We start from the raw sequence: 72089 nt of genomic DNA, 5'->3' as shown, positions 1-72089 counted from the left end.
TCCAATACGCATGCGTATCTCGATATGTCTCTTAAAACTGCATTTCCAATACATTTATTGTTTCTGATACTTTGAACCTTGATTCACACCCATGCTTTGGTTTTTAGTAAAAATAAATTAATATATAATTACTAATTTACCCATTCTCATGATAACGAAACATGGCATTCCATGAACATAGGATAGAGGCTTGCCTGGGGTTTCTCAATGTCAGCCCATCTTTCACCGTCCAATTTTTCTAATTGCTTTGACAGGGAGAATTGGTCAAACCGTCTGGTTCATGAAGTCGACCAGTCAGAGCAGGTTGTTTAGGTTATGGGTCCACCTTACCTTGTGCGCGGTAGGTCGTTACATTACTTGTTGGCCTTCTTAATCTTATGTCACGGATTGCATCACCTACTAATTTATAATTTTATATAAGGGAAGATGACCCACGCCCACGCCCACGCCCAACCACATTGACCATGGCAAATTCATGTAGGACTTACCAACAAAGTATCAATAAATACATAGCATTAAGACTTGCTGAAAGGAAAGTAACAGATAGGGATCACATGCTCCTTTGCATGGGCCAACCTGAACCTGCTGATACCATTGGGAAGATGGGCTCATGGTCTCAGATTTGTATGATCCCACTCCAATGCTTTGGGTTCCAGTGGACTACAAAGATGATAACAATCCAAGGGAAGGCAATCATAACAAATAGCAATTATGGGGAAACTTGGATACAACAACAATTTTTATTCTCAAATGATATTAGAGGGGTTTGCAGTCATTGTGGAAATTCCATTCTCGCTACGATTAGTTTCTTCCCTCAAAGGGAAAGAAGTAACAAAATCTCATAATTTACAATCAATTCATTCAATATTTTCTTTTTTAAAGGACAAATTATCATGTTTAAATTATGTGTTAGATCTACTAATACCTTACCCCATTCATTCAGAAATCTTGGTTTAAATTCTTCGTTACTGGGTAAAGGATACCCCTTCTTGTTCCTATATAATTCTCATGTATGTAAATGCGAATCTATATTCGTGTTTCTTCGTAAACAAACTTTTCATTTACGATCAACATTTTCTGAAGCCCTTCTTGAGCGAACCCATTTCTATGGAAAAATAGAACATTTTGGAGTAGTTTTTCGTAATGATTTTCAAACCAACCATATCAAATCATAAAGAAAATAACATGGCAGCTAACGTGAGTTGAGTAGAGTAGATAGCGACGTAACGTGGATTTGTTGAAGAAAGGTTATGTAATCAATGGGTTGATAACATCTTTTGGCTCGTCAATAACGTGTCGAGTAGGCCGAACCAAATGGAGATTGGCTGAAAAAATTGACTCCAGAAATCACAGGATTCCGACAAACAGTTAACGGATAGGCTCAACTAATGGGCTTATCTTAATGATATCACATGTGCTTCTTCTTTTTAGGATAAAAGCAAGCTTTCTTTCAGCCTCTCAGGAAACCTACTTGGGGTAATGATTTCTCCATGATCAATAGCTCTCTCTCTCTCTCTCACTGAGGCTACGACGATGGGACTCTCTTCTCCTGAATCCTACGAGTATGACAAAAGCAACTCAAAGAAATCGTCGTCTTTATCAACTTTTCAAATGGGATCAAAACCACTGTCGCCGAATTCAACTGTTTCACAAGACCTGGGAAACGATGGTCCAACTGAAGCTGCGGTTGTTTTCCAGATATCGGCTTCTTCTCCTCGGAATGCTTGCAGTAGTTCATCCTCTTCTTCGTCATCTATCAATTCCGCCAATGATTTAAATGGAATTACCAGTTACCAGAACAACTCAATGGTCGTGGCCGGTTGCCTGCGATGTCTTATGTATGTTATGCTCTGGAGGCAAAACCCGAGATGCCCTAGGTGTCATTCCTCTACTACGTTGAACTTCTTCCACGAGTGACGGATGAATTAAATTTATTTTATCTAGTTGTTTGATGCGTCTCATATTGAGCTGTAAATTTATTTTATCTGAAACTCATCATGCATGTTCATAACGAAATGTTTTGCATATACAGGAAGGATGATTCGCACCCCCCCCCTCCCCCAAAATAAAAACTCACTCCATTTCGTTAAACTTCGTCCATAGTATCTGATAAATATTAAAACCTCCCCTGTTATATAAAACCGCCACATCATAGAAAAAAAAAAAAAAACTAGTTGGGTTTGTTTAAAAAAATAATATATATTTTGTGGAACCATTAAAATAATGATTTTAAGAAAACAAATTTTATAGTAGATCAAATTGTAGAAATAGAAATGGAATTCGCTACAAGGCTTTATCTTTCTTTCTTTCTTTTTTTTTTTTTCAAAATGTTTATTTCAGATTACTGTTATGTTCCAAGGGCCAGCGTGATTGATGGTTCATTGAATTCGATTATAGAGTTCCAAATCTTTAAAATTGAAATTCAGATTTACAAATCTATTTGTACAATGCGCCATACAATTAGAATGTTTATTGGCTCTTCCACGTTGAGGGTGGGCGCAATGGTTGGGGTCTTGGGGATGAATAAGATTTAAATATTAGAAATAGCCTTATAGGGGTAAGGCTGTGTACATAGCTTATTTGATAAGTGGTTTAATGCTCAATTTAATTAAAATTTAAACAGTTAAGGGTCCGTTTGGTTCGCAGCCAGAATCCGAATTGGAATGGTCCATTCCTAGCATCTGTTTGGTTCAGTCAGGAATCGGAATTGGATTCCGATTCTTGTTGTTTGGTTCAACTAGAAGCTGAAATCGGAATCAGCCAAAATTTCCAATTCTGCCCCTGTTAAAAGAACCTTAAAAACATCCATTAATTATATATTTTCAACATATACACACATTGGCAGCCTGCTACCAAGTGCATACACGGAAAAAATATGAAATAAAGAAAAAAAAACACATAACCAAACAAAAATCACAAAAAATATCATTCTACATAAAAAATGAAAAGAAAAATACATAAATAAACAAAAATCTCTAAATGGCTTCAGTTGCACGCTCAACATCCTGTCAACAACAAACATGTTATTGTGGATATAAAATCAATATATATGTCAGCTTTTGTGGGAAATTAATATGCTATTATATATGGAAATTAGTATATTTCATTGTGATTAAAATGTCAAATATCATTTAGGGTTTCTACTCATGCTAACTCAGAATTTTGTTGTAATTCTCCAAAAAGGCAATCGACCTCAATTACTTTCTTGTAGTTATTAAAACTTTAGAACAGAAGAAAGCAACTTTAAAATATAAAGGAAACTATTCGAATTCAAGAATCAAGAATTACTTTATTAGTCCATCACACTCTTCCTAAGCATGAAGTAGTCCTTTAATAGTCAACTTCCTCCACTCAAGACTGAAAACAACAATGAATTTGGGCAAATATTCACAAATCTTGAGACTTGAGAGAGCTGAGCTCAGTGGGGGGAGAAAAACCATATCATGGTTGCATCAAAACCCCAAAGTCATCTTTAAGGCGACAAACAAGAGGTGCCATCAATAAAGGAGGCAACTGTGGCTTGCATGGTGGGGGTCATCACATATCAGCAACCTCATTTTCTGGTGCCTGGGTAAGGTCACCCTGGGTCCACCTCAGCATCTCCAATGCAGCCCTAGGCTGATCCATAGGGACCATGTGACCGGTATCATGAACCTGTTCCACCACACAACCATAATATAAATCAGTTTATACAGTTGAGACACATGCTCCACTTACAAATAGATATTTCTAACAGTTATCTGGGTGATGAAGAGTTGTGGCTGGACCTTGAGGAAACTAAGAGGCCCATGGCTTTTCAACAGTCCTGCTTCTTCACCATCGACTATAAATGGAGTAATACGAGATGCTATAAATTCTTGCTAACCAGACCATTCCATGGCATGGACCCACCTAGAGTTCCCTTCACAATATACATAAACAGCTTTTAACTGACATTCTTAATGAACAATAGGTGTGCTGTCAAGTAATGAAAAAGATGACTTGTTATCTCAAACCAAGAAGCTTACCAATCCAGTTGCATATGAGATCATATTCTCCAGCATAAATAAGTAACTTGATTCCATATTCTAGAAGAGCAGGGATACCAACTTCCAGATTTCTTCTCCATAAATCGATTGATGTGAGCCCCCATATGGTATATATGTACTCCCTAAAACTACACTGTTGTCGCTAGTGTTAAAATAAAGAAAAGAAAAGAAAAAAAAAAAAAACAACTCAAATCAGTACACATACAGTGCAGAACACTCTTGTTCCAAATTAAATTCAATAATTAGGTAAACCAAGACATGCATTAATTCATGTATTACCAAAGAAAAAAAAAGATATGCATTCATGTAGTAGACACATTAAATACAAGGAGACACAGTACTGGAGCCTAAATTAAACCCCAACTGAATCAGTTCATAGGTACCCGATTGTGTATATAACTGTCTTAAATTCAAGCCCCTCCATCATCTGATGAGTCTAATCTGATATCTTCTAATCCAGAGTCAACCAGATCATGATTGAATTAAACTTTGTAATTGCTGGTAGATCTCTGCTCAGATATGGAGACTCTAAACCCTCTTATATATATACAGCTTGTCCCTGTTCTCTTGACACACTAGAGTAGGACTTCTCTTATATAAGCCTATACTAGGGCTCTGAAGAAAGATAAAGACCAGACAAGAAGACTACTGTTGATCATGGTACACGTTTTGAAATTGAAGAATTATGAGTAAAGCTAAACTAATAACAATGGGAAATCAAGGGCAGAAAGGGGATAATGTGGGTGAATCATGCAAAATAAAAAGTATAGTGAGTTACATGTCAAAATGCTAGACCTATTATTGAAAACTAAAATCTAAAGGCATCCTAGAGCATAATTGAGTGAATGTCTCAAATATGAAACTTAACAAAACAACTTCGAAGAAAGAGGATTCACCTTCTTCTTCCCCAACCATCACGTGTTTCTCTTTCTGCAATAGTGGCAAATGCCAACTAAACAGGACTAAATAATCAACAATACCACCCTAATACATGTATTTCCTTGCTCTAGTTAGCTTTACCATGCACCCTAATACATGAAGGGGTTATAATATCCTCAAGGCACCCGGACAATTGACCTGCCTCTGCCCTTAGCTTTACCATGCTGCAGTAGTTTTCTAGTGTCTCTTGCTCTCCATTGTTGAAAACAATGTTTCACTATTGCTAGTTTTGTTTGGCTTTCATGTATCTGATCACACACTTACAGATTTTTTATGCTAAAATTTTATAAATACTACTTTTTGTTCCTTGCAAAAGTTGCTATCTACCCAGATTCAGGTCAGTTAATTTATTTCCAACTATGCGCAGTTGCAGTTTCATGATTTATTGTGCTTATTGGGTCCCTGTGTGCCAACATTACATGAATGTCTATGGTGTCCTACATGTGAAGTTCTATAACTGAATATAATTTAAGTAGGAATATGTGAATAGTAGGTAGAAAAATAATTATGACAATCAGAAATTTTATATTCTAAATTGGAAAAATTAAATGTTATAATGTAGTTCTGCAGTATATGATCTTACTCAAATACTGTCTGTATTTTGATGCTTGCTTAGAAGATGTTCTAGCCATTCCATTTTCATTATGAATTTGTGATAATACATTTTGATTAGAAAAAAAAAAAAATTTGTGATAAATCACTCACCAAGGCAGGGATATGATACATGATCTTAGTTATATACAGTTTTAAAGTTTGTAGCTTGCTTAGAAGATGTTCTAGCCACTCTATTGTTCTTTATGATAATACAGTTCAATTAGAGGAGAAAAATATTGATAAATTATTAAACAAGGTAGGGATATGGTACTAAATCTTAGTCAGATACTATTAGTATTTCGGAGCTTGCTTAGAAAATGATCTAGTTATGCCATTGTTCTTCATGGTAATATATCTTGCATTTCATAGACACCTACTACCATATTCTGTCGAACAAAAGATGCTCAACTATCTTCTTAGCTTAGTTAACTTTCTCTTTCCATTATGTGGAAATACACTGTAAGGTAGCTTTCTATGGAACAAAAGCTATCAATCAAGATCGATATCATGATACGTGATCCTAGTTTTTGTATAAGGTAAATAGAATGGAATCATAACATCAGCATTGTACTGATTGAAATAGAAGGATATATTTATTAAAACAATGCATGATCTCTCTCTCTCTCTCTCTCTCTCTCTCTATATATATATATATATATACTAGCGGGGACCGTGTATAGGATTTATTAAAACAAAAGCTAAACAATAGAAATACATAAAAGTATACAATTATTTTATATTTTTAACTTTAAAATAATTATAATTATTTATATTTTGAGTTTGACTATGACATGGGAAAGATATGATATCTGAATTTTTTTTTACCAATTAACTGGTATCCAAAACGTGGTAGCTAATCAAGTCTAATGCATCAAAATTCATGGGTGGATTTTGATTGGTCAAAACTCTTGTGATACCATATCTTTCCCACATCATAGATTTTTCCTTATATTTTGTATACTACTTTTAATAATTTTTTTACAATACAAAAATAACAATAACTAATTTCAGCTAGGGATTGTTCATCAAATTGTTGAAACTGACCAAACTGACTAACAATTTCCCAACCTGACCAGGTTGGATCAGTTCCCATAGATATATTTTAATATTTTATATTTTTAATATAGAAAAGTGGGAAAGTTCCCATGTTTATTTTAAATTTATTATGTAATATTAAATAATTATTTAGCTATTTTTAATATTTTGTTATTTAAAATATTTAGTTATTGATAAACAATATTCTATTTTTTAATGTTAAAGTTTTAATATTTAAATAACATTTAAATTGAATAATCCGAAAAACCATAATTTATATTGTTAGTACATAATTTGGTGATGAATTTTGTAAAAATATAAAATTATTAATAATAGGAATATTACTAAATCTATTATATTTTTTGCATTTTTAATAAATATTTTAAAATTATTATATAATTTTGTTAGAATATTTAAATAATTTTTAAATTTTTTAATTCAAATTTTCTCTAGCTAGATATAGATGAAAAGTGGGGAAGAGGATAAAGAGGAATTAGAGGTAATTTATGAGAGAAACTCTCTACTAAATTAGAAATAATTTAGGAGATAAATAGGAATTAGAGATAATTTAGGAAAGAGTAAGGAAGTGGGGGAGGTAGTTTAGAGGATATTATTTAGGTTATTGGGAATGTGTGGGTACGAGCTTAGTCGAGCCTATGTGTATATGAGAATATATATATATTTACTTATGTGTATATAATATTTATTATACATATTATGCCACTAGAAAAAATCTTATTGGTTGGGAATACAGATGTATGGTGGCATTCTAAAGAAAGCAATTACCAAACAAAAAAAGAGGGAAAAAATGAAAAACCAATCGAACGAAAACCCTTGTTTCAACTTTCCAATCCTCCCTCTCCCTGTGTTGCGACCTGCGACTCTGTGAGCTACGAGTCTGTGATTGTGAAGAAAACCCTTGTTCGGAAATCAGAACAAGCAAGCATTGAGCGAAGAAAATAAGAAAACCCTTGTTTCAACTTTCAAGTTCAACCGTCCCTCTCCTTGTGCTGCAACTGCGAGGTTGCAACTCTGCAACTGCAAACCGGCGGACCAGCGATACTCTCCATTAGCTAATGCCCGATGGACCAGCGGTACTCACAGGCACAACTCTCAATCAAGTCTCTTACCTTCTCAGTCTCTCACAGCCGACGGTATTGTCACCTCTCACTCTCTTAGTCTCAGTCTCTCATAGAGTTCGAAGTTGGAACTTGGAAGGACTGATTGGCTCCCATCAACAACTCTGTAATCAGTCGTCCAACATTCAAATGTAACAATCAATCGATTCAATCCCAAAACCACAAAGACCACCACACTGTCCAATCGTCCATGCTAAGTTGTTGTAGTATTTGTAAATCCACAGAACTCAATAAAATGGCATATCATGTTCATATGATGCTTCCAACCTAAACAAGGGGCTGGCGTGTCCATGATTAGTTGTGGCCTCGTGGGGTTGTAGCTAATGGTTTCCAACATTTTTTTATGAATAGCTAATGATTTCTAGTTTGGTGAATTTAAATTTAAATCAATTTAATTTTTATTGTAGCATACCAAGAACTGTGAGGAAAAAAACTGTAGAAAGAGAAAGGCTTAATTGTTTTGATGATATTATTAGAGTAAAAAAATTCATTGCATGCTATTACTAGAGTAAAAAAAAAAACTAGATTAGATCCTATTGCTGCTCCTTATAATATCTATCTACCATACATTGGGAATTTATAATTCAGTTAAGAGTATCGAGGAGATTAGGACTGCATTTGCTTTGTGAATATATTATTTTATGGGATTATTGTCCTTGGCTTGGACAAGTTTGTTCATTTGTGATTCGGTTAGGACTTAGGAGTAAAACCATTTTCTTGTGTCACAACTGTAGGATCAGAATTTTCTATGCATTGAAATCCTTGATTTAACTCTTCATTAGCTGAAGAGAAAATAAGTTTAAGGGTTTTCATTTTGAGGGGTGAGAGGTAAATATTGGGTCCATTATTAGCTTAAGGGTTCTCATTTTGACTAGTTTGTAAATTATTTTTTCTCATTTTAGTCAACACTTTGCACTTGTCATTAAACTTTTCATGGCTTTTCTTCTTCTCTGTCTGAAATTTCTTGTTTTGGGTAAGTCATAGACTTACAGGGTTGCAGTAGTCTTAATTTTTTTTCTTAAATAGAGCCTGAACCTAATCGAGCTTATTTTTTCTTAAATAGATGCCACAGGTTCATTAAAGCTTGAGCTCGAGCTTTAAATAGATGCCACAGGTTCATTAAAGCTCGAGCTCGAGCTCGAATAGGCTCGAATCATTATCGAGCTTGAATATATAGTTTTTTCATTTGAGCCTAGCTCAAGCTTGCATTTTTAGTTCAAATCGAGCTCGAGCCCAAATTCGAGCCTTGTAATTTTATACCGAGCTGAGCTCGAATACCCAAATATTTGGCTCAGCTCGGCTCAAATCCACCCCTAATATTTATATTTTATATAATAATTATATACTATATTAATATATAATTTTATTATATTATTTCATTTTATTATTGCATATATAAACAATATTGTATACATCAAAATTCATATAAAATAAAATTTTAAGATCTTTTTTTTCTATTTTTTAATTTATGCTAAACTTTTCATTATTTTTTCAAAATTAAAAGACACATGGCTTGGCCCAAGGCTCGGCTCGCATACTAGCCTGACCTGTGGCACAGCATGGGCCCGCGTGGGCTTGGGCCGTGGGTCGTGTTGGGCCGACTCCCCAAAGTATCCCAAGGGAGGGAAGCATGGCTAGACTTGGCCCATGGGCCAAGGCGTTATGACCCGCACTTTGCATGGGCCGTGTCGTGCCGTCTCAGCATGACCCAATTTACACATCTACACACAATCAACAGCCTTACACTCTTTAGGTTCCAATACTGATGCTTCTTCTAGTCTCTAGCACATCTGGGGTGGTTATTGGACCCCCTCTTTGTCAGGTGCTAGATACTTTCTCACAATTGTAGATGACCACTCTCGTGCTACTTCGATCTATTTGTTGAGTAGTAAATTTAATGCATACAAATACTTGGTTATGCTTTGTAATCTTGTTCAAACTCAGTATCAATCTCATGTAAAATGCATACAGACAGACAATGGAAAAGAATTTCATTCAGGGCCTATGGAATTCTATTTTAATCAACGTTCCTGTGTAGACACTCTTCAACAGAATGGAGTGGTGAAACAAAAATGTCGACACCTTTTTGAAGTTGCTCGAGCATTGAGATTCTAGGCTGGTCTGGGGGAATGTGTTCTCATTACTACCTACATCATCAATTATCTCCCTAGTTCAATTTTAATGGGTAAAACACCATATGAGGTGTTGTATCACCGGGTGCCCATCTACGATCATCTCAAGGCATTTGGTTGCCTATGTTATGCCAACACACTATAGCAAGGAAGAGATAAATTTGCTTTACATTCTCAAAAATGCCTATTTCTTAGTTATCTTCATGGGAAAAAGGGTTATCGTGTATATAGCTTGGAGGAGAACAGATTGTTCATTTCCTAAGATGTCTTTTTCTTTGAGGATCAGTTTCCATATCAAAATCCCATTGCTAATGGCATTCAACCTTTTAGCCCAGTTATGCCATTACCAGCTCTTGATGATGATGCATTTGACCCTTCTGAATTACCACATTCTGTTGACAATCCATCCACTAACAATCATAATACAATCCAATCTACCATGGATTCAGCCCATACCTCACCTGAATTACGAGTTGACAACAACCATTCCATGGCTATTCCCTCTCATCCCATGAGAGAGCGCTAACCTCCAGTGCATTTATCCATCTATGACTATCCAACATTTCACACTTCAAAGGCCCATATAGAAGCCCTCAAAGCCACTCAAACTTGGACTTTGACAAATCTTCCTATCAAAAAATCGATTGTAGACTGCAGATAGGATTTCAAGGTGAAAACCAAATCCTGATAGTAGCATCGAGTGCTACAAAGTGTGTTTAGTCACCAAGGGATACACTCAAATTGAAGGTGTGGGTTACATAGAAGCAATCCCTTGTTGTAACCCATCATTGGCATTTACATCAAATGGATGTAAATAATGCCTTCCTCCATGGACAACTACATGAAGAAGTATACATGGATCCCCTGCTTGGATTGCTCTCACTAGGAGATGAAGAGTCTACAAACTCAACAAATCCATTTATGGCCTTAAACAGGCCTTTCGCAATTGGTTTGAATCACTGGTCCATGCCTTAAAGGAATGGGGTTTCAATCAATCTAAGGTTGACAAATACTCTATTTACGCTCCACAAGCCTGGTCATTCCCTTATTATGTTGGCCTATGTCAACAATTTGGTGCTTACTAGTGATGATCGCCATGCTATTAATAATCTCAAGACATATCTCAACAACTGCTTTCCTATTAAGGATCTTGGAACCCTCCATTACTTCCTTGGCATTGAAGTTACTAGGACATCTAAAGACAATTTTCTTGACCAATGAAAGTATCTCAAAGGAATTCTTGAGGATACGAGCATGACGGATTGTCGGCCTAGCTTGGAACAAGATCATCATTTATAGCACAACACCCCCCATTAAGGATCCAACACAATATCAACAACTTGTGAGCATGTTACTATATCTAACTATTACAAGGCCTGAGATCAACTATTTGGTTAACACTCTTAGCCGATTTATGTTTTATCCTAGACAGCCACACCTTGATGTAGGAATGCATATTCTGCGTTATCCCTAATCTTCTCCGAACCATGGGATATTCTTGTTCTCTTCTAGTGATTTCACAATTAGAGCATATCGTGATTCGGATTGGGTAGGTTGCCCCACTACAAGGCGCTCCACCATTAGGTTACTTCACCACCTTGGGTTCCTCTCCTCTATCATGGAAGTCCAAATGACAATCCACCGTCTCTTGATCCTTAGAAGAAGTTGAGTATCAATCCATGGCAGCCACGACAAGTGAACTCGTTTGGCTTAAACAATTATTCACAAAACTTAGACTCAACCATTCTCAACCCATGCAGCTCTTCTACAATAATAAGACAACTCTCCACATTGTGGCAAAATCCTATCTTCCATGAATGCACTAAACACATCTAAATAGATTACCACTTTGAAAGAGAGATAATCCAGTCTCAGTTAATCACCACAACCCATATATCCTTCAAGGGACAACTTGCAGACATATTCACTAAGGCGCTTGGCTATGATTAGTTCTACTCCTGTTTATCTAAGTTGGGCATCTGTCCACCTCCTACACCAACTTGGGGGGGGGGGGGTTGAAATCATAGTAGAATGTGATAGTTGTTAAATAGTTAAATAGTTAGATAACTACTCCAACTTGCGATGACAGTAATTAATTTACATCTAAACACTTATCTATACATACATACATACATACATACATCCCTTGAATCAATGAAGTAAGCAATTTTCATGCGAAGGTGATTTTTGCAAAGTTTTTAAAAAATGTCAAACTTAAACCAATGACCACTTTTCATCTCGCCATTGCTGCCATCAGTAGAGATTTCCAATAAAGTAAGGGTAGTTTGGTACCATTACCATTTTCAGTTGAAACCCTGCCACATCATTGCCACCTAGGCATTTTGAATTGCAATGGGAATTTTTTATTTAGTTAAGACTATTTTAACTCAAAACAGTCAAAAAATGTTTTGTCTGGAAATAGCAACTCGGGGGTGTTGGAGGAAATGTCAAATTGAGGTTCCCCCAACAACTATTGTGTCTCACAATGTTTTAGCTGATATGGCACTTATTTGTCATTCGATGTGGCATGGTGATGAATTGATATGGTGCATCACGTATCATACAACACTTCATCATGATTGGTGTTACACTGGAGAAAAATAAAATCTAATGAAATCATGGATTTGGAAAATTTTTGCCAATTAGATTGGGATAACAGTAATTCGAAGTGTGATTAGTGTTACATAGAATTACAATCTTTACTTTAAACACTTCAACGTGAAACATGACATACCAAACAACTTTTCAAAATCTCTAAAACTCACCATGTCAGTAAGTTTTTATTTTCCAAAACTCACCTTCTGTTAGTGCACCGTTAATGCTTCTTAATAGAGGTGTCCATGTTAGCATAAATAACAATTTTCATGACCAAATTACCCTTGAATGGCGAGTTGGAGGAAAAAGGATTTTTTTTAGTTTTCAATTTTCTTGTTTTTTTTTGCATTTTTAGTGTTTTGTTATAATTTCCACTGTTTTTTTACATTTTCTATTTTCTACAATCTATAAAGTTTCCTGTGTTTTTTGTTATTTATTTGTAATTTCTGTGTTTTCTATAATTTTTTGTGTTTTTTCTACAATTTTGTTTTTCAATTTCTATAGTTTCTATAATTTGAAAAAAAATTATTTTGTTTGCAATTTCTATAATTTTTTATATTTTTTATAATTTCTATGTTTTCATGTATTTTATATTTCAAAATATTTTTTGAACCTTTTCCTTTTTTTTCATGTATAAATATTAAAATGGTAATATATTAACATCCATTAGTCTATTTAACATCAAGTTTCTGACCTTGTGAATTTTAGCTACATTTTGAAAAGTTGTGGTGAGTTTAAGAAAAATGCTGAAAACTCGTGATGAGTTTTAAACAATTTCCCTTTATGAAATTACTAGGATCAACATAATTAGTAACTCCCTTTATTGTAGGACAAGTGTTAGTAAGGTGGTGGAGTTGACATATAGTTTTAGTGAAGAATCCATTTTTTATTACTATTTATAAATTGTCATTTTTTAAGACATTCATACAGTCTACGAGTCCACATAAATTGACCCTTATATGTCAAACCCATAAAATTATACGGGTTATTAAATTCAACTTGAACCATTTATTTTAGTATTTAATTTCAAAATTTTGTTATATAGTAATAATAATAACTAAATTTGTAATTATTTAAATATTTACTTAAAATATTTTTTTCCAACCGAGTATAATTATTATATAATAGATTTGTTAATTCATATTTTGCATTTAAGAATAAAAATTAATGATTTGGCTTAACAATTTTAATGATTGTTAATAAATATTGATTCTTATTTAAGGTTTAATTACTGTGTTCGGTAATTATTATGGGGCATGGTTTGAATAAACATTAATGATAACTAATGATTATTATTTCATTTTTATTATTTACTTAATTAAGTACTTGATGATTGTTATTATTATTAATTATTTCTATAAATAATTGATTGTTATTATTATTTACTTAATCCGGTAATTTTCAGCAAGTAATTATTTGATTTAATTTGAATGATTTCATTTTTTAATCATTTATAATAGACATTTAGGGTAGGCTCGTTATTTGATTTAAGAGACTTACCATGTTTTATCTAGACAATGACCTCATACTAAGTAAGGGGCAACTACAATATCATTTAATTTGAAATTTACTATTTAACAATAAAAAATCAATGTCCTGTTGAGCAACCCACCCCCAAAAAAGTATCAATAACTTTGAAACCATTAATCTATTTATAAAATAGTAAAATTAGATGGATGTTACAACAATATCACCAATACTACTTAATGTTTAGGGACTTATTAATGGATAAAAAGCATTTAAGTGATATCCATTCAAAGAGGCAATGAAGGAAGAAAATCATTCAAAGAGCTGCTAAGAAAAACAATCCATGTCAAACAACATTTGTAGATGCATTCATCCTCAGAAATAAGAGATGAAAAATATATGACTACAATCAAATCATCATCATGTATGGCTACAATTAACTGATAATATAATCATGACTCTAAAGCCCATCCAACAGAGGAAACATAAAAGAAAGGAGAATAATGAGACCATCCCGAGTATGGAAGTCACCTCTAAGTTAGGTGGCAACACTTCTTTTGGTCAATCATGGTTATGGATTTTAAGTCTAAGCTCCTCACAATGCATGTAGACTGGATAGAATTTATTTTTAGGAAAAAGATAGGGAAACCTGTACATAACCTAATGGTATGCTTGAATTATGGGAATTGAGAGATAGAAATAGGAAATGTAGGTTGAAATTATAATTTTGGGCATGTTGATGTGTCAAATTCAAGTCAATTAGAATACTCATAGATTTTTAGTTCATTCATTTAGTGATAATTTGAATATTTTTTATTCCATGTATTTATTGAGTAATATAGATTAATAATATATTAATAATTATGAAATCAGTAATAATAATAAGTATATTATTATTACTATTATTTACTAATATTATATTCTTATTATGTGTGTATTGATTTTGAAATAAGTAATATTAAATTATTATTATTATTTATTTATTTTATTTTTATTATGAAGTAATTAATTTGTTATAATTAAGATTTTTAGTTAATTACTGAAATAGTAATTTCTTTTATAATTCTTTTAGTTTAACAATATTGAATAATTGAAAGTTTATAATTTAACTTTCACTAAATGAAATATTTATTGCACAATAATAATAGCATTAATTATAATTACTTATAATAATAATGTAAATAAGTAACACTAATTATATATTTATAAAATAAATAATATGAATTTATATAAATATAAAATGATTATATCCCAATTAACAATTAACATTATTAAAATACTTATTAATTATCATTAATTAATTAACAATCTGAAGTAATAATTATCATCGTTATAATTAAGGAATTAATTATCAGTAAGTAATTATATTCAGTAATTAATTTTTATCAGAAACCATTATTATTAGTAATAATTAATTATAATTATTGATAATAATAATAATAATATAATTAATTATTTCATATAAATGTATGAATTATAATTTCTGATAATAATTCTAATATAAATAATTAACATTAAATATTTATTTTCAAAATAGTTAATATGAGTTAATATAAATATAAAATGATTATTTCTAATATATTAATTACCATTATGAAAATCGTTATTAATGATCATTGATTAATTATCATTCCGAATTAATAATGAGAAATATTATCACTAATTAGTTAATATCAGTAATTAAGTATTAGCAGTAATTATTATAAGAAATTATTATCAGTAATTAATTATTATTACTGAGTTATTATTATTATTAGTAATTAATAGCTGAAATTAATTAATTAGAAGTCATTAATTATTATTAGCACCCCTCTCTTTCAAAAAGTTGGCTCATCATCATTGTCATCATCAATGACAGCAACTTGATAAATACATAATTTGATAAAAATAGGTTAATATCATTAATTTATTTATTTTATGTTTTGAAAAACTGAATAAGAGAAAAATAAAATGGTTAGCATTGCAAATGAAAAATTATTTGTTTTTTTGCAAAAAAAAAATTATTTAACATAAAAACCAATTATTCAAAAATAAGGTCGTTAAATCAAAGAGTAATTAAAATTATATACTTTTAAGAAATTAAAATTAATAATTAGTTATCTGTCCAAATTAAATCAGGTAATTTCAGCAAATAGATTTAAGTAATTAAATTTTGCTATTAACATTTTTTTAATAATAATCAGTATTATTAATAGATTAATAATATATTAATAATTATGAAATCAGTAATAATAATAAGTATATTATTATTATTATTATTATCATTATCATCATTATTATTATTATTATTATTATTATTATTATTATTATTATTATTATTATTATTATTATTATTATTATTATTATTATTATTATTATCTTATTATGTGTGCATTGGTTTTGAAATCAGTAATATTAAAGTATTATTATTATTACTACTATTATTATTATTTTATTTTTATTTTTATTAAGTAATTAATTTGTTATAATTATGATTTTTAGTTAATTCATAAAATAATATTTTCTTTTATAATTCTTTAAGTTTAATAATATTGAATAATCGAAAGTTTTAATTACTTGTAATAGTAATAATGTAAATAATAACACTAATTATATATTTATAAAATATTTAATATGAATTAATATTAACATAAAACGATTATATCCCAATTAATAATTAACATTATTAAAATGCTTATTAATTATCATTAATTAATTAACATTCTGAAGTAATAATTATTATCATTAGTATTAGTAATAATTAATTATAATTATTGATAATAATAATATAATTATATTAATTAATATAATATTATTATTTATAATTACTGATAATAATTTAATTAATTATTTCATATAAATGTATGAATTATTATTTCTAATTGATGAAGGGTGATTTGGCCTGACCTAGTAAAAATGGGACACGTGGACACAACCTGACCAAAAGATGACAACTCAACCTGACAAGTTCAATTCGCAACGGTTGAGCTCGCGTATTCAGTCACCTTGGTTTAAGGCCCACCTCGGAGCAGGGCCACCTCGGCGCAGGTCTCACCTCGGCATCAAGGCGCCTCGGTATCCAATCCAGTTCGAAACTAAAAGACCGAAGTACCAGTTCGGAACCAGCAACTCGAAGCACCACGTAACTAACTCTCGCGTAACCAATTCCAAAGGTCTCTCCAATGAATCCCGAATCCCTCGAGATCACGATGAGTTAATAGACCCCGACTTTTCCGGGATCACGATAAGGACTTATCCTGACTCCGCCGGAATCGAAGGTGGAATGGGATAAGCCTTACCTATATGTTGTTCCTTTGGAAGCGGAGCGAACTCCATCTCCACATCCTGGATACCCCAGAACTCTTTCGTGTGCCTCATGAATACTCAACTATATAAAGGCTCCAACCCCGATGGCATAAGGTACGCGTGATTTCTCTTCTCTCTAGCTCTCTAGCTCTCTACATTCTCAAAACTATTCAGCTCGCAACAACTTACTAACTTAAGCATCGGAGTGACCTCGCTGGGCCAGCCACCCCGGGTTCTCTGATCTTGTTCTACAGATTTGCTTAGCTCGATGTCCGACTGGAAGCCAGATCACCCTCCAACAGAGAGCAATCAGATCGCGCTACATCACTAATAATAATTATAATATAAATAATTAACATTAAATATTTATTTTCAAAATAATTAATGAGTTAATATAAATTATCAGTTCGTCGTCCGAATTATTAATTACTATTATGAAAACATTTAGTAATTATCAATTCAAATTAATAATGAGCAATATTGTTAGTAATAAATTATCAGTAATTAAGTATTAGTAGTAATTATTACAAGAAATTATTTTCCGAATTAATAATGAGCAATATTATAACTAATTAATTATTATCAACAATTCAGTAATAGCAATAATTATTATAAGCAATTATTATAAGTGAGTAATTATTATTAGTAATTAATAGCTGGAATTAATTAATTAGAAGTAGTTAACAGTAATTAATTAGTAATTAACAATAATTATTATTTGTAATTAATTAATTAGAAGTAGTTAACAATAATTGTTAGTAATCAATAGCTATAATTAATTATTTAGTTTAGTAGTTAACAGTAATTAATAGCACAATTTCCTTTTTTTTAGGAAATGATTGAAAGTGGGAGCTTCCCACTTCTTACAACTTTGCATGGTGGTGGGCTCCACTCTGCATGTTAGTGGGCTCTTTTCTTGAACTACCACTAATTAGAATTTGAAACATGTCTAGTGAGCTTTGTTCTTGAACTACCATTAATTAGAATTTAACATGTATCCATTTTGTTTAAATCTTTAGAATGACATGTGACTGAATGTAGATGGGCGACATGTATGACTATAAGGGGTGTATATATATATATATAGATGTGATTGGTAAGCAGCTCCGTTTTCAAGTCAATATTATACTCGGTTTGGTGGTGGGCTCGATGGTTTTTATTTAAAGCAGTTGAAAAGGTTGATTTGTTTTGTGTATTTCGGGCTTGGTATTAGAAGAGGTTACTTGAGAATGGATGGAAATATGGTGGCTTATCGATATTACTGCAAAGAACCAATGCAATTTTTATAAGCTTGAGAATATGATGATATTTTTGTTGTGTTTGGTTTGAAGGTACCTACCTACCTGATGAGGGCGGATTTGGCCCTCCAATGACATTATGACACCTGGCACCTCAGAACAACTAGGTGACACCCGGGACCACTTTGGCAACAACTTGTCTTTGCTAAGTTGATGGTGTCCCACCAGGCGTAGCCTGGCATAGGCGCGGCCTGGCACAGGCACGACCTGGCAGCCTGGCCCTGGCGCGACCTGGCCTTGGCATGAGCTGGCAGCCTGGCCCTGGCGCGACCTGGCCCTGGCATGAGTTGGCAGTCTGGCCTTGGCACGAGCTGGTAGCCTGGCCCTGGCACGATCTGGCAGTCTGGCCCTAGCACGAGCTAGCAGCTTGGCCCTAAAATGACTTGGCCCTGGCACGAGCTGGCGGCCTAGCCCAGGCACCAACCTGGCGGCCTGATACAGGCGCCAACCTGACAACCCCGAGGAGTTCATCACCGTACCCCGGATTTTATGGGATTGTGACTTGTAACGGCTATATTAGCTCACCCACTCCCCGAGTCAGGCGGAAATGGGCAACCTTACCAGTTGGTGGCTTTATCCCCACCTAACACGAAAGCAGGTCCCATCACAACGGGAATCCAGGAACTGCTCCACCTAACCCACGAGGACTCCAGTATATAAAGACCTCACCCCCCAAGGTCAAGGTATGCGAGAAAAGGAGGGGTAACCTCTGCTCTCTAGCTCTCTCATTCTCTAATATCATTCTCAGCTCTCCACTAAGTGCTAACTTAGGCATCAGAGTGATCTCGCCGGGTTAGCCACCCCGAGTCCTCTGACATTTGATTCCTTGCAGGCTTCTAAAAGAGCAACAAAGCTCATCAAGGTAGCTCACCACCAGGCTACTCGACACAAGGCAGTTTGCCACCAGGTAGCTCACCACCAGGCAGCTCATCAATGTAACTCACCACCAGGCAGCTCGGCACCAGGCAGTTTGCCACTAGGTAGCTCGCCACCAGGGAGCTCCACTTCAGTCTCTGAGTTACAGGCCACTTGGGAGCAAACAACATGACAAGGTACTCAGCCAAAAAATTGACACATCACGAAAAAATGATACTCGACCAAGAATCGTCACATCATTTGGCATCGTCTCGTGGGAACCAATGCAATTTTTATAAGCCGGGCAACTTTTTGGCAGTTGAAAAGGTTTAGTGGTGGGCTCGACCGTTTTTATTTAAAGCAATTGAAAAGGTTGATTTGTTTTGTGTATTTCGGGCTTGGTATTAGAAGAGGTTACTTGAGAATGGATGGAAATATGGTGGCTTATCGATATTATTGCAAAGAACCAATGCAATTTTTATAAGCTCGAGAATATGATGATATTTATGTTGTGTTTGGTTTGAAGGTACCTACCTCCCTTTCATTCAAACCAAACACAGCTCCGCATTGACGTGTCTGTAAGGAAGACCAGGAGATCTAGAATGAAGGAGCGACCAGGTCATGTAATCACCATTCCTCCCAAGTTCTGATCATCCACTCAAGAAGCAAATTAGGACCATTTGTTTCCTAGGAATAGAGATTTGGAATTGGAACTAGGGGTGCTCATGGTTTGGTTAATCGAATCGTAAGGTATTTTTTCAAATCGAACTGATCTGATTGGTTTTTTAAATATGCAAATCGAAACCGAACCGATACAACTGGTTAATTGATGGTGGATTGGTTAATCGCAGTTCGGTTTTTCGGTTTTTTATACACTTAAAATTAAAAAAAAAACTAAAACTAGTGCCGAACTGTTGGTGCCGTTGGTTGTTGTCGGCACCGGTGGTTGCCGACAAGTGTCGCCTGAGAGGTGGTGCGGCTAGCGCTTGGCGGAGACACAGAGGAGAGAGGTGAGAGAGAGAAGAGAGAAGTGAGAGAGTGAGAGAGTTGATGCTTGCTTGCCAGACTGGTTGGACCGTTGGTGCTTGCTTTCCGGTGAGGCGGTGACTGTCGTTGCTATGCTGGTGGTTGGTGCAGGCCGCGTGGCCTCTGGAGTGGACGAGAACTGAGAGAGCGAGAGAAGAAAACTGAGAACTGAGTCAAAAAAGAAAATGGAGAGAAGAAAAAACTAAGAGAAATGAGAGAGAGAGAAAAAGAGAAAGCTGAGAAAAAGAGTTGGCAGTTTGGGAAAAGACAAAAGAGGACTGGCAGTTTGGCACTCTAGTAGAGGCAGACTACTGAACTTTCAATTGAAACTTGAAAGGTTCAAATTTCAAAAGAAAATTTGAAATTTGAAAATTTGAAATTTGAACCTTAAGGCTAAAAGTCTCTTAGACTCATAGACTACAGCTAATAAATTGGTACGTTAGGCGACTAGGCACTGAATAAATGGAAATCTTTTATTTGATTTTCAAAAAAAACTAAAAATTAATATATATATATATATATATATATAACATTATATTATTTATATAAATATATATTACTGTACATATCGGTCGGTTCGGTTAACTGCCATTTTTTTGAATGGTTAACTGAAACTGAATTGAAACTATCGTTTTTTAAGAATATCGAACCGGAACCAAACTGACCGGTTCGGTTAATCGATTTTTCAGTTCGGTTTTTTGGTTTTTTTTTTTTTTTGCTCACCCCTAATTGATACCAGAATGGGCCTTTTCAATCCAACTGTTTGGTTGGGCAGAAATGAAATCTCATTCCCATTTCTGATGGAATGACATTTCTCTATTTGATGGAATGGCCATTACTTTCTCTTGAGAATGAAATCTATTTTAATTGATTCAAATTCCTATTCTGATTCTTGTTCGAATCAAATAGACTATGGAAATAAACCATTCCAATCCAATTCCAAGGGATTTTAATTCCAATTTGGACTGTAAATGAAACGGACCTATAGTAGTTAACATGTTGGAATTACCCTCCCCTCCATCTCATTATTTCGAGCCTGAGGGAGGCCACTTTGTCTTAAGAAAAGAAATGTCAATGGTTTAAATGTTCAAATGATAAGCTGAGAAAAACATTTTTGATTAATCCATGTATCTCTTATGTAATACTAAAGCAACCTGGTATATAGGAATGGCAATGCGGGGTGGGGACCATAAATCCCTGTCCCCGACCTCGATTTCCACTAGAGATAAAAATGACCCTTTATCCCTAATCCCTAATGGAGATGGGTTACTCGTTGAGGACCCAAATTCTCAAAATTTAGTTAAAATTATTTTAAAAATAAATTTATGTAAAAAGGGATTTTTAAATATAAAAATATTTCAAATATATTTTGATTTTAAATAATAAAAATTAGGGCAAATCTCTTAAAGTATCTCTAAGTTTTAAGAACTTAACCTATTCTACCCCTATTGTTTAATTAGAAATTATCTTAAGGTATTCCCATATTTTCTGACAATTGATTAAATCCTCCCTTGCCCTTGGATATCACTATCAATCTCCATCCCTGTCCCCAATGGGGTCAGGGAAGCCAGGTACCCAACAATGATGGGGAAATTTTCATCCTTACTAGCATCACCTTCCAATAAGCAACATCTACATCTCTTGTATCTCTAGTAACTAATGAGATAGGATTGGTTGAAAGTAATAGCTATTAAGCTGGCCATTGGACCAACGATAATCCCCACACCAGTATTAAATACATAAGGCTCACAACCATTTAATCTCTCACTATGGGTTCCATGTATTTTATCACAACCCCTAAAATCCCCAATGGGGGTTGATGGAATATTTTACCAACCCCTAAAATCCCCCATACGGCAAGATATATAGATGAAGTGTGTCATTTACACGTGCAACGTTTTGTTGTATCCAAATTTTTTGTTTTTCGTTTACTTTGAAAAGTATGTTTTGAAAAACCATCCTTCCAAATACATTTTACAGCAAAAACATGAAAGTAGAAATACAATGCTTGCCTTACTTTAATACTTAATTTTGAAAGTATACAAATAGAAATTTATCCAAACGCAGCCTAAGATTGTCTTATATCATATGTTCTCATTTATACCATCATTGATTCACCCCCTACGTATGTATGTAGCTAGGCTGAGTTCGGGTTGGCTCAGGGTTAGGCCAAGCTTGGATTACTCAAAAGTTAGGCCTAGGCTTAGCCTAAAAAACGAACAAGAACCCAAGGTTTTGGCCAGACCCAAACTTAACCTAATAATGGAAAATTAAAATTTATTATTTGTAATTCAATGGAATACACCTCACTCAGTCACACCTCTAGCAAACAACCTAGTTGATAATAGCAATGGAACTAAATAACCTAGTTTTTTTGGTAAACACCAAACAACCTAGTTGACACCTCTGGCTTGGTGACTTGGTAGTGGCATCAAGATCAAATCCATTTCCATATGTTTTTGATTTGTCAGTCCTGGATATCCCTTTGAAAGCTCCTTCAATCAAGTGGGGGAGCCGTCGATGTTGTTTTTAGATGAAGGAGTTCAAAAATCTCTCTTCCCTTTGTGATTTGCTTTAGTAGGTAAGTGTTCTTATGAGAGATTTTTGTTAGTGGAGATCAGTGAGTTGATACCTGGTAAAAAGTTTATGCAACTCGCGAACCCGACCCAATTCAACCCAAAAAAATAGGGTTAGGGTCTCATATTTAGCTACTTAAATTTGAGAATGACCCGATCCGACTCAATCCAGAAAAAACTGGGCTGGGTTGGGTTGGGTCATGGGTCAACCCGCTGACCCGATTGTTAGGTTTAATGGGTACTATTTATGTATTCTTAGAAGTTTTTTCTCTTTCATCTTCATTATTTAGTCTTTACTCTTTATCGTTTATTCTTTGAATTGTTGAATGTTCAAGTTATTTTATTTTATGTTTGAAATTTTAAGGTTAATTCCTTTAATTCTGACATTTTTCATATATTTTTTCTTTATTTTATAAAATTTCTGTTATTTTTAGGAATGACTCAAATTGACTCGTGGGTCAACCTTAACCCGAACTTTTAGGATTAGGGTCTAGCACTTGCTGACCCAACCCGAAATCAACCTGCAGTGTCTTGACCCAACTCGAACCCGACCCACCCAACTCAATTGCCAGGTTAGAATGTTCCATTTGAAACGCACGATGACTGTGACTACTCTTGATCCAAGCCACATCCTGATTAGATTTGAAGGTAGTGAAGGAGAGTTTTGGAGGGTGCGGTTACGTGAAGCATTTTTTTATAAGGAGTTCTTGTTCAAGTTTCTCAAATGGACTATGGGGATGGAACTGGGATGGGAGTTGTCTACCATTCCTATCTAGATATCATTTCCATGGCTTCCAATTAATCTCTATAATGACAGGTATATCAAATCAATATACAAGTGTTTGGGCGAGTTTTCAAGGTGGATCAGGCCACAACAAGATTGACTAGAATGACTGCTGCAAGGGTCTATGTAGAGGAGGATCTCTTGAAGAAAAACCCTAGTAGAGTTTGAGTTGGTTTGGGGAAGGAGTTTTTTCGGCAGAAAATAGAATATAAAATTCTCCCTTAAGTATTGTACGTATTGTTTCAAACATGGATATCAGGAGGATGATTATAAGTTGAAGAAAAAGAAAGATTCAAAGAACGGGGCTGAAGCCTCCAAGTCTGCGGTGTCCAAATTGGTGGAGGAGAAAGGAAAGAATAGATCGACTCCTAGGGTGAAGAAACCAGTAATTGAACAAGTTTATCAAGTAACTAGGGTTGTGGTGGCACCAATAGAAGCATCTCAAGCCATGTTTGGTTCAATTCTCATTTTTTTTCGTTCTTATCCAAGATGAAATTCTAAAATGAAAAAGAATTGGTAAAAATAGGCAGAATGAGAAAATATTGCTATGAACGAAATGAGATCACATCTCCACCCCACAAGGAGCTGCCCTACAGGACATCTCCGCCATGTATTGGGAGCATCTCATGATGATAGTACCAGTCTCGATGATGTCATCATTGGGAGATGTTTCCAATACACGACGAGGATGTACTGTGGGGCGTTGTGAGGCGGAGATGTGAACTCGAACCAAATACTTTTTTCCTAAAAATGAATTCTTTTCATACTAACAAATGTCCTATGTTGCTCATTTTCATTCTTTAAAAAAAAAATTTGTCGGTATTCACAAACCAACCTAGGTCTCCAACAGTCAACGTTTACCACTTGGCATAGATGTTTTGTAAAAGTACTTTTGCAAAAGTGCTTTAATAAAAGTACTTTCATAAAAGTGCTTTTATAAAAGTACTTTCTTAAAAGTGCTTTTGTAAAAGTACTTTCATAATAGTGCTTTCATAAAAGTGATTCCATAAAAGTGCTTTCATACAAGTCTTTTTATAAAAGTACTTTCGTAAAAGTGCTTTTATAAAAGTACTTTCCTAAAAGTGATTTTGTAAAAGTACTTCCATAAAAGTGCTTTCATAAAAGTACTTACAAAAAGTGCTTCCATAAAAGTGCTTTCATAAATGTACTTCCATAAAAGTGATTTTGTAAAAGTACTTTCGTAAAAGTCCTTTTATAAAAGTGCTTTCGTAAAAATGCTTTTTATAAAAGTACTTCCGTAAAAGTACTTTTATAAAAGTGCTTTTATAAAAGTGCTTTCGTAAAAGTACTCCGTAAAAGTGCTTTTGTAAAAGTACTTTCATAACAGTGCCTTCGTAAAAGTGCTTTTATAAAAGTGTTTTCGTAAAAGTGCTTTTATAAAAGTACTTTCATATAAATGCTTTAATAAAGTACTTTTATAGAAGTGTTTTTCGTAAAAGTGCTTTTATAGAATTACTTCTGTAAAAGTGCTTTTGTATAATTACTTTTGTAAAAATACTTCCAAAAAAATGCTTTCATGTAAAAGTACTTCCATAAAAGTTCTTTCATGTAAAAGTACTTTTATAAAAGTGTTTTTGTAAAAGTGCTTTCGCAAAAGTAAACATTTATGGCAACAGTTTTGTAGGCAAAGTTTCCTCAAAGAATGAAATGAGCAAGATGGGTCATGATTATTTTTCATGCTACAAGCTACTCAATTTTTGTGCTATGAAGATGATTTTTCGTTCTAAAAAGAATGTGGCCCTTGGCAAGAATTTTGTAACCAAACACTCTAATGTTATTCATTCTTACCCATTCTTGCCTAGAATGAGCAAGAATTAAAAGAATGAGGCCTAGAGCAATGAACCAACCATGGCCTCAATTGTTGTAGGTCATTGATACTGGTACAACTTCTTTGGAGGGTTTGCATGAGGATAGTCAAGAACCTATGGATCCCATAGTGGTTGGTGTTGAGAACCTTGAGATGGTGGCAAGATTAGACATTAAGGCCCTATTTGGTATCAATTCTTCCATTTATCATCCCCATATTCAACCTAGAAAAGAATGGATTCTGGATTTTTTGGATTTTAAGAATCTGTATATGCGTTTGGTATAGAGCATGCTAATTCTTAATTTTGAGAATTAGAATCACGTTTGGTAGGATCTTTTTTTTTTTCATATCAAATAGAAAAACTTAAACCATCACATAGAATTATACATCTGAATACCTATCATAAAGAACAAGGTTTTCAATCCATTTTTCCTCAGAAAAATAAATAAATAAAATAAAATTGTTCTCAAGTTTATATCCTATAATTTAGTGCTTGACTACTTTTCCAGCCCAACCCCCTCTCTCCCTCTTCCCTCTTCCCTTTGGCCATTGCAAAGAAAAAAGGGTAGAAGGATTAGATGTGTAAGTAAGAACAACTTTGACCCATGTTTTCATTCAACCTTGAAATAACATATATTGAATATATGGACTAGAACTTGGGAGGGAAATGGATAAATGCATGGTTGGTTTTCAAGGTTGAGGTATTTTTAAGATTATTTTTAGGGTAAATTACAAAGACCCCCCTAACTATGGGGTCTATGACAAAGACCCCCTGCACTTTGTTTTGCGACAAACACCCCCCTTGTATTATGACCGTGAGATAAAGACCCCCTTCCGTTAGCCTTCCGTCCAAAAAGGCCGTTGCAATATTTTTTAATCCCCATATTACCCTCAGACAAGAAAAAGACTGTTATCTTCCCCAACCTCACGATACACTAACGGCGGTAATCTCCTCTACCTTAGATTCCTTCACATTTCTCTCTTCTTCCCCAACTCCCGCGAAAACTTTAATCTTCGGTAACATCAACCTCATCTGTGCAGGATTACCAGAGGTAACACCAATATTCTAGACTTTCTTTTTGCATTTTTGGCGCTGCAACTTATTTGACTTCATCGAATCTTGACCTATTTATGATTTTTAATCAGTTTTTTGGAACAACTTTGCGAAGAGTCACTCGGGCTTCCATCAAATAAACTCCAAGGAGTGACAATAGATTGGAAGATTGGTCTTATAAATGGAGAGTGGGAGGCACAAGTGGTTCTCCTTCCATTGGTCTTCTTCGGATGCCTTGAAGCCTGAAGTGAAGCAACCTTCGAAGGAATTTGTGTGTCCAATTTCTAGGTCTTTAATGGTGGATCTTGAAATTGTTGCTTCCGGTCAGACATTTGAGCGGAGCTGCGATAATTCCCAACATTTCCTTCAAATCGACTATTCTCAACTAGAATAAGGAGGGAGAAGAAAGAGGTGGGTCGAGGATGTTGACTACGGTGAAGTTGGCACTGGGTGAATGAACTCTACTCTCGCAGCATCGCAGTCAATGAAAACAGACATGGTGTCATCGTCGTGCGATGTAGTTGCCAAGCAGCCAGCCAGTGGAACAAAGGAATCCAGAGTGCGAGAGAGAGAAGTTTTAAGTTGATTGATCACTTTGTTTTCCTCTTCTTTGCCTGGTTGCAACGTGGGTTTGAGATAAAGAAGAAATCAGAGATCCCACCATAGTCACTCTTCATCATGGAAATCGAAGATCCTCTGAGTTGATTCGTGGGGATTTGCTGGTTGAACCATGCATTTGGAGATGAAGTGAATTCGTTTTTAAGCTCAAGAGATTAAACCCCAATTCGTCCTCGTCTGAGATTACCGTAGACGACAAAAATCTAAACCCCAATTCGTCTGAAGAGGACGGATTCGTTTTTAAGCTCAAGAGATCTCAGGTATTTGAGTAGAGGAAGTCGTGATCTCTCTAAGGAAGGTAACGAGAACCCAAGAAGAAATTAGGGCTACTCTCTATTCCCCTCGATTGTTGTCAGCCCTGCGACCTCTCCTGGTATCACGATATTCTACTATTCAGATAAACGCAGTGGCAACATTGGTGAATCTATCCTTGGAGAAGATCAACAAGGTGAAGATCGTAATGTCATGCAGGGGTTGTACCACCATTGATCGATGCACTGAAAGGCGGATTCATTGAGGCGTAGGAACACGCAACCAGTGCCCTCTGCAGCCCGGCGCTTGACGATGACAACAAAACGACAATAGGGGTTTTAGGGGCGTTGCTGCTGCTTCTGCACCTGCTCCGTCCGAGAGTGAGCGGGCTTGGCACGACTCTGCGCTAGCTTTGTATCACCTCTCATTGGGAAGGGGAAGAAGAGAGATAGGGGGAGAGGGAGAGAGGGAGAGAGAGAGAAATGTGAAGAAATCTGAGGTAGAGGAGATTACCGCCGCTACTGTTAGTGTATCATGAGGTCGGGGAAGATGAACAGTGTTTTTCTCATTTGAGGGTAATATGGGGATTAAAAAATATTGTAACGGCTTTTTTGGATAGAAGGCTAATGGAAGGGGTTCTTTGTCTCACAGTCATAGTACAAGGAGGTGTTTGCTACAAAACAAAGTACATGGGGGTCTTTGTCGCAGACCCCATAGTATGAGGGGGTCTTTGTAATTTACCCTTATTTTTACCCATTTTCTCTTACCTATTATTTTGATTAGTGAATCATGGTGAACAACTTCTCTTTCAAAATCCAGGTCATGTGGGCTAGTACAAACCATTTGCGAAGTATTGTTCAATGTATACATGGGTAGAGATACATAAAACATTGAACTAAAAATGCAAAGAAATGAAAAATAGAACCTATAGTTACTCGTATCAAAATGTGTGAAAGAACCTACAGACCTATGATTTCTACAATTGTTCAATGTATACAAGAGCAGATATACATAGAACATTGAATTGTAAATGTTATGAAATAACTACTCATATATCAAAATGTGTGAAAGAACCTATGGACCTACTATTTCTCCAATTGATTAAGAGAGTAGCTGAGCTCCAGACCTACAGGCCTACGATTTCATATATTAAACCAATAACATACCTTTGATTTCATGTATTAATCTCCTTTTTTATTTTTTGTTTACAAAAATAAAAGAAAAAAAATAAAACCCATAACTTACCTGCAAATAAACATGGCAAAAAGTTGACCCAATCCGCAAACCCAACCCAACCCAACCTGAAAAAAACAGGGTTAGGGTCTCATATTTAGATACCTGAATGTGAGAATGACCCGATCTGGAAAAAACTGGGTTGAGTTGGGTTAGGTCATGGGTTAACCCGCTGACCTGATTGTCAGGTCTAATTGGGACTATTTATGCATTTTTAGAAGTTTTCACTCTTTAATTTTTTTTCTATTTATTCTTTACTCTTTATTGTTTACTCTTTGAATTGTTAAATGTTCAATTTTTTTTATTTTATATTTGGAATTTTAAGGTTAATTCCTTTAATTTTGGCATTTTCATTTTTTTAATTTCAATTATTTTTTGGGATGACCCGAATTGACCCACAGATCAACCCTAACCCAAACATTTAGGGTTAGGATGTAGCATTCGACAACCCAAACTAAAATTCAACCGATCCGAAATCAACTTGAAGTGTCTTGACCCAACCCGAACCCGACCAACCCAACCCAATTGCCAGGTCTACCTACAATTTCTACTATAGTCCAAAGGTTGGTTAAGAAATGGTTTTTCAATGCAAAAATGAAAAAAAAAAGAAAAAGAAAAAACAAACTTACCGAAGGTTAGCCTTGAGAAGAGAGAGTTGTTGGAGAAGATAGGGGAAGAAAGAAAATGATGAGAGGGGGTTTTGGTCGAGTAAAGTCTATTTTGAGTGTGAAATGACAACTTTGCCCTTGTTCTCATGTGTGTTGATGGCACACATTATCATAACTATACAAGAGGACATAGTGAGAATAAAGATTCCAGTTCGAATCAGGTAGGCATGACATTGTAATTAGCACGATAAATTAGCACTTAGGAATTTTTTTGGCACCTGTTCCTTAAAATACCCCCAGCCTAGCCTTGAAAAAGATTAATACCCACTTTTGACGGTTGTCAAAATATTTATCAAATGCTCATTTAACGGGTTTACTTTGTTGTGCTTACTATATCTGGTCCCGATTCTCAGAATCCTTGATTAAAAGTGTTTTTTTTTTTGCTTTTAAGAATCACGAATTTTGGCTCAATTTTCATCATTGTTTCCAAATAGAATCCAAGAATCAAGGCTCCTAAGCACAATTATCATCCTTTGAAACACAAAAATCAAAAGAACCACTTTGGCAGAGTAATATCAAATGGGGCCTAATAGTAAAGGTTAGGTCACATTCGCGCAAGTCCAGGAATAGCAGGTGAATACACTAGAGGATGGTACAAGTAGTGTTCAACAAAATGTTGATATGAATATAGAGAAGGTGTAGGAGATAGAACACATACTTGAATGTAATAATACCCATCTAAATGTTTTTTATAGAGCCTAGGAAGGCTCCAATGGAACAATCATTTTTGCAGGAGGCATCGACAAAAAGGCGATGATGGTAGGCCAAGTTTTCCATAGCTTATAACGAATCAAAGGTGTTGGGATGATCAAGAGATTAGAATCAATAAAAATACAGAAATATTTAGTAGTTTGTCAATATAGAGCTCAAGGCATTCCTAACAAAAAACAAGAAAATAATCTTAACAAGGTAGCACTCCCGCGAAAAAAGATGATCACGTAGTTGGGAATTTTGTTAAAGATGATTCCAAAAAGAAGAACGGTTCTAATCAAGAACGTGTGATAGTGGAAAATAAAAAGAAAAATACTACTAATTCCTAAGAAGGTTCAAGAAATGATTCAAATGGAAGTTGTCTATAAGTTGTATAGAATAAACAACTGTTATCACCCTTGGTATTCTTTGTAAATTTGTTTGTTTTTTTAGTTTTATTTTTATCTTTTGTTTCGAGCTTTAATTCGTAGTGTTGTTTCCAGGGTAAAGTCACATGCCCCTTTCTTTTTTGATCATTTATATTGATTTAATAAACATATATAGTGATGTTGTCCGATTCGAAGTGTTCCAAACTAAGGGTGCAGTCAGATAATCCTGCCAACTGGATAGGGCCGAGGTGGAAGGACGAAGTTGCGCATTGGGATCTGCAACCAAGAGGGAAAGGCAGAGGCCTGAGGAGTTATTCCCCGGGTAGACACTCCGACGCTCAAGTTAGTTGAATGGAAGGGTAGGTGGTCAGGCTGAGCAAATAAGAACAGTGTTGGTTCGAGCAAAAGAGTTAAAACAGAGGTATCAAAGTCAAAAGTCCTTTACCTTGGGTGGATATTACCTATTTATAGTTGGGCGTCCGTGTTTTAGTCGGATGAGGCTTCTAGGGTTGTCGAGATGAGGTCCTTCACCAAGGTCTTCAGGATAACTCCTCTTCCCCAATGGAGTTAAGTTCTTAGTCCGTATAGGACACTCCTTAGTTATGATTATCTATCATGTGTAGCCTTAACGTGGCTAGAGAGAGACGATAGCCGCGGAGGCCACCACGTGGAATTCTAATCCAGCTCAACCATAACCCAAACACCACTCCCCTAGTTCCAAAGTCGACGAGTGTAGTTCTCAGTCGCGGTTAGGCGTGGAAGAGCTCTACAGTCTTCAGTTGAGGAACTTGAAAAAATTCTCCTTGGGTTGAGTGGCTCAAAGCACGGTTGATCCATTGGTTGGACCAGCCAGTTCAGCGTTTATGCCATTGCCGAGGCGGGTCGACAGATGTGTCATTTCATCTTCCCAAGGTCACGTGCGTACGGAGTGTGGCACTGAGTCGACGCCATCGATTTGACTTAATCTGGGCCATTGGTCGGCCTTATAAAAAGGGGGTGAAGAGCCATTTCACTTTGTCATTTGCAAAGAGTCTGCTCTCTGGAGTTCAGTGAGAAATAGTCCTCGATTGGGGGCTTCGGTAATTCCGCGGTGTAATCCCTTCATTCTTCCCAGTAAGATGTCTTCATCTTCTTCATCTTCATGTTTTTCTTGTTCCTCCTCTTCGTCCGGTTCATCAAGTAGTGGGTCCGAGCTGGGGTCTCATGTCGAGGTTGTTGTGCTCATGGTCCATGAGACCAATGGCCACGGGACCGAGGTTGACAAGCTCAGTGGTGAGGTTGAAGTGGTGGAGGAGGTCGCGGCCTGGGGGACCGAGGTCGATGATGCCAAAGTAGAGATTATGTCAAAGGAGGGGCCCAATGCCCCTATGCGGCTTAGCAACAACTTTTAATTAGGGCCATGTACTGTATTCCCACGAAGTACGAGCTGAGGTGCCCAAACGCTGGTGTGTGGGCTACCTCGGCTCGGCCTGGTGAGCTCTGTGTCGACGACACAGCCTAATAGTCAAGCTACGATTTCCTTTGAGCAAGGGTATTGCTGTAGTGCTGAGGTGGTACCGTGGCCAGCCTGATCCAACTAATGTTCAACTCTTTTAGGTACTTAGTCGGCCTCCTTTGCTATTGCTTGGTCCATGACATAGACGTTACCTTGCCGATGTTCACTTATTTCTCGCACCTGAAGAAGCACTAGTAGGGTTACTACTATTTCTCTGCTTTGTAGCATAACAAAGTGCTTGTTGGGGCTCCCTCCTCAGTGATGCATTGGAAGGAGAGATTCTTTTTCATGCATTGCCTAAGGGGTCGGCCCTTCCCTGCTGAGCTACTTGTTTCAAGGACCAAGGTGAAGGCATTGACTGAGGCTAAGCTTTCTAGGGAGGAGTTGACGACCATAATGAGGGTATAGAGGATTGATGTGCAAGAATACATGTCGTTCTCGATGTTGATCTGTAACCAGCTGATGAGCAGCACTACCAGCTCGGCCTGTAGGTTATAAGGTCTTTCTTTCCTTCTTTTTTGAACTCTTTACTTAGTACTGACTTTGTGGCGACTTGTGAAGGAACAGACATGGCGAGTGTCGAGGAATTGAGTAGGCGCATGAGGGCTGCAGCGAAGAGGAGAGCGCAAACAGTTAAGGTTTCGAGTGCGCAGCCCAAGGTTGCAGAGCACACGCCTCGATAGGGAAAGAGGCCAAGGCTTCTAAAGGAAGTTGTTGTCGTTGACTCTAAGGAGGTCGCAGCTCAGTTCAATTGTTTATCGCCGCCGGAACGTGTCGTGACAAAGAGTTCGGTTGGAGTATATGTGTCGTGGTGGTTTGTTCGGTCACAGGACACCCTGGAGTCAAAAGGGGTGTTCGAGCAACTTGGTTGGGGTTTGATGCTCCCCAGCATTAGGCAGGAGGCCAACAGTTATACCAATGACTTCTTGGAGAGTGCGGCCATGCACTAGGCTGTGGCGGTGAGTTTTACTTCTTTTGTTGTTGTTTATTGCTTTTCTTTTCCTGTTTTGATAACTTGATGTTTTAAAGTCTGTTTGCTCGGTCATTGATCGCCTTTGCGCATTGCGACACCTTTATGAGTCGTGGGAGGCTGAGTACAAGTAGCTGAAGGCAGAGGCTATCGAACTGAAGTCTGAGCTGTCCAAGCTGAAGCGCAGTGTCGAAAAGGACTACGTCCATGACTTGAAGGGGGTGCAAGATGCACTGAGGAAGGAACTCACTGAGTTAGTTGAGCATCCCTTTCCGTGTACAAGGCTTCAGAGGCCTAACTTTTTGTTGAGCATCCCTTTCCGTGTCCTTTTTTTGCCTTCTCTTTTCTCCAAGCTATCACGCCTCGGAATTGAGTTAGTTGATGAGACCCGTGGTCCTTGGTTTTGCATTGGCCGAGGTCTTTGGCTTAGTGGCCTCGGCCCTGTGTTGATCGAGGGGCTTTGGCTTGGTGTCCTTGATCTTGTGCTAAGTGAAGTCTTTGGTCTTTGTTAGCCGAGATCTCTTATTTGGCCTCGGTCTTCACTAGTCGAGGTATTTTGAAGCTCTTAACGTTACTGGGGAGCTCGTGGCACCTGGTCCTAGAGAGCTGCATGCTCTTTGGTCGAGCTAGCCGTGGTTCTTGGTTAGCTCTGCTCCAATTGCTAGTTGGGTGGGTGTGCGGAGTTCGATGGTCATTCTCTTGCCATTTTGTGGTGGGGACGTCGTTCCCACAGGACCCATTGGGCTTGTTTTGGCCTCAACCGTTTGTGGTTAGTCGGGTCTCTTGTGGGGTCGTTGTCGTGTTGTGACCATTGGTTAGTGCGGAGTTAGGCCAGACTTTGAGCTGGCATCTGGTCGTTCGTGCTTGAAGGGAATACTTTATTTATTAAATTCGTATCCTTGGGTAAGTTTCCATGCTTAGTTTCCCTCTTGAGATAGTGGTGATGACCCTGACCAGGGGAGCTCGGGCTAGGGGCTCGTTGGCGCGGCGCGGTTCTTCCCTAGGCTTGTGTTCTTTGATGTTGATGAACCCGTGAAGGCATCCATGTCAGACAAGGTCTTCCAGGTGATGACGAAGGTCATGACAGATCTCGGTGTCATGGCTATGATTGTAGTGGAAGTTACAAAACTTGTCTCGGCCTCTCTTGTTGCCCTGGGTTTTCATCTTCTTAGGCCACTTGATGAAGCCTCACTCATATATTTAAATCAGTATGTGAGCCTGTGGAGCATTGAGTGGAGTGAATCTATGAAATGTCGGTGGCGGGATCCTCGATCTATGGTCAAGCTGACGATCTGGCCTCCTGGATTCTCGTTCTAGTCTTCGGTCATCGTGGTCCTTGCGCTTCTGGTCGTGCTATTCTTCATCTTCCCTGCACAACGCCTAGGCTTCTTTGGCATTCATGTACTTCTGTGCGCACTTCATGAATGCGGCCAGGTTGAGGGAAGGGTTCATCTTTGCCGCACTTGCATGAGGCTAGATGAGGTCTTCCAGTGCCTTTGGTTGGTGGTAAAATGCGCTAAGAATTGTGTCTCCAATTGTTCCTAGGAGGATATGGAGGAAGGGAGGCATACCATGTCCTGATGACTTCGTGAAGGGTGTCTATGAAAGCCTTACACATGAGGCCCTCGGAAGAGGCGTGCAGCATCATCATGGCCTTGAACCCTTCGATATGATCGTTGGGGTCCGCACCTCCATCGTACTTGTCGAACTAAGAAAGCCGCCGGCCAACTGGTGGGAGTTCATCCATGATCTCTTAAACGAAGACTGGTCCTTCACGAGTTGTGTATGGTGTTCTATGGGCCGAGCTGTTGGAGGAACCGTGCTTCTGTCTACTTGGCTACGTTCCAATTTGGCTAGGTGTTCTCTTAGTTCCCTAATCTTGGTGTCTTTGTCAGTTGGGGTTGCGCCCACGGACCTTTCTCCCTTTGGAATTGTAGGTCGATCTTGGACCAAACTAGACTTGACTATCGAGATCAGTGGTTGTGGTAGACATTGGCCAAGCTATTCTCTTGTCGGTATCTGGGTGGAATGGTGTGACTTGCTATAAATATCATGTGCACGGGACTAGACTGAAGAGTCTGGTCTTCTAGATGACTGTTGCCTTTCATGGTTTGACCGGACACTCTACTTGTCTAGGTGGCACTTTTTGGGGTCTTCAGTGTGAGGATCATCTGTAGTAAGCGTCTATGCGACAAGGTGAACGGTTTGAGGGGCTTGAGATGGCTGTCCCAATGTCTCCATCATTGCAAGAATGCGGTCAACCTTCTATTGCATCACCTGGAATTACACGGGATCGACCGTGGTCTGCTGTTGGGGCTCTCGAGGTAGAGAGCTACGGTGAAAGTGTGAACCCTGAGATGGGGAGCATGCTTTAGAGAGGTTAGATGTGTATCTAGGCATGGTTGTCTTGAGTGCGTGGAAAGAGGTTTAGGAAATGGTTTTTTGTGTGTTTCCCACAAACAACACCAATTTGATGTTGTCTGTTCCGAGGTGTTTCGAACCAAGGACGCAATAAAATAATCCTACCAACTAGACAAGGCCAAGGTTGAAGAACGAAGTTGCGCACTAGGATTTGCAACCAAGAGGGAAAGTCAGAGGCCCAAGGAGTTATTCCCCGGGTAGACATTTCGATGCTCAAGTCAGTTGAATGGAAGGGTAGGTGGTTGAGCCGAGCAAGTAAGAACAATGCTGGTCTGAGCAGAAGAGTTAAAACAAAGGTATCAAAGTTCAAAAGTCATTTACCTTGAGTGGAGATTACCTATTTATAGTTGGACGTCCACGTTTTAGTCGGATGAGGCTTCTGGGATTGTTGGGATGAGGTCCTCCGCCGAGGTCTTTGGGATAACTCCTCTTCCCCATCAAAGTTAAGTTCTCGGTCTGTGAAGGACACTCCTTCTTGGTTATGATTATCTGTCATGCGTGGCGTTGACGTGGCTGGAGAGAGACGATGGCTGCGGAGGCCACCATGTGGAGTTCTAATCCAGCTCGACCAAAACCCAAACATATAGATTATTATTTTTATTTTATTACTATTTTAAACACAATAAATTATATGTTAATTAAATCCAAATCTGATAAAGTCCGATATAACGAATTTCAGATAAAAAAGGTTTGACAATTGGATTGGATGTGGAGGTAATTGGATCCAATCATATTACCACTCTACTCATAAGTTGACAATCTCTTAAAAAATTGCAAAATAACAACGATTTGTGGGATTATGATGGTATCACTCTAATTCTTGATGTTGAATGTTACCAAAAAAAATTGTGAGGCCACGTTTGTTTGAGGTGGAAAATCGAACCGTGGTAAATTTTACACCCCAGTTCAATTTTACACATGTTTGGAAAGAGTGTAATTTTATATTGTAAATCAGTGCAAAACTCATTTTTGAATTTTTTTTACACCGATATTTTACATCAAAATTAAGGATGTAAAACTAGCGTCTCTTTCTTCCTCTCTGTTTTAACCGTTTTCTCTTGCTGGCGTCAATGCTCTCTGTCAAACATCTAGTCTGAGATTTTGGCACCGACAAAGCTCTGATCGGAACTGGCGTTTTTGGCAACTGGTTGAGAGTCCTCTCCACCACTCCGATTTCCCGCAAAACCCAATCCGAACCCAGGGCAACATCGGCAAAACCCAATCTGATCTCCCACAACCGGATTTCTCTCTCTCTCTCTCTCTCTCTCTCCCTCTCTCTCTTTTCCTTCTCTCTTCTTCTTCTTCCCCCCATTTTTCTTTCTTTGTTCCGTCACTGCTGCCGCAGATCTAAACCCACCTCTGACCTTTCTCTCTCCATCTTTGTCTTTCTTTTGTTCTATCTCTTTCTCTCTTCTCCTCCATTGTTCTTCTTCTTCTTCTTCTTCCCTCCTCCTCTGTTCTATTTTTTTAATCACTGTAGATCGTCTTCTCCTTCGAGATGAATGTAGAATGGCAACAACGAACTCAAGCTTATATTTTTTCACCACCACTGAAATCACCCTGTAAATAGAAGGGAACGACCCAGGTTGGTGACATGTCTTCCTCTGTGTTGTGTGAAGAAGAAAAACAATGACGTAAACGGAAGAACACATAGTCCAAACAGAATCAGCTGTCGACGAAGTTTTTGTCAGATTAGTTCAAACACTGAAATGTTAGTAACGTTTGTTTAATGTTAACAGCTAGGTAGTGGGGAAAAGAACTGCATCGTCTCACCGAATTTACACCTTGACAACCAAACATGGTCGGTATAAATTTTCAAAATCTACCAGTCCCAATTTCCATCGACAACTAAACCGGTTCACATTTTCCATCGATGTAAAACTGAATTTACACCTAAAACAAATGCAGCTTGATGATGCGGAATTATGGATAATATTGGAAGCCTTGTTGGTGGTGTATTGTTAATAGAAAATCCAAACTATAATTCTCAAGGTACCAATATGTGCATCGGATTTTTGACTCCCTATTTAAAAAAGAAAAAGGCATTGGCATGCTTTGAACCTAAGTAAAATTACAACTAAGACTTTTAGTAACCACCAAGCTAGCTTTCATTTTATGGTAATGAATGAAATAAATTAATGTTTACTAAATTTAGTGTTCACATGCAATCCACATAAATAATATATATTTTTATTCAACAACTCCAACTACAAATTAAAAATAATAATGTTCAAACTTAGTATTTCATAAACTAGAATAAATGATTTATCACCTTCACATTTATATCAAAAAATGATTTTTAATCTCAAGAAATTTATACAAATAACAATATTAATCATAGAATAATTATTTTAGTGCTTAAAATTTATAAATTTGCACATGATATGTATCTTAAAATTTTTATAAATGATTAATTAATATGTTAATTTGCATTAACTAACAATGTATTTATTATTTACAAAAAATAAGAATATTATTTACAAAATATTTGAGAATAAAATATAAATTGAATCTATCATACCCACTAATCTACATTTATAATAAAAAAATGATTTTATATTTTAAAAAATAAAAAAAATAAGAATGTTATTAATAAAATAATTACTTTAGTAATTAAAAATTATGAATTTTTATATGATATGCATCTTTAAAATTTTAATATATTTGGTATATTTTAACTTAAGATATATTTTTGTAAATTATTAATTGATATTTTAATTTGCATTTTATAATAACATATTTAATTGTTTATAAAAATAAAAATATTGTTTAACAAACATTTGAGAACTATTTTTTTAATTGACATTTTTCCGATAATTGATATAATAATTCAAATATAATTGTTACATATGTTTTGTTCTTTGGATTTTAATAGAAATGAAATAATAACGACTTTGTTCATGTATTAATTTGTAAAAATCTATATAATTTGTGTTTTGGACTCTTGATGATGTATTATTAATAAAATTATATGATATTTGTCCATCGTGCTATATTAATTGTAACGTACTTCTTTATAATTTGTAGCTATTTTAATATTAAATTTAATGTTTTTAATATTTTTATAAAATTTATATACATTTATCTAGCTTATCCAAACATAGCATATATATATATATATATATATATATATATATATATATATGAAATCAATAACTACTAAAAAATTAATAATTAAAAGTTATCAGTAATTTTTAGCAATAAGTAGTTATTGATATTTTTAGTAATTTTGGTCAATTTATTAATATTTAATGATATTATCAAATAATAACTAAAAAAATTCAGTAATTTTTTAGTGGAAAATTAATTTCAACAAATATAAATTTATTTTTTATATTTTCAGTAATTTTGATATTTATTATATTTTTTAGCAATAATTAGTGATTTTGGTAATTTAGTGAAAGTTAACTTATAAAACTTCTAACTCACCCAAGTATTCTATACTTGGGTGTGTTATGGGTTTAGAGGATGACTCCCAGGTAGGAATAGCAATGGGTGGGTTCGAGGCAGGGATCATACTCCCCATCCTGATCTGAAGTTTAAAATTAATCTCCATAAAAAATTTCAGCCTGCATCCCCTGTCCTCAATGAAGAGGGGTTCCCCATCAGGGACCTGAATGCCTGATTTTTTAATTAAAAGTTTGTTTTTACAAAGGTATTTATTTAAAATTAAGAAAATTTTAAAATATAAATAATATTTTAAATAACATAAATAATATTATATATTTAATATAATATATATACACATATATTTATTATAATTGGGGTTGGGAGGGGTGTGGACTTCACTCCCCATCCCCAATCAGGTATTCCTATTAATCCCTTTCCCACCCTGTCCCCGCTAAGGCAATCTTCATCCCCATCCCCGCTCCCTCGGACCCTGGGTACTCTCCGGTCGTGTAGTAGTAGCACCATAGTTTTAAATCCAATTCCGTGCATTGCACGGGCCCGCTAGTATATAATATAGTGGCTGTTTGGTATTATTGTCGTTTCTTGGAGCAACGACGCCACAATAGCGCTATATAGGAAAAAATGGTGCTCCAAGAAACAACCATCTGTTTGGAACAGTTTTTTCCATAGAAAACAGTGCTCCAAGCCACACCTTGGAAATCGGGAAGGCATGGCTTGGAGCAACGCCAAATTTGACGTTTCCTGGAAATGTAGCTCATTCCAACAAGGTAATGATGTGGCATTGGATAATGGGTAAAAGTACAAAAACGTTTCCAATAATTCCAAAAACAGGCGGCAAGGATTCCAAAAACATGTGCAGCAAGGCTCCAATGAAACGTCCTAGCATGTGCAGCAAGGATTCCAAAAACAAAAAAAAGGCACCGTTGATCCTTGCACATTGGTTGGTAATTGGCGGTTCAGATTTGCTACTAACCGAAACAACCATCTCCTATTGTACAGTCACAACTCACAAGTGGTCTCCGTCCGGCCGTTCCCACTCAATGCACCTTGGCCCGGGTCTCTCTCTCCTTTTTATTTTCTCCTCCCATCATCCATCTTTCTCGTCACCATCTCATTGTTGACAAATGCGCATCTCTTTCTTCTGTTCTCTCAAAAATGGAAATCTCTCGACGGACAATAAAGAGCGGTTTTAATCACACAAAAATCATGTTTATCAATGTAATGCAATACAGTTCCTTTTTTTGGTTTTGTTTTTTTGTTTTTTTTTTTGTTTTTTTCTCATTTGTTTTGGGGAGGGGTGTATTTGAAAAATCTCAATTCCGGAACCATCATTTGCAGATTCTCCATTTCATCCCGTCCCCTAACCATTTCCTCCCTTTCCTTCTTTCTAACAACAGCCAGCTGCATCCGCAACAACAACAACAACAACAGTAACAAGGTTTAGATGGTAAATGATCCTCTTGTTTCCTTTCTCTTCCGTTCAACAACAACAACAATCTTCCCGTTTATTCGTTTTTTGCTTCCTTCGTTTTTGTAGATTTCCATGAATGCTGGTATTTTACTTCTTTTATTTCAAATAACCTCTCTAATGCCTCTGTTTTAATTCTTTAGTTCATTCTTTTCTGTGCTTATCTATTTACTGGAACTTCAGGATTAGTTTTTCCTCTCTACCTGACATTGTTACTTCACTCTTCTCCCCTTTTCTTGGTAAAAAAAAAAGGGACTGGCTTCTAATTTTGCGAAAAGCAGTTCGATTGGATACGACAACAAGCTTAAAGGAAGGATTTCAAGAATCAGTAGCCATGCGTCCATGACTGACCCCTGCATTTCCTGCACCACTTTCAATATCCTTGCCCCCATCTACAAGCGACTCGACAAGGAGGTACGCATATCTTTTTATTTTTCTTATTTAATAAATTTAAAGGAGGTAAAATCGTAAAAGGAAGGAAGAGGAAGAAGGGTGTCTCTATTAATCTCTGTTTTTCTATTTTTCTTCGAAATTTGCAACTTTTGGCTGAATCTTCTTCTTTTCTTTTTCGTTTGTATGCATTTCCTTTTCTACAAATTGTTGCTCGACTCCTTTTATTTATTCGTAAAAAAAGCACAGAATCAGAACCGTCGTGAAAGCGAGCACAGAGCATACTGGCTTAGCAGAAACCAGAGCATATTGGATTGGTTGTTGTACGAGAGATCTTCCATTATTTGTCTTCAGGTTGCAATTGGCCTTTTGTTTTTGTGCCTTTTCTGTCTTCAATACTCTTTTCCTCGAGTTCATCAAGTTGTCTTAAGTTGGTGGTTCTGGTTATTTGATCTGCATCATAGGAGCTCTGGGTTGGAAATGAAGAACTCGTGCACTTATATGAGAAGAGTCTCGGTGATGCTGGTTATATCAATTTTAAACTTGCTCGAACGAACAACCGTGGTGATGGTATTCCCTTAGCTTTTCTATTTCCATTTTGCATGGGATATTTGGATCGTTAATCTGAGCCTCTTTGTTTGTTATGCTCTTACATATAGCACTGAAATTTTGAGGGTTAAAATTGTGAGACAATGGAGTAGGCACAGGGGGTTTAGGGTTTTGAAGATTGATGGTGACAATGGAAATCTGGAAATGTTTCTTCTGGAACTTAGATGTACTTTGAGAAATCTGCAACAGGACGGTGAGAGATCATTCTCAAGTGTGAGACTTGATTCTCGCTGAGCTGAGTTAGTTCAGTGGAGGGAATACTGAGAATGACTCTGTCTAAGCTGGTTGATGGTCTGAATATCTGACCTATTTCTACCTTCCTTTTTAGTGGTATTCATGGCCGGCTCTGAACCTCTGCGCCCCCACAGAGGGCACCCCACTAATGCCTCACATGCCCATCTCAGCATTGGGAACATCTCCGAAATTGTCAGTGGGAGATGTTCCCAACACACGGCTGTGGGGCGCAGATGTGAATTTGGTCTGAACTCGGAAGGAGATCTGCTTCCATCAGGGCAAACCTGTGCCCACACTGTTCTAACAGCTTTTCTCAACCTTGCATTGGGAATATCTCCCCATGAAATACATAAGTACAGAGATATTCTCAATGCAAGACAGTAAAGGCTGCTCGAACGGACTGAAGCCAAATTCACTTGGAAGAGCCCCTGACATTTATTTGTTTGTTTAGTTATGTCATGTCAGATTGTCAACTTTATTTATCACAAAAGGTACCATGTGGGTTGCAGTTCAAGTTCTCACCTTTCCCGCACCTACACATGTGTTACTTATGTGTTCTATCATTTTACACTGTTAATTACTGTCTTTGACACGGTTTTTTTTGGCAAGAGATTTTGTCTTTGACACTTGAAGTGTGAAACAAACAGTGCAACTAGTATTCCTAAACTTCGTCCTCGTTTGGCTTTTGCGTTTTCGTCTTTTTTGGTTTGTTTGGGAAAAGATCTACCCGCTGAAAGATGCAGCCCTGACTATTTTCGAGAAGCTCTAAATGGAGTTTTTTGACTCATTCCGTCTTGTCTTTGTGCAGAAAGATGTACCTCCAACCAAGCGACCTGTGGCTGCCAAGATCTTTATGTAAAAGCCCACTATGTCTTTTGGCTGTCACCTGTCGGATCTTTCAAAAAACTTGCCAAACGACACTTTCATCTTTCCACTTCTTCTATTTGACTATAGACTTTCACAAGTCTATGCTCTTAGACAAGTACACAGGGGGTTGTAAGTCCTTCAGTGTACCAATCCCACTATCCTTGAGAGATCTCCTGAAAATGCATTGGCATTGGTAGTTTCTTTCACAACTGGTCAATCTGTATCCAGTGTTGAGGAAGGATGAAACTTTCAACTTGAATCCCATAAGAAACAACCCAAACAATATTGGCTTCTGTTGGCCTCAAACCTATCAGCCTTATTCCTTCTATAGTTCTATTACCAATGCTCGGTATTGGATTGGTTTATAAGATGTTTCTATGCGTATTCTGCAGGCCTACTGACTGCCGTACATAAGGACAACTTTAGGGTTCTAGACTATCGACAGTTGCTCTTTAATGACTTCGGAGACCGTGTTGCTCAGCTGTTACATGTTGAATCAGTTTTTCCCTTTTCTCAAAGTTGGAGTGGCAATATTCAGCAAGAAATCCTCATTGTGAATACCCATTTGCTATTTCCTCATGATTCTAGCCTGTCAGTTGTAAGATTGGATCAGGTATTTGACATTTACATAGATGTCGTTGTACTTAACTTTCTTTTTGTTTAGGTTTTCTGAAGTTCATAGAATTAACTACTTCTAGCTGATATTATATATACATTGTGAAATAGGTGTACAAAATTCTGCAATATGTGGAATCATATCAGAAAGAAAGCAATCTTAACTCCATGCCCATTATACTCTGTGGGTTAGTACTTGAATGCTTTTAATTTGAGAGCTATATAGCATATTATGGGACCTTTTTTATGCTTTTACTATTTTTAATTGATTAATTTTTGTAGTGATTGGAATGGAAGCAAGCGTGGACATGTCTACAAGTTCCTTAGGTCCCAGGGTTTTGTATCATCTTACGATACTGCTCATCAGTACACAGACAATGACATGGATGCACATAAGGTCATTGTTTTCAGCTTTATATTGAAACTATACTATAGAATTTTGCAGAAATTTTGTGCCAATGTTCTTTAACAATGCATATCACGTTTATATTCTTCCTTCAGTGGGTTAGCCACCGCAATCATCGGGGTAACATCTGTGCTGTAGATTTTATATGGCTTCTTAATCCTAATACGCATCGGAAACCATTAAAGACAAGTTGGAGTGAAGCAGTTTTTGGTATTATCAAGGTAAGCAATTTATTTTATTATGTTTATTGTTTATTTACAATATCTCTGTTGCTTTATATGCTTATTTGATTTTTTGTGTATCATAAACATTTAAATTGGCATTCCATACATTTCTCAATTAATACACTTTTATATCTTCTTCTAAGAAAAAAAAGGTTGAAATTTGCTTTTTAAATAATAGTTGCTTGTATGAGGAAAATTGGCTTTTTGTGTTTTTATGTTTGTGGGACCTAATGAAAAACACCAAATTCATGAGTTCATTGTTCCATTTGCGATGGTGAGGTTTGCGTTTTTCATTCTTACAACATAGCCCAGAAATAGTGTTCCCAATATTTGTTTTACATTCTTGCAATGGTGAGGCTGCCTTGAGAAAGGTTTGCGATGTCTCGTAGATCTTTTTCCAGGTTCCATCCGGGTGGAAATAGGAGATGGGAGGCCGGGAATTGGTCTCGGAGAGGTGGGGCTGATGCGAGAACCAGATCTAAAGTATCTTATAGTAAGGTGACGGCGGCAGGTGCTTGGCCGGGTTATGGTACTGCGGAGGTGAGAAAGTGGGAAAATAAGTTAGTGGTGATCACAGAAAGTCAAGCGGTGAAAGCAAGAAGGGATTTTCTGCTTTCTGCGGCAGTGTTTGGTGGGGAGATTCAGATGAGGGGTGGAAGCCAGAGAGGTGGAAGCATGGGCGGCTAGAACATGGAGGGAGGTGTGGGGTGTGAAGGTGAAGAAGATGACAAATGACTTATTTTTGTTCATTTGTCCTTCAAGTACTGAGGCGGAATGGATCTTGTGCCAAGGGCTGTGGCAGATGGACAAAAACCCTCTTCTTCGGATTCCATTTGGATTAGGGCTTTTGGTCTCCCACTCCTCCTATGGTGCCCTAACGTTATCAAAGCAATTGGAGATGTTTGTGGGGGCTTCATTGAAACAGACGACTCCCCTTCAGAAATCGCTACCTGTGAATGGGTTAGAATGAAGGTCCGTAGAGGGGAAAGTATTCCGAATAGGGTGGAGGTGGTGGCTGGTGAGTCCTTGTTTTCGGTGCAAATATGGCCCGAGCTTCTTCCGACGGTGAGTAGATGGAAAGGGGGAGCAGTGGGGGTTGAAGTTCAGTAGATTTAGGGGAAGGTGAACGTGGACAATGCAAAATCCATATTGGTGGAGGATGTGGACGAGTCTCCTTAGTTGCAGACTCCCTGTATGGAAACCCACGCTACTTTCGGCTTGCCTAAGCGCTTTTTGGCGACCAGAGATGGAGAAGAAGAGGAAAGGGCGCGCTGTATGCTGAAGCGTCCGATCACGGATGAGATGAAGGGTCAGAATGGGCCCTCTAGATATAGCCCTGAGGTTGGAATTCAAATTTCTGAAAAAGGGATGTGTGGGCGGGCGCTGGATTTAAAAGAATTAAAAGAATTAATCAAGGAGTGCATGAGAGAGTTAAATGTGGTCACCACAGAGGAGTATGCACTGAACTTTGGTAACTTGTGTCAGAGCACGGTCTTCGAGTCCTGTTCGGGTTCGGAGGCTTTATTAGAAGGGCAGGAAGGTTTTTTAGAAACTTAGAAATTCCAACTAAGTCACTCACATCTGGGTAGGGGCCAGTCACGGGGGTCAAATAACAGGTCTGGGCCTAAGTGAGCCCTGGTCCCTTTACCGAAGAAAAGAGGTGGTTAGCCCTGGGTTCGGAAAGCCCATTAGTAGTACTGGTTCTCAAGCCGTTGAATGTAGGCGCATGCAAAATTCGCAGGGGGTGGAGCAGTTCGGCAGGGCGGTGATCACGACAGGCCTGACCAGTCTCCCAGGCCTTCGTGTTCTTGTCGGCAAGTGAGGTCATGCCAGGATTCACAGGAATTGATTGTGGTGAGAATGGAAGAAAATATTGTGGAAGCCGTGCCTTTAGTGATGGTAGACTCTACTGATTCGATGGAGGAGAGGGGAGAGGAGTGTTTTCAGAGAAGTGGAGAGGAAGGGAGGGAGAAAGCAGGTGGTTCCTGGAAGTTTAATGGGAGTGCTGTTCAGCTAGATGACTTCAGAGGTAACACTCCCAACCTGATTCTTCAAGGTGGATTGCAACATGATAATCCGTCTTCAACCTGGGTAACTTCGAAATTGCTAGGTTTAGGTAAATTACTTAGGGGTTTCGATGGAGGGGTTGGAGGAGGAAACTATCAAGTTTTTGGAGGGGATTGAGCATAGGGTTCTGTTAGAGAGAGGGAAGAGTGCGACGAGGAAAGGGGGAGCGAATTCGAAAAGGAACAGGGAATTGATGAGGTTAATTTGGGGGTTGAACAATAGGGCAGGGTGCAGTGAGGGGATGGCGAGATGAGGGAAGAAGTGTTGAGGTCAGGTTGGGAGTTGCTTGTCTGTTATTGCTGTTTTGTTATAGTTCAGCTGAATTTGAAAATTCTTTTGTGGAATGTTAGGGGTTTGTGTTCGGGAAGAAGGAGAGTTGCGGTTTGTGCTTCTTTGAAGAAGTCGGGTTCGAAGGTTGTCTTGTTGCAGGAAACCAAATTGGATTTTATGGATGCTGCTATGGTCAGAAGTATTTGGGGAGAGGGTGATGTCAGATGGAAAGCAAAAATGGCTGTGGGTAGTGCAGGAGGCTTGGTGACTCTTTGGGACCCATCTTTCTGCAGTCTTGTTTCTGTTCAGATTGGCAATTTCTCAATTTCATTGGTGCTGAAATTTACAAATGATGAGGTCTGTACTCTGTCAGGTAACAAATGTTTATGGCCCTACAGATAGAAGTCGTCGGAATGAATTTTGGGAGGAATTGGCAGGGGTGAGAGCTAATTTGTCCATTCCTTGGGTGATTGGAGGTGACTTTAATGTCTGTCTTTATGCTGATGATAAGAATACAAGGTGTAGGAGATCTAGAGAAATGCTCCAGTTTGCAGACTTTATTAACAGTTTCGAGTTGCTGGATCTTCCTCTTCAGGGCAGTCGGTTCACATGGACAAATAATCAAGATTCCCCTACTTTGGTGAGATTTGATAGATTCTTGGTTTCTCAAAGTTGGGAGAATCTGTTTCCCGATTTCAGACAGGTTTCTCTCCCTAGACCTGTTTCTGACCATTGTCCAATTCAGTTGATTTGTGGCTTTCGAGACAATGTCAAAGCCCCGTTTAAGATGGAGAATTGCTGGTTCAAAGAGGCAAACCTATCCCAAATTTTGAAGGATGTGTGGAGTGGGCTGCAAGTGGAAGGTACGGCTTCATTTATTTTGGCAAGAAAACTTGGAGCAGTTAAAGAGAAATTAAAAATCTGGAGGAAGGAATTCTCCTTGAAGTCAGAAATTGAAAAGAGCGGCCTGTTGAGTATCATTGAGGAAGTGGATTCAGCTGAAGAGGTTGGCCCTATTTCTGAGGAAAGTAGGATTAAGAGATCCCAAGCTAAGCAAAGATATGACAAATTGGCAGTGGAGGAGGAAATCAAGTGGAGACAGAGGGCTAAAGTGAGGTGGCTGAAAGAGGGGGACAGAAATACCCAATTTTTTCATAAAATGGCTAATGCCAGGTTGAGGGTATCTTCTATTTCTAAGCTGGAATGGGAAGACAAGATTGGGAGCTCTGATGCGGATATAAAGAGGGTGGCAATAAGTTTTTATAAGCATCTCTATACAGAATCTTGGGCTTGTAGACCCTTTCCTAGAAACCTTCCTTTTAAACAGCTAAGTGGAGAGCAAAAGTTTATTGAAAGGCCTTTTTCGGAGGAGGAAATTAAATCGGCCATTTTCTTGTTGGCGGTTGATAAATCGCCTGGCCCGGATGGCCTTACTAATTTGTTCTACATCAAATGCTGGGATACGGTTAAGCAAGACATATTGAATGTGTTTCAGGATTTCCATGAGAATGCCTCCCTCCAGAGAAGTTTGAATGCTACCTTCATCACTCTTATCCCTAAAATTGAAGGGGCGGTTAATGTGAGAGATTTCAGGCCGATTAGCCTCCTTCACAGTTTTTATAAGATTTTGGCTATAGTCCTAGCTGAGAGAATGAAAGGAGTGATTGAAAGTGTCATCTCTAACAATCAAAGTGCCTTTGTTCCTGGTAAACAGATGCTTGATTCAGTCCTCATTGCTAATGAATTAATTCACTCAAGAAGAAGAGAGGGAGTTCCAGGTTTAATTTGCAAGTTGGACATTGAGAAGGCGTATGATCATGTTAACTAGAGGTGTATTGACTCAGTCCTGCACCATATGAATTTTGGGCAGAAGTGGAGGAATTGGATTAAAGTTTGTACTTCCTCTCCTAAGTTCTCAGTGTTGATCAATGGCCAATCGGCAGGTTTTTTTGATAGTTCTAGGGTGCTGAGGCAGGGGGACCCTCTGTCTCCTTTGCTTTTCATATGTGTAATGGAAATTCTGACCCTGTTTTGTAAAAGGACAACTGATGATGGGAGTTGGGAAGGCTTTTCTATCTGCCTGGGGGGTGAAAAGGTTAATATTCTCCAGTTTGCTAATGATACATTGTGCTTCTTGGATGCTTCTCCATCCCAAATGAATCTCATTCTTAGTATTTTAATATGGTTTGAAGTGGTGTCTAGTCCGAAGGTGAACTTGAACAAAAGCTCTATCATACCAGTGGGGCCGGTTGACAATTTAGAGGAATGTGCTGAGGTCTTGGCATGTAAGATTGATTATTTTCCTGTGAAGTATTTGGGTCTCCCTTTGGGGGCTAACTGGCTCTCTTCCTCGATCTGGGATCCTGTCATTGAGAGAATGGAGAGAAAGCTAGCATCTTGGAAGGCAAAGTACCTTTCTTTTGGTGGAAGGGTAACCTTGATCAAAAGTACACTCTCAAATCTTCCAACTTAATTTTTATCCCTTATCCCTATCCTGGTTGGTGTGGCTAAAAGGTTGGAACAACTTCAGAGAAATTTCCTTTGGAGAGGTTGGGAGGAGGACAATAAGGTCCATCTAGTTAATTGGGACCAAGTTTGTCTTCCTAAAGCGGAAGGCGGTCTAGGAATCAGGAAATTGAAGAATTTTAATTCTGCTCTATTATGCAAATGGATTTGGAGGTTCTCAGTTGAAAGGAATGCGTGGTGGAGATCTCTCATTGCTGAAAAATATGGGGTTGATTGGGGAAATTGGAGAACGAGAGATCCCCCTCCAAATTGGGGCAACTCTCTCTGGAAAGGAATTATGAGGTACTTTCCTATCTTTGGGGAAGGGATTTCAGTGTGTGTGGGCAAAGGAGATAGAACAAAATTCTGGAACGACAAATGGTGTTTAGACAACCCCCTTGCTAGTTCCTTCCCTCACCTTTTCAGATGTGCAGCCAATCAGGAGGCTACTGTGGCTGATTACTTATCATTGAATGAGAATTCAGTGTCTTGGTCCCTTCTCTCAAGGAGGAATTTGTATGATTGGGAATTGGATGACTTCTTGGAGCTGATGTCTCTGCTTCTTGTTCAGAAGATTGATGTGCTGGGGGAGGATTTGTGGTGCTGGAAATGGAAGCCAGATGGGGTGTTTTCTATGAAATCCATGGCTGATAAGTTAGATAATGTGGGAGGTTCTGAGTTCCCTGCTGGGCAGATTTGGAACCCTCTGATCCCTTCAAAAGCCAACTTTCTGGTCTGGACGATGGCCCTTGATAAATGTCTTTCCAGGCCTAACTTATTGAGAAGGGGTATTCCAATTCTGGATTCAAGTTGTGTGCTTTGTGGGGCCACTGAAGAATCTACAGAGCACCTTTGTCTTCATTGTCCATTTTCTCTTCAGATTTGGCTGCATTTTCTTAAAGCTCTGGGTGCTAACTGGGTTTTGCCGAGATCAGTTAAGGATCACTTGTGTTCCTGGAAGCTGAAAGGTCTTATTAAGAGAGGGAAGCTAATGTGGAAGACAATTCCAGCTGCAATCCTGTGGTCCATTTGGGCTGAAAGGAACAGTAGAATCTTTTGTAGTAGGTATAAGGATGTTGATCATGTAATTCAGAGAGCTGTGGGCAAGTTGATCTCTTGGATTTCCACATCTGGGGAATTTAGAGATCTTAGTATGTCTGTTTTGTTTCAGTCTTGCTCCTGCTGGAGGTTGTAATTTTGGTTGCTTTTCAGACTGCCTTCTTGGGTCTGAATTGCAGCCTTCTTTCGCTTATGATGAGTAAACTTACATTACCTAAATAAGGTGCATGTCAAAAGGACATAAGCATATCAAATTGCAGGAAATTGTTAGCTACTGTATCTCTGTCTAGTTATGTTTGTCTTCTGTTATAAAATCTGAGGATCTGAATGCACTGAGGCAGATAGATGGGGAAGACAAAAAAAGTAAGAGATATATTAGTGCAGTTTATTTTTATTGTTGACTAAGCCTTTTTTTTTCTTTATTTTTTTTTTGTTTTCACATGGAGGAAAAAAAAAGAAACAGCTCTAAGAAGAACAAATGGGAATAGTAATAGAAATTATAATAGACTAATGTTCAATCAATAGGTGAAATGTTTGCTGTAAATTGAAGATAAAGCCTAATGGAGTTGCCAAGGGATGGACTGATCACCTTTAAATGTTTGGAGTCAACAACAAACACATCAACAAGTAACACTTTAAATCATTCATTAATTTTCAAAACAGTTTACAATGAACATGAAACAAGATAATTGTCTTCCTAACAAATGTTTTCTGATAGGTTATCTTCCTAATAATTCAGATGTAAATAAATGTAAGGGATTCTCTGAAATCTCTATCAAACCCTTGATTTTGATATAACTTTGATTGATATGAATGAGATAATCTATAAAATCAATAAGTTGGTTGTGGTTATAGTAGATCAATGGATAAGCATGCTTATACAGAGGCAACAGCAAATTTCCGACTACCTGTTTATGCAACATACACCATTCTGTCTTCTTGATTTAGAATTCTATGAATCCGTTGCATGTAACTATAAGCCAGCCCTGTTTTGATCTTGTTTTTCTTTCTTCTATGTTTTGGTCAGTATCAACTTTGTAAAGCTTCTCTCACAGAGAACGATGCATTTGCCCTTCTGAAGGCTGACAACAAGGGAGATTACATTACCTACTCAGGTTTTTATGACGCACTCCGACAGGTATACCATATCCACTGAATCAAGATTAACAGATTCAGGTTTCGTATTACTATATATTGACCCATTGATGTTCTGTCATGTTACAGCTGGGTTTAACTGGCCATGCCCATGGACTAAGCGTGCAAGAGACAAAGGACCTTTGGATCCAGGCAGACATGGATGAAAATGGCATTGTTGATTATGAAGAATTTAAGGTAAAGTCTGTTCCAAGACTTTGTTCAAGTCTCAACTGGTTTACAAGTTGACCTTTTTCTATTGTTACCTTGGTAAGTGGCACAAGTGTCATATTGTTTTCAAAACCATATATAATTTGCAATTCAAATTGTATGATTCATACTGAATCACATACAAATTGTATGCGAAAAACCACTTTTTTGAAGAAGTTGCATATTTGTGTCAAATTGTAGATTCAAATCATAAATCACAATTTATGCTAAATAGTAATTTCAAGATGAAAATACTTTTTATCATTCTTTTTTCAGAATTCATTTTATCATTAAGGGACATTTATGCTATTTTATACAAATCTTAACTGAAATGGGATTGGCAGCCCTATTCATAAATCAATTAAGTGAAGCTTGAAGCCTTTTTTTTATCAGTAAGCTTGGAGCTTCTTTTCCCTTTGGTGAAATAGGGGATCCACCCCATCTTTCTATTTCTTCCATTAGGTCTCTATGCATGAATGGAATGACTCTGTTGGGACCCAAACACTCCCTCCGAACCCAACTATAGGAGTAGAGCAGGCCACCACCGAGCAGCATTTCACTAGAAGACAGAGAGGCTAGCGTGACACGCGGCAGAGCCTCCCAGAGTTAGTTACATTGCCACCAGAAGATATTCTCTCCATGATTGCATACATGTAGGCCAGCTATATAAGGCCCTAATCATGTAATAAGTGGCGTGAATGAATATCCCTTTCATCTCTTTCTCTGAGTCATTTTCTTCCTACCTTTCCCCTTTCCCTCCCATCTTCTGTTTCAGGAGGTTAAGCCACCCTCGAAGGGGCTTTCGAGGTGAGCGGTAACTCATCAGATTGGTATCAGAGCCAATCTATCCAAATCCTAGGCTTCACGATGCCACAGACACGTTCCACTACCGTGGATGAAAGGATCGACCAGCTTGAGGTTGGATTTCACCAGTTGTTGAACGAACTTAAGGAACTCAAAGTGGTCGTCTCCACCTTCGTCTCTTAGCAACAGTCCGGCGAGACCAGTCATCTAGCAGGAGTGGAAGCCTCTGCTTCCAGTAGCCAAACAATAGGGGATTACCCCACCGGAAAAGTTACTAAGATCAACCTTCCCAACTATTCCGGTGGAGATCCCATTCCTTGGATCTTTCGAGCAGAAAGATATTTCGAATACCACGAAACTCTCGCACACCAACGCGTCTCCATTGCCTCCATTCATCTAGAAGGAGACACGATTCTATGGCTCTAGTGGTATCGCCGGAATCATCCCCAGGTAACTTGGGCGGAGTTCACCGAAGCTTTGTGCATCCGCTTTGGGCCGATGGCGTTCGTGGACTACGACGACCTGATCACCCGGTTGAAGTAGTCTGGAACGGTAGCAGAGTACCAGCTCGAGTTCGAGCGGATGGTGACCAGGGTACACGGCTGGCCGAAGAAAGCCTTAGTAGGATGTTTTGTGGGAGGTCTCAGAGAGGATATCCATCTGGAGGTGAGGGCTCTCCGTCCGACGACTGTCATGGCTGCGATGGGATTGGCTCGCCTGCAAGAAGAAAGAATCGACAACCTTCGTAGAGCTAGCAAATCGACCTACCCAAATTTGAGGACTCCTCCACGGGTCAATCAGCAACCCATGAAACTGGCTGGGATCATCAGAAGCCCATATTGCCCCGACCCACTATGCCCTTCAAACGTCTCTCATGGGCTGAGATGCAAACCCGACACGAGAAAGGCCTTTGTTATAATTGTGATGATAAGTTTGGACCGGGCCATAAATGTCGGGTCCAGCGGGTGTTTCTCCTACAGATAGAGGAAGAGCCGGAAGAGACAGACCCAGAGCACTTAAATGACTGTGAATTGATTCCAGACAGACCAGAACCTGACGGGGCTGAGATTTCCTTACACGCCCTCATGGGCCTCAACTCTCTTCAGTCCATGCGCGTAGAAGGAAGATTGGTGGGTCGGACCGTGATGATTTTGATTGACAGTGACTCTACCCTGAATTTCATCACTTGTCGTTTGGCTAAGCAGCTAGGTATGACCATACAACCCACTCCTCTCTTTTCAATCCATGTGGGCAATGGGAGTCAGATGTCGTGTAATGGTGTATGTAAGAAGGAAAAAATCCTCATACAGGGCCATAATTTTGTGGTGGATCTCCACCCATTGGATTTCTCGGGGACTGATATTATTTTGGGGGTTCATTGGTTGCGTGGCCTAGGCCCTGCTCTATGTGATTGGGGCCAAAATGACAATGGATTTTCACCAGGATGGCCAGTCTTGTCATTTACAAGGGGTGCGGCCCCCTAGTCCACAAAGTGACACTTTAGCCTCCATGATACGGGCCTCCAAGGATGCTGGCCAACCCATATTTATGCAATTAGGCATTCGCTCCACAGTCTCAATTCTGGACAACCAAGACTGTGTTCACCCCACAATCCCAATACATGGCCTTACGATCGATACACGATCAGTTTGGTGATGTATTCAAAGAGCCGAACCAATTACCTCCACCCTGGGCTCGTGATCATCAGATACCTTTCTTATCCGGTTCTAATTCGGCTAATGTGAGGCCATATAGATACCCTTACTTTCAGAAGCTAGAAATTGAGAAGGCAGTGAGAGAACTATTGGAAAGAAGAGCATATACAGACCAACACCAGCCCTTTTTCATCTCTTGTACTCTTAGTAAAGAAGGATGGTAGTTGGCGCTTTTGCGTAGATTACCGGGCCTTGAATCATATTACTGTGAAGGTCAAGTTTCCTATACCCCTCATTGACGAACTACTGGATGAATTAGGAGAGGCACGAGTGTTCTCCAAATTAGACCTGCGGTCCGGGTATCATCAGATTCGGGTCCACCAGGCTGACATCCACAAGACGGCCTTTAGGACCCACGATGGCCATTATGAGTTTTTGGTTATGCCTTTTGGACTCACAAACGCCCCCTCCACCTTTTAGGCCCTCATGAATGACATCTTCAGGCCATTTCTAAGGCGATTTATTTTGATGTTTTTCGATGATATTCGAGTGTACAGTAGGGATTGGGACACACATGGAACATCTGAAACTCACCCTCACAACTCTAAAGGGGCACCAATTACATGTCAAAATGACAAAGTGTTCCTTTGGACAAGGACAAATTCAGTACTTAGGCCATGTGGTTGCAGCAAGTCGGGTCATGGCAGACCCAGAAAAGGTAGACGCCATCCAGAAGTGGCCCAAGCCCACTACTGTAAAGGCTCTGCGGGGCTTTCTTGGGCTTACTGGATATTATAGGCGCTTCATTAAGGGGTATGGGCTTATGGCCGACCCTCTAACGCGTCTATTAAAAAAGGATTCCTTCAATTGGACTGATAAAGCCCAATGGGCTTTTGAAGACTTGAAGACAGCAGTTTCCAGCCCTCCAGTCCTCACTCTTCCAGACTTCTCTCAGCCCTTTGAAATAGAATGTGATTCGTCGGGTGTAGGAGTAGGGGCCGTCTTGATGCAGAAAGGGCAGCCCATTGCTTATTTCAGCAAGGTTCCCTTAGTAGTTCACCAAAGTCAGTCCACTTATGTCAAAGAAATGATGGTTGTGGTAATGGCAGTGCAAAAGTGGCGTGCATTACCTATTGGGATGCCAATTTGTTATCAGGATAGACCAACGAAGTTTAAAGTACATAGCAGAGCAAAGGGTGCACACCCCGGAGTAGCAAAAATGGCTTAGTAAACTGATGGGCTTTGACTATCTCATAGAATATAAGCTGGGGCCTGCAAACAGAGTAGCTGATGCTCTGTCACGACTAGAAGAGTTAGCCCATCTGACCTGCTCTTAGCCTAGCTTCCCTTTGTTTGAAGCTATACGGCAAGAAGCCAGGTCTGATCTGCAGTTGCAGGTCATTAGAGATAAGTGGAGGCGAGACCCTTCACAAGTTGCTGATTACCAAGTTGTGGGGCCTGATCTTTTCTTTAGGGGTCAGTTTGTTGTTGCCCAGAATTTGGCCCACAAAGCTGAACTGCTAAGGTTGTTTCGTGACTCCGCCTTGGGAGGGCACTCAGGGGTGCAATGGACCCTAAAGAGGCTCAGTAGCCACTATCATTGGGTAGGAATGCGTAAGGATGTATTACAATATGTATCCGAATGCCAAACCTACCAACAACAGAAATACTCGTCACAGTCTCCCGCTGGCCTTCTACAACCTCTCAAGATTCCAGATCAAGTGTGGGAAGACCTTTCCATGGACTTCATCATGGGTCTTCTTCGTTCAGCAAGAAAGGAGGTTATCATGGTAGTGGTTGACCGTCTCACCAAGTACAACCATTTCTTTGCATTACCTCACCCTTACACCGCAGCAATGGTGGCTGACATCTTCATCCGGGACGTCGCCAAGCTGCATGGAACCCCAAGATCCATTGCCTCAGATCGGGACCCTGCTTTCCTGAGTTCATTTTGGAAGGAATATTTTTGGTTGCAAGGAACCCAACTGCACCCCTCCACGAGTTATCACCCGCAGACTGATGGGCAGACTGAAGTTCTTAATCGTTGCTTGGAAGCCTACCTTAGATGTTTCATAGGGGAAAAGCCTCGACAGTGGGCTCACTGGCTTCCGTGGGCAGAATACTGGTACAATTTGACTTATCAGTCGGCTGCTGGAATGACACCCTTCAAAGCTCTTTATGGCAGAGAACCTCTTCCCATATTACCTTATGAATATGGGTCATCCAAGGTGGCAGAAGTAGAGACCCGTCTACTTGTGAGAGACGAGATTCTTAGATTGCTTAAGTCCAACAGCGAATGAAGGCCCGCTATGACACTCACCATCGCCCGTTAGAATTTCAAGTGTGTGATTTCGTTTACCTTAAGCTCCAACCTTACTGCCAGATCTCAGTAGTAAGACGGGCTTGGCACAAGCTAGCACCTAGGTATTATGGGCCTTATAAGGTTCTGGAGAGAGTGGGCCTTGTTGCTTATCGGTTGGACCTCCCTGCAACCTCAAAGCTTCATCCAGTGTTTCACATCTCACTTCTTAAGAAGGCGGTGGGAAATCATACACCTGTCTCACCCAACTTACCCCAATTCACTGGAGAAGGGGGACATTGACATGGAGCCTATTAGAATTGTGGATTTCCATTGGGTTCGACGAGGTGGTCAGGTTGTGCCAAAAGCTAAGGTAGAATGGGTTGGGCTTCCTTCAGATGATGCCACTTGGGAACCTTATCTTAGGCTGAATGAGAGGTTTCCAAACCTAGACTTTGAGGGCAAGGTCAAGAGATCAACATCACCAACACCACAAATAGGAGATGTAGAACCATTAGCAAGTGTAACTGTCTGAGATGTGGAGGTGCGAGAAAGGGAAGAAAATACATCAGGAGTCCCAGACATATGGTCCGAGGCGCCAGAATCAATGATCCAGGGTGAGGCTTTGGAAGCTAAACAAGTCATACCTGAATGGGCAAGTGTAGCTGTGTTCTGCTGAGATGTTTGAAGGAACTGCTCATATATTGCCCGTGGTACACTCACCATTTCCTGCCCGGAAGCACAAGTGGGTGTGGAGGGGGTTGGTGCAGTTTGCTGGCTTTTAGCAATTGTGCTACTACTTTTAGATGTAACATGGTTAGCCCAAGTGTTAGGTGGACCATGCAAATCATAGCAGAAATTAACTGTGTGCCCCTCTAAGCCACAATGTGTACATTTTCTTTGAGCATTACCCCTTCCTTTTCCACGGCCTCCCCCTGACTCACGACCTCCAGTCCGGCCACTGGCCCGATTAAACATGTGTCCACCACGGTTGCTTGGAGGGCCACTGCTGCCACCACCACTTCTACTTCCACGACTACTCCCTTTAGTCACTACCAAACCAAATCTATCAGAGAAGGAAGAATGTTCCACTGGCTCAATGGATGTCCTCTTAAGACGGGCAAAAACTTCTTCAAGTGAGGGGAGAGCTGATCCCCCCAATATCTGTGCTCTGACAGGCTCATACTCAGCCTTCAAGCCCACAAGAAACCTAGTCACATCAAGTTGTTCACGTTGCTGTTGTTGGATCTGGACATCTAATGTGAGAGGGTGATACACATTTAGCTCATTGCGGATGTTTCTCAAACTTGCATAATACTCTTCTAAGCTTTGACTTTCTTGCTTCAAATTGAAGTACTCTTGGTATAACTGATATACCCTAGTTGTGTTGTCTTGTCCAGAGTACAACTTTTTAGCATGATCCCAGATCTCTTTGTTTGTATCTAGGAACATGAAGTTCACACTAATCTTTGGTTCCATGCTGTTCCAAAGCCATGTCATTATTTGTGCATCATCTTGTTCCCAATCACTGAACCCAGGAGAATCAGAGGAGGTTTCTCTTCCCTCACATGTTTTACTTTTCTCTTGGCCTTCAAGAACACCTCCACAGATTTTTCCCATGGTATATAGTTCTCACCATTCAACTTGATGGATGTCATTTGAACACTTAGATAATCTGAAGAGAGCATGATGCCTGTTTTGTTGTCATTCCCAACTACAGTTGAAGCCATCTCAATTATGTCTCCTCTGAATATACACCACAATCTCACACTTGTCACAAGACTTATCTCACTTACAATACCACCAACCCACTTTCTTCAACTGCACATTACACACTACACTCTAAAGCTGAAATCATTTAGTCAACACATCAAACACTTGGACTGCACACTGTAGGACCATTTACCACCAACACACCACTACTGAAATTACTCAGTCATTTCATCGAACACTTGTTTTGCAAACTCTAGAACTGATTACACACAAGGTCTAGGGGTTCACTTTTAAGCATTTAAAAACATAGATATGCCAGCCACCACAACACAATCAACACCACACCACTGCTGTCGTGGACATCAGCAGTCTACCCCTCTTCTTTCAGCACACATGTGAGCAAGAAAACACAAAAAAAAAAACATGACTGATATGTGTTGTTGGATTGAAGTCTTTGTATGTATGAGTATTCGGCTGATAAGAGTTCTTATTAGCCTATACTTAAGTTTAAGTTGTCCTGTACTGGGCCTAATCCTGTTTAATGTTTTAAGTTGTCTGGGTGTCCCATCACTAATCAGGGGCATTCTAGTAACTTCCTGTATCATTGTACTACACCATAATATAAATAATAGTACTGTTGACTGAGGTGAGAGTTCGACATTCCTGCATCTCTTCTTCTTCTCTTTTCTGCTACTTCGGCTACAGTAATTTAGCTTTCACGGTATCAGAGCATTAGCTTCTTCCTGGTTTCAGCCGGCACACACTCTCTTCTCTTGTTGTCTTTTCATCTTCTCTCTCCCTTTTCTGGGTTGCTGTAGAGAAGACCTAGGGGTGTAAGAGTGAAGCAAGTTCGAACCTAGGGTTTCTCTTGGTTGTGGGACTCAAGGGAAGTAAGACCCAGAAGTAGATGTCCTACTAGGTTATTTCCAGCAAATAGTAGCTATTTGGCTACTAAGAGAGGTCTGTGTAGGACAGACCTAGTTGAGGACTGATTTCAGCAGTCCTAGCACTAGCCGAAAGGGGCTTAGCTACTTCTACAGTTACAGCTTCGGTGCTCCAGCAAGACTCGCACAGACTTAGCTTCTTCTACAGAGCCCACTGTTCACTTGCTACTGTTGCGGCCTCGAACTGTTCACTCACTACTGTACCCGAACTGTTGCAGTTTTTGGTTCAGCCCAAGTGAAGTCTATCTAGTGTTCTACCAGCACTGTGAACACTTCTACCATCATAGCAATGTGGCAAACAGCTCCAAGTTCAGGGTGGTTATCAGTCCGAAACCCCTCACCACTGCTGTGAGATTACCTAGGGAGCTGCCAGCTCCAGATTGTTCAGCACTGTGAACCCTAGTTGAGGACTGATGTCAGCAGTCCTAGTATTGGCCGCAAGGAAGGGCACTCTCTTTACAGTTGCAGTACTCAAAGTTCAAGTGGAGTCTGCATAGCACAATAGTTGAGAACCCTTAGCTTCAGGTCGGTTACCAGCCCAGAACTCCTTGCTTGCTGTTGTAACTGAACTGTTTCAGAACTGTGACAATCTCGGCAAGTCTGAAACTGTGTCGAGTGCTGTCAGAACCTGCTGTGGTCATTTCAGCTAATCAGATCTGCTCCAGAACTGGTTCAGAACCTTCAGAACTGCTTCGGCTAGTCTCAATCAGTGTCACCTACACAGTGGTTGCAGTCAAGATGTCTTCAATACCCAGAGATGTTTCTTCTAGAGATAACAGGCCTGCGGCAAGTGGGAATTTTGTCACCAGCAACAATGATGACAACTCACAAATACACCAACAGTGTCTTCTTCTCCTATGGGACAGGTTGTTGATTCCTCTGGAATTGGTACATTGGGCTTCTCTGCTAGTGAGGTTGAGATCCTTAGTAGGGCATTAGCCCGTCTAAGAAATAATTCTTTTGCTTCTACATCTCTTGCTAGATCAGGTACAGCCTCTGCCTTCAGTGCCACTGGCTCTATTGACTCTACTTCTTGGGTTATTGATTCTGGTGCTACTGACCATATGACACATATGTCTTCCCTATTCTCTTCATATCATTTGTTGTCTGGTCAGGATAAGATGAGAGTTGCTGACGGGTCTTTCTCCACTATCTCTGGAAAGGGAATTGTTGACCTAAGCAAGGACCTCTCTCTTAAATCAGTTTTACATGTTCCCAGTCTTACCTCAAATCTCTTATCTGTTTCAAAACTTACCAAAAATTTGAACTGTAGTATAACCTTTTTTCCTACTCATTGTGTCTTCCAGGACAGATTGACAAGGAGAACGATTGGGTGCGGTCATGAGTATGGAGGCCTCTACTACCTTGATGCAGACATCGGCTCAGCCTTACAAGCATCTGCTGCTAGTAATCCGGAAAGTGTGGAGTCAATAGCTAAGTTGCATCTTTGGCATGCTAGGCTAGGTCATGTGTCTTTCTCCTCATTAGAAATGTTGTTTCCCGAATTGTTTAAGGGCATTCCAAGTCAGAGTCTAACCTGTGAAGTATGTCAAATGTCAAAACAATGTAGAACTGTGTATCCAATTTCCAGCAATGAAATTTGTGCTCCTTTTGATTTGGTTCATTCTGATGTCTGGGGCCCTTCACCCATTGTTTCCTTTGATGGCTTCCGGTACTTTATCAGTTTTATTGACCACTACTCTCGTTGTACATGGATCTACCTGTTAAAAGGACGGGATGAAGTACCACGGATAACCATGGCATTTTGCAAGATGATTGAAACACAGTTTAATAAGAAGATTAAGCAATTCAGGTCAGACAATGCTGCTGAATACTTTGAAAAATCCTTGAACTTATTCCTGGAAGATGCTGGCATACTACATCAGTCATCCTGTGCTTATACTCCTCAGCAGAATGGAGTTGCTGAGCGCAAGAATAGACATCTATTGGAGACAGCTCGAGCCTTACTATTCCAACACAAAGTCCCCAAGCAATACTGGTCTCAAGCTGTACTTTCTGCATCATATCTGATAAACCGGATGCCATCTAAGGTGTTGGGTATGAAAACCCCTTTCTTTGTTTTGTTCCCCACTCTTCCAGACTTTCCCCTTCCTCCTCGGGTCTTTGGCTGTATATGTTTCATACATGTGAAGGATCTAAAGAAGACTAAGCTAGATCCTAAGGCTACAAAGGGAATATTCTTGGGGTACTCTCCTACACAAAGGGTTACAAGTGTTATGACCCTGTCTCCAAGAGAAAGTATGTCACCAGAGATGTGGTGTTCTTTGAGTCTCAACCCTATTTTCAGTCTTCTCAGAATCCTCTTCAGGGGGAGACTAGTGGGATGGAAGAGGATTCTCATTCTCCCTCATTTTTTGTTCCCCTATCTACCTCGGGTCTTCCATCCTCTCCTCCTACTCCTTGTTGTGACATTCCGGGTCAACCCAGTGAGGCTCCCACTGTGCCGGTTACCTCTCCTGATGCTGCAGATGTTCTTGAAGGCTCCAGTAGGCAACAAAAAGAGATACTTACATACAACAGAAGGAAAAGGGGTCCTCAACCTCATGACAGCAACCAGTTGGACTCGGATCAATCTGTCTCTACAATCCAAGGAAAAGGGGTCCTCAACAGAAGGAAAAGGGCTCCAGTAGGCAACAAAAAGAGATACTTACATACAACAGAAGGAAAAGGGGTCCTCAACCTCATGACAGCAACCAGTTGGACTCGGATCAATCTGTCTCTACAATCCAAGGTAATTTCAACTCTCATACTTCTGATTTGGATCTTCCTATTGCTCTCCGTAAGCCTATCCGCTCTTGCACCACCCGACACCCCATTGCTGATTTTGTTTCTTACTCACATTTATCTCCTGCCTATCACTCCTTTGTGTCTCTGCTCTTTCCTCTGTGCGTGTTCCTTCTAGGTACTCAGAGGCTGTGTCTGATCCAAGGTGGAAAGAAGCTATGAATGAAGAGATGAAAGCCCTAATGAAAGCAAGAACTTGGGAATTAGTGGATCTGCCAGAGGGGAAGACCACTGTTGGGTGCAAGTGGGTGTTTACTGTAAAGCACAGGGAGGACGGGTCCATTGAAAGGTACAAGGCCAGACTTGTAGCAAAGGGGTTTACTCAGAAAGAAGGGATTGACTACAAAGAAACCTTTGCCCCGGTAGCAAAGCTCAACACAATTCGGGTTCTATTGTCACTAGCAGCAAATTTTTCATGGGAACTTCATCAACTGGATGTGAAGAATGCCTTCTTAAATGGTGACCTTCATGAAGAGGTATTTATGGAACCTCCACCAGGCTATGACTTTAGTAGAAAGGTGTGCAAATTGAGGAAAGTATTATATGGGTTGAAGCAATCTCCCCGTGCATGGTTTGAGAGGCTCTGTGGGGCCATGAAGAAAGTGGGGTACACTCAGAGTGGTGCAGACCATACCTTGTTCATAAGGAGACAGGATAGCAAACTTACTGCACTCATTGTTTATGTGGATGATATGGTAATTACCGGGAATGACTTGGAAGAGATAAAAAGACTGAAGGAGTTTATAGCTTCTGAATTTGAGATAAAGGACTTGGGTCATTTGAGATATTTTCTTGGGATTGAAGTTGCCAGGTCAAGAGAGGAAATCTACATATGTCAGCGGAAGTATGTTCTTGACCTCCTAGAGGAAACAAGCATGATGGGGTGTAGGCCAGCAGATACTCCAATGGAACAGAACCATGGCCTGCAGGAATCAGTAGGGGAGGACTACTATGATAAAGAGAGATACCAAAAATTGGTAGGGAAGCTGATATACTTATCCCTCACTCGGCCAGATATTGCTTATGCTGTGCATGTTGTCAGTCAATTTATGCACTTTCCAAAGATTCTTCATATGAAAGCAGTTGAAAGGATTCTCAGGTACTTGAAGACTTGCCCAGGGAAGGGAATTCTCTTCAGGAAAAACAATAGAATTGAAATTGAAGCTTACACTGATGCAAATTGGGCTGGGTCTGTTGGAGACAGGAAGTCAACCTCGGGTTACTGTACATTTGTGGGAGGAAACCTGGTCACATGGCGCAGTAAGAAGCAGAATGTAGTGGCTAGATCAAGTGCAGAAGCAGAGTATCGAGCTATGGCCCACGGGGTTGTTGAACTCTTATGGCTCAGAACTCTTCTTAATGAACTTGGCATTAAGGCTGAAGGTCCTCTCAGGCTGTATTGTGACAATAAAGCTGCCATCAACATTGCCAACAATCTTGGGTGAACTCTATGTGCCTTATACTCCATCTGAGATGCAAATTGCGGATGTACTGACTAAAGGGCTGGCAGCAGCAAAGTTTAGGGACATGCTTGGCAAGCTAAACATGATTGATATCCATGCTTAGCTTGAGGGGGAGTGTTGGATTGAAGTCTTTGTATGTATGAGTATTCGGCTGATAAGAGTTCTTATTAGCCTATACTTAAGTTTAAGTTGTCCTATACTGGGCCTTTGTTACTGGGCCTAATCCTGTTTAATGTTTTAAGTTGTCTGGGTGTCCCATCACTAATCAGGGGCATTCTAGTAACTTCCTGTATCATTGTACTACACCATAATATAAATAATAGTACTGTCGACTGAGGTGAGAGTTCGACATTCTTGCATCTCTTCTTCTTCTTCTTCTCTTTTCTGCTACTTCGGCTACAGTAATTTAGCTTTCATGTGTATCAGTTTCACCCAGCACCACAACAACTAACTTTCGATGCACACAAAAAAAATCAGCCTTCACAGTCCATTTCTGAACACACGACAGCAGTGTCCATACCTGTATACGACCAGCCCACTTCGTACACTGAATAGAGGGTCTAGTATACCACTTCAACGACCACCACAGCACCGGCCAGAGGCATTCTCACCTCCAGGCCCTCAAAACGACAACTCCTTTTCAGCCCTTTATCGAGTCTTCAATCAGATCAGCTATAGGATGAAGAAACCTACTGTGAAGCTGGCGGCGAACCTAGGAAGAAGACAGCAGCAAGAAAAAAAACGAACACCAGACCTTAATGCTCTGATACCATGTGAATGAACCCTAGTTGTTTCTAGGTCAAAGTAGAGAAGAAGAAAGAAGAAAGAAAAGAGAAAGAAGAAGAAGAAGGAGAGGAGAAAAGTATTTGGCCAGACTAGAAGAGAGGATGTACAAAAGTACCTCTCCTAGCCGACCCACTTGACTTTTATTCATGAAAAACTTGAGTTACAAGAAAGACAATTTTGTCCCTCATAGAAGATGGGACACATAACTTAAACTCAGATACAATAGACATTTCACTTTCAATAAGATACACCAAAATGACCAAAATACCCCTGACTCGAGCATTCTAACAGTTATTACATGTTTCTACTCTTCATCTTAAATCTTAATCTGAGCTGTTAACTGGTATCTTATTGTTTTTCTCCATCCATGATCTTGCCCAAAAATTTACAATTTTCCGACATAGAATAGATTGTATTTTATGATCTCTAGATTGTAGTGTTATTCTGTTGTTTTTATTTATGCACATGCTGCTTTTATGGTTGAAAAGTTGGCAGAGCACCAAACCATTTAGTGTTTGACTAGCTACCATTTATTTGTACCTTCTATAATCAAGAACCAATTGAAATCATGAGAGTCATTTGGGTGGTTTGGCTAGTTACCTTTGAAGCTAATATATTCAGAATTATTTGGTACGCATCCATCAACTGAAATATAAACATGCTGGAAAGAACAATAAAATAATAAGTAGAAAGTAAAAGCTCGGGGAAAGATCACATAAAATAAGTACTGACCTAAGAATTAGAAACATAACATTGGGTATAGGAATGAAGCAGAAGAAATCATTACATTAATAAGTGGGAAAAGGAAATGAACTTCTCTCAGAATTCCTTTAGAAAAGGGGGAAAAGCATCACACTCTTACTTTTTTCTTATAATGAAAGAGCAGAGAAGAAAATACAAAAGAAAATACCATTGTAGAGGTTCTACCCACAAAAAATTTCTTCTTCTAAGCGCAAGCTTAGCTAACTTATATTGACTACATACACGAATATATAAAAGATGAAGTGTTGGTTTGGGTACAATATATGTTCAAATAAAGCTTATTCCTTCCAGGACTGGTCCATGATAGCTCCATTTATCTTTCCTATAACATCTTCAACCTCCAAACACATGATAACCCCTGAATAACATCCCTGATCTCTGCATCATTGGATCTGGCAACTGCACAAGTTTTACCAGATGCAACAACAATGGATGTGAAGGTTTGTGGTGCTCTGTTCTACACAGATCTCACAGCTGCCTATGTAGTCTGGCTTGAGTCGAATTTGCATGGCAAGCCAAACAACAATCTGTTATGCAAATACACGTGAAAATCCAAAAATGAACACCAATCAACCCCAAATCAAGAAATCCCACAAAAATAATGAAGGCTTTATTTTTTAAATCTTACTTGGTTCCTTTTGTGGAATCTAAAATTTCTTTGGACATGAATTCCTTGCTACTCTTCCTTCAATTTCTGAACAGAACCAAGTGTAGTCGTTGCTTGTTGAATGTTCCTACCAAAAACAGTTGCATAAATAGTAGGAACATAAAATCGAATCAATATTTGAAATAAAATTTGCAGACACCATCATGAGGACAGTTTGACTCCACATAAAAACGTGGATTGTTTTGACTGTTAACCATTCAAAGTTTATTGACGGGTAAAATTGGTAAAAAAATCAGGTTGTTCGACTAAGACAATGACCATTCTCATTTTTATGGTATGGTAATAGATGTTGGCAAGGGACATTTTATTTGTAGTCTCTTTGCACATTTTGTTTTATAGCTTAGGAGTATGAAATTTATTCATAGTTACAATGAAATTGCAGCAGCGAATTTGGGATCCGTATTGGTCAGAGCAGACAGAGGCAAATCTTTATGAGACAGCAAATGATGTTTTGAAAGGATCAGAGGAGCAAACTTATGGTTTCAATGTGAAGAATGCAGCTCTATTTCCTCCTGAAGTAGAGAAAGGATTGTGGCCCGATAACTACTACTTGTCTGATCATGCACGACTTACTGTGGTTTTCTCACCAGTAAGGATGCCATGTTCTCAGCCGATCTGCTAATCGACTACAAGGTGTATGAAGGTGCATTTTTGTAAAGACAGAAAAAAGAAAAAAAGAAAAGAAAAGAAAAGAAAAAAGAAGAAAAAAGAAATAGCTGAGTTGGAAATTTCCCCCTGCATTACAAGCATATTGCCTGGTGGCAATGCCTTAGGCTCAGCTTGGGAAGAGTACAAATACAAATACGTACAGTGCAAAACCTTGTATACGGTATTTCTAAATCTTCTATTTGCATTCTCCATATTTGTATTTGTACTCTTTCCCAAATACAAATAAAGGCTCTGTTTGGAAGGAGTACAAATACAAATATGTAGTGTGCAAAACCTTGTATTTTATATTATTTTGTATGCATTTGTACTATACATTTTTGTATTTGTACTCCTTCCAAACTGAGCCAAAGTGGCAATGCCTTGGGCTTAGTTTGAGAAGAGTGCAAATATAAATAAATACAAATATGTACAAATGCAAAACCATGTATATGTTATTTCTAAACCTTATATTTGCACTGTACATATTAGTAATATAAACGGTTTTGCAGTGTATATATTTGTATTTGCACACATTGGACGCGTCTAGTGGTAGCCTGGTGGGTTGTTTGTATCCAACTGAAATTTGCATACTTGGCGAGATCTCATAGAAAGTCAATTTTGAAAGTGAAGAAAGAATATAGAAATGAGGAATATGTAAACCTGGACCCTGGAATCTTGCAATTTGTTGAAACAGGTTGAGCCAGCCTAAGGTCGGGCTCCAAGAATTGAATGATCAAGCATCACACCCGACCTGAACACAACCAAAGGTTGGAGAGTAGCAGTGCAACTCCAGTTGGGGGTGGGTAATTGCAATATTGCATGTTAGTGCTTGCACACAAGGGATGGCAGATGACATTGTAATTTACTACTTGCTTCTGTAGAGATTTGAATTCAATCCGATCTCTATGCCACTGCCGGCCCAAAATTCCTACTACTGGGCCATCCATCAACTGACGTGACCAAATTCGTGGCCATGTGGCAAATATAATTGATGTGGTCAAACTTGGGCTAAAACAGAGGTTGGTACTTGGTAGGCTGGTAGCTCATTTGAAACCAGTTTATCTTATTAATTGTTAATTAGTTTGTTAAATTATTAACCAACCTTTCTCTTATAAGTTTAAAATAGTCAATTGTCAATGTTCTTTACATTCAATTCCAATACACCCCTAAAATTATTATTAACCAACCTTTCTCTTATAATTATTATGGTTTCATAGGCATTCTGAGTTCAGAATTTAGTGCAAACGAACAGACCCTTTGTTTTAACAGAAAAATTATTGTGGAAGACATACATGAGTGGGTCCTGTGATTGGCTCTGGGTAAGGAAACGTGAATATCATTCATCAGTCAATAAAATCATAATATCCCTGCTGTCGGCCTTACTGGGTGTCCTTAAATCATGATTCAAAATTTGGTCAAGGCTCTTTTGTGAGAAAAAAAAAGGTAAAATAATTAAAAGTACGGTTTTGCAAAATGGACTAAGGAATACGGTTTTCTAAAAAGTGCACAATTCCGTTTTCTTTTGATGGAAGGATGCAAATTTTTAATTTGCCCCATTATATTTTTTAAATTTTCAAAACATGACCAAGTACTGACCACCTCTTCGTTCTTGCCCAATTTATACTCTTCTGGTGCATTCATATTATATTTGGAAAGATAAGTGTATTATTTTAGCATATTATATTTGGAAATATAAGAAAAGGGCGGTAATTGTATATTTTTCCAAAATTATAGGGGAGATTTTGTTATAGAAGGGAGATTTATATGCTTGTCAGAAAATTTAAGGGAGATTTTTATATTTTACCCTTTAAAATATCGTGATTGTCGCATTCTATCTCATGTGAATGATGTAACAGGGAGTGTTAATGAAAAATGTAATTTGACATACTACATTTCTCCCCATTCAATTCCCTAAGTCTTAAATTTTAGGTATTAACTCTCTCTCATTTCTCCCATTTTTTCATTGAATCTTATATTTAACCTGTTCTTTTCGCCAATAAATTGTATCAACTTGATCTATATCCAATACTTTTAATAATATAAAACATGTGCTTTTTAAAATTGACCACAAAACGGAACCGTTCCTCCATTATGGTGGTGTGTATGCAATTCAAACATCTAGGTCAATCCATGATGTACATTTCTATTTTATATTAATCAAATTAAAGAAAAATAAGTGGGATAATTAATACTTCTTATTGATATTGGAATGACATAAATTTAAAACCAATCCAACATAACAATTATTTTTGTGGTGGTGGTTCAACAATTTGACCTTTTAAGTCAATTGTGTCAACCTTGGATATCATGATTAAAGAAAAAATGAAAAAAGATATGAAAACACAAAAACATTGTGTAACAACACAAATTTTTTGTAAAAAATTAGACACTTATCTATTTCTAATATTTTATATTAATCATATTAAAAAATAAGTGTGATAAATAATAGTTGTAAATAAAGTGGCCTTCAAATCCAACAAATCCACTATTAAATTTACCTGATACCAATCCAATGGCCCTAATCGACCTCCATCTATATTTTACCCTTAGATCAGACACCACCATTAGAATCAACACCCCCCCTCCCCCCCCCCCCCCCCCCTGCCAAATACCTACCCAATAAATCTCAACTCAAAATTCCTCTGTTTACCCTCTCATCAAGCAAAGATTCAATTTCAACCTCACTCGTTAACTTAAAACACCCGCAACCCAGATCCTCTCGATCTTGACACATTAGAACTAATTAGACCACAACATTAGATATTGACACATACCAAAACACCTGCCCATAACTTTTTAACCCAAGATTCCCCCATTTAGCCTTTCACTAAACCAAGATTGCATTTCAAATCCCCTTGTTGACCCAAATTCCTATAATACCCATTTGTAAGTGAACTCACATTGGACTGGATTGGGTTGAACCAAATCCAATCCAATTGATACCTCTACTTGGATGCATCTTTTATTCAAAGACGGAAAGTTAATATAACACCCATGTAGTACTTTTGGAGGTTGCTAAAACTGACAACAAAGAAATATTTACCTGTTTTTCTTGCTTAGAGAGAGAGAAGGCATGCCAACATCAAGGGGATATCCATCAAGAAGCTTTACCAATCTAGGGGCATTTGAATTTAAATTGTATGTGAAAGGCCAAAAAGAACCTCAAAACATTCACTAACAATTGGATCTTGTTTGTTCAACGCTTCAAATGTGTTTTGAAAGCTTAGTTCACTTTGGATTGGACGAGCTTAGCACTGTTTCTGTCACAAGTAGTTGAAGATCAGAATTTGGATTCGTGGGGAGCTTGAGAACTACCCCTATTTGATTGCATCTTTTCGAGCTTGTTAGTGATGAAGAGACAACAAGTTTGCCCTTTTACTTTCTTATCCCAAGCTTCTTTCTCAAATGCGCGTTCTAATGGTTCTTCACCATTTATAAAAGAAACAACAAATGTCGTGATTTTACCTATTTTACACCAAAAGAAGCATCGAAGTCCAAAAGGGTAAAATGGGCATTTAAGAAAACTAATGCATACGGTGGGAAGGTTTATGTTGAGTTTTTTAGAAGTTCATGGGAGGTTTTTGTTAATTTATGATTGTCGAAAACTTCAGGGGAGGTTTTTGTAATTTACCTTTTTTTTTTAAATAAGCAAGGGCTATTATGCCATTTCACATTTCGATGACAAGTTCCACCTCACCTGACCCTGGCTACTAGTACTAGTCCACTGCATTACACATTAACATTACAGTAAAAAGAAGTGAAGCATCTTTCGGTGGACCCCATGTCTGCTTCTTTGAAGATTCAACTGGTTGGCTTCTTCCTACGTCAATCAGTACGGTTTACGATTACGTTATTTATTACGTGTCGACTCCTGGTTGGAACTGACATGTTCACAGTCTCCAGAGATAAATAGTGCCCTGATTACTTCTTCAAATTACGCGCCCAGTCCAAGTGCTTTTCTTTAAGGATAAGCAAACCGGAAGATGGTAAAATCGTCCTTGTAACTTTATGTAGGTAGAAAGAGAAAAGCTGTGGATCAGGACCGATAAAAAACAAGCGGGTAAAGAGACGAAAGATGATGTGAAGTGTTCCAATTTTCCAAGTTCCAGTTAGTATATACTTGGGATTGGGAGGATTTCGATCCGGGACGCGGTTTGAGGAATTGAGGGGGTGTCTGTCATGTCGGGTCCCATACTCCCTTTGGACCCATTCCATTCCATAATAACCATTTGGTTTTCAGCGGCTCCTTTGTGGAAAATGGAAAAAAAAGGGAAGCACTTGCAACTTGCTATGATCCGTCCGTCGATACTGGACCGGACGGATGGATAAGATGATGTGATACTTAAAATATACATACGACGCAATACATATCCACGCTTCCTCCCTTTTCGTGTATTGCATATGCAGAGCCTCTCTGCTCCTTCTTCGAAACCGAGTGGGATAAGATGGAGAGGAGAGATACTGAAAAGCTTTTCCTTTTCCTTGATAACATAATAATCTCTTGCTTTGCAGTTTCTATTTTCCTCTGAAAGTTGGCTTCCTTGTTTCTTTTTTCTTTCTTCCCCCTCTAGGGTTTTCATTGATCTCCATTTCCGCTGCTTGGTTTTATAGTGGTTTGCTTTTAGCACTCTTAAGTGTTAAGTATTTCTCTGCCGAGTGCCGACTACCGAGGGAGGGGCTTTCTTGGTTTTGGGCTGATGCCTGATGAGATGGGAGTGTTGTCTCTCGGTGCTCTGCCTTTAGGTTTTAGATTTCGTCCGACTGACGAAGAGCTCATTAATCATTATCTACGATGCAAGATTAATGGAAAGGAAGACAAGGTTCGGGTCATTCCTGAGGTTGATGTCTGTAAGTGGGAACCCTGGGATTTACCTGGTAAGAAACATCCTTTCCTGTGAAAATCCGAATCCTTTTGTTTTATCATGCTATGGCCTATGGGTTTCTTTTCTTTCCGTAATGCTTATTCTTAGAATTTTTTAGGGTTTCTTTAACTCCACTTTTTGTTCTTTAATTGTTTATTTTCTACATTAAAGTGCAAGTTAGATTGTTGGATTTAGATCAATTTCTTGCTGATTTTTTATGATGTTTCTATCTCTCCATTGACCGTATTTCAGAGTTATCGGTGATAAAAAATGGTGATCCAGAGTGGTTTTTCTTCTCCCCTCGGGATAGGAAATATCCGAATGGCCATCGTTCCAATAGGGCCACGGAGGCTGGGTACTGGAAAGCCACTGGTAAGGATAGGACAATCAAGGCTCGCACCTCTGGGATGCACCTGATCGGTATGAAGAAGACTCTGGTTTTCTATAGGGGTCGTGCGCCCAACGGTCAGAGAACCAACTGGATAATGCACGAGTACAGAGCAACTGAGGAGGAGCTCGATGGTACCCACCCTGGCCAGGTATCCTTTTCTTTCCCCGTTTTTCCTTTATTGTTTTGACTTTTGAGCTATGCATTGTTCTTATTTCTCTTTAGACTGTGTTTGTTTCTCCGTGAAATTTTTTATAAACAAATATTTCAGCTATTTTTCTACACCTTTTACATGCCCCCTCCCCCTCCCTCCCCACGGCCACACACAGGCACAGTAAATGGGGGAGAGGGGGCGGGAAAGAAGAAAAATGAGAAATCCATCTTTCCAATCTTTTAATGCTAATCTTGGACATTTATGAACCCACAATACCGTTCATTTGACTGCTGATTTGCCCTGTAGCTATTTCTATGCATAACATACTGTTTTTGGTTCCCACTCCTCTTTTCCATTTTGCAGGGAGCGTTTGTTCTCTGTCGTCTGTTCAAAAAATCAGATGTTAGAATCGAACATTCAAATTGCGATGAGATTGACCGTACTGGTTCTTCTCCTACAGCAAGATCTTCTCCTGAGGCTACACCAAGAAGAGTAGCATTGGTTGAAACGACCCCAGAGTCAGATATGCATGTTGGAAAACATACCGAAGGTATTGAGAGGTGGCTTGAGGAAAAGGTCGATAACATGACCCCTGATGCTGTGTTAAGTGTAGATGGTCAGTGTAATAGTTCTTTTATTTCTGATGTAGAAGACCATGAGCCAGAAGGGACTATAACAGAGGTAAGAGGTTGTGTTTATTCACTCTATGGTTTCTAGTAACCCTGTCTCGATTGTTACAAGTAATTCAAGTACTAATGCTTTCTTGCTCCTCATTTCTGGTGGATAAACAGCTGGAAGAAGATTTGAACTTGTTTTATGAGCCGGAATTTGAACCACTCGATTCCAAGATTTTCTCCCCAATACATTCTCAAACATACACAGGGCTGGAACTTAAATACATGTCCCTCCTCAGTGGTGACTTTGGAAACAACTCTGGGATGGACTTTCAGGATGGCACAAGTGAGCAGGATGTCTCTATTTCAGAATTCTTAGAAGCAGTAATTAATAACCCTGATGAATCTGGTGAAGAGTTAACCAGTCATAAGAATGCAGTTGATAGCAAGTTGCCAGCTTCAGGGCTTCAGCAGCCACACTTTGATGACAATGGTAGAGTTTGTATGATATCAGGGGAATGGGGGCCTGCGTATGGCAAGGATAGCGGTTCAAGTAGTGAAACAGACACTGATATGGCACAGCCACAGGCACAGGTGAAAAGGAAAATCTGAAATAGCTCCTTCCCTTTATTAGATTGTTTTGCTAGGTCAATCACCAGAGGTTCTATGATCCATTGTTTTGGGT

The 72089-nt window shown here is 38.6% G+C and overlaps 2 protein-coding genes and 1 long non-coding RNA gene across 15 annotated transcripts in view; 2 read left to right on the top strand and 1 right to left on the bottom strand.

Moving 5' to 3' along the window:
* Positions 1–543: 543 nt before the first annotated feature.
* On the bottom strand, positions 544–6106 carry LOC148804512 (uncharacterized). The gene is made up of 3 exons (XR_016081107.1): positions 4008–6106; positions 3768–3901; positions 544–3654 (listed from the first exon to the last, which is right to left on the bottom strand). It is a non-coding gene; the product is annotated as an uncharacterized LOC148804512 (long non-coding RNA).
* A 33706-nt stretch (positions 6107–39812) lies between these two features.
* LOC104585781 (putative calcium-binding protein At1g02270) lies at positions 39813–66498 on the top strand. 12 transcript variants are annotated; one of them, XM_088896210.1, is made up of 12 exons: positions 39813–40000; positions 40121–40229; positions 40503–40664; positions 40890–40994; positions 41105–41210; positions 42743–42963; positions 43077–43153; positions 43248–43362; positions 43467–43592; positions 50524–50634; positions 50721–50828; positions 65121–66498. In XM_088896210.1, exons 2-12 carry the CDS (start codon positions 40227–40229, stop codon positions 65358–65360), a joined length of 1374 nt encoding a protein of 457 aa, XP_088752336.1. In that variant the 5' UTR covers positions 39813–40000; positions 40121–40226; the 3' UTR covers positions 65361–66498. The 12 variants fall into 12 exon arrangements, 11 of the variants coding, with proteins under 11 accessions (XP_088752336.1, XP_088752334.1, XP_088752333.1 ...); XM_088896207.1 differs by lacking the exon at positions 40121–40229 and having other exon boundaries at positions 39855–40000; positions 65121–65371; positions 66081–66498; XM_088896205.1 differs by lacking the exon at positions 40121–40229 and having other exon boundaries at positions 39855–40000; positions 65121–65371; positions 65896–66498.
* A 2970-nt stretch (positions 66499–69468) lies between these two features.
* LOC104585779 (protein NTM1-like 9) overlaps positions 69469–72089 on the top strand; it is a 3759-nt gene continuing 1138 nt past the window's right edge. Inside the window, exons 1-4 of one of the 2 annotated variants that reach the window (XM_088896203.1) lie at positions 69469–70261; positions 70501–70787; positions 71154–71471; positions 71582–71998. In XM_088896203.1, the coding sequence (XP_088752329.1) occupies positions 70084–70261; positions 70501–70787; positions 71154–71471; positions 71582–71998 (1200 nt within the window). In that variant the 5' untranslated portion in view covers positions 69469–70083. The remainder of the gene's footprint in view (positions 70262–70500; positions 70788–71153; positions 71472–71581; positions 71999–72089) is intronic. The other variant, XM_010242763.3, reaches the window with a different exon arrangement.

This window comes from Nelumbo nucifera, chromosome 1 (assembly GCF_055504915.1).
Source record: "Nelumbo nucifera cultivar China Antique chromosome 1, China Antique-T2T, whole genome shotgun sequence".
Taxonomy (NCBI): Eukaryota; Viridiplantae; Streptophyta; class Magnoliopsida; order Proteales; family Nelumbonaceae; genus Nelumbo; species Nelumbo nucifera.
This window is presented reverse-complemented; position numbering and strand designations above follow the sequence as displayed.

Bases quoted from the DNA above. Each gene is read 5' to 3' on its own strand.
- LOC104585781 (XM_088896207.1), top strand. From the start codon at position 39,938: ATGGAAATCTCTCGACGGACAATAAAGAGCGGTTTTAATCACACAAAA. The intron at 40,665-40,889 runs GTACGCATATCT...AAAAAAGCACAG, and splicing joins ACAAGCGACTCGACAAGGAG to AATCAGAACCGTCGTGAAAG. The intron at 43,363-43,466 runs GTCATTGTTTTC...TTCTTCCTTCAG, and splicing joins ATGACATGGATGCACATAAG to TGGGTTAGCCACCGCAATCA.